Source organism: Ceratotherium simum, chromosome 22, assembly GCF_057802395.1.
Source record: "Ceratotherium simum simum isolate JZ-2026a chromosome 22, ASM5780239v1, whole genome shotgun sequence".
NCBI classification, from domain to species: domain Eukaryota; kingdom Metazoa; phylum Chordata; class Mammalia; order Perissodactyla; family Rhinocerotidae; genus Ceratotherium; species Ceratotherium simum.
Genome location: NC_141921.1, coordinates 4523229 through 4584176, shown reverse-complemented (window position 1 = coordinate 4584176; position 60948 = coordinate 4523229). Strand labels below are relative to the sequence as shown.

Here is a 60948-nt window from a genome sequence, read left to right as displayed (position 1 = left end):
CCCTTTCCAGGCAAGATGTCACTAGAGCAGAACATGAACCTGAGGCTCGTGCCATGCCAAGACCTTCGCTTCCAAGCCCCAGGTCCCGGGTAAGGTGTGTGAAGGGCCAGATTTTGGTCTGTAGAACTAAGGATGACAGAGGCTGCCAGCATCTGGCCACACTCCCAGGGGCTGAGGGATGGAGGCCCCACTGGCAAAATGACAGAGCCTTCTCTGTCGGGTTGCTCTGCTCGGTTAACCATTTCTCTACACAAGTAGGATCATCAGTTTAGCAGTGAGTGGGAAGCACACGGGCCCCCTGTGAGAGCCAACGCCAGAATTCACAGGCTTTGCATGCAAGCTAGAGGAGGTTTCTCTTTTTTTTTTTCTTATGCCCCCTCCAGAAGCCAAATGGGTAAGGGTAGTTCCTTTACCTTCTGAGTGCCATGAGTGCACCCAGCACTCACAGGACCATGCTAAGACACTGCACTGTGCCAAGCCTGGGGTGGGGGGGGGGGGGCGCGGGGGAAGGGTGAGCTTCCATCAGTCAAACTGTGACTGAGGATTCTGGCAACCTGCAGTGACAAGGCTGACGCTTCCCTGCCTTTCTGAAAATGAGATGAGAGCCGGCCTTGGGGTGAAGGAAGGACCTTAAATGACAGACAACTCCCAAGCATCCACTTGGATCATTTATTTTTCCTCTGACACAAATGAGGCTTTTCACAGGATTTTGCAACCACTGTGTCTAAGACAGCCATGCACGTCTACAGCAGAAGGGCCTTGGGGAGGTCTTGTCTGTATGCATGTGATGGATGAGGAAATGCAGCTCGGAGGGACAAATGACTTGCCCACATTTGCACAGCTCGTTGACAACAGAGCAAGGACTGAAACCCAGGTCTCCAGACTCCTGGTGCAATGCTCTCTCTCTCAGAATGTCACTGCCTGACACCACCCACTTAATTCCGGCTTCTCTTACATGACACGATTCTTTCTCAGATTCTGGGTTTTCAGCTGAGGCTGGGCAGTTCTTAAGATGGAGTTGCATAAACAACCAAGCTTTAATAAGTGGGGAAGGATCTGGGGAGGTTCCCTTCCCTCTGAAATGGAAACGGCGCTTACTTTTCTCTGAGCTTAGGATTTGTAAGGCACTAAAATTAACTATAGCTGGGGGCAGGGGAAGAAAGAAAAAAAGAGGGATGAGTGGTTCGAGAAATCAAGTTGATGCTCTTTTCTTTCAGCCCCGCAGTGAGAATCCTCATGAGACCTGACAATGACGGGCTCCATTTTCCTGCTTGGTGTGACCCATACCTTCCCCATCCTGACTAAGCAGGTTCTGGGGACAAGAGGCCTGAAGGGTTGGAGAGCTAAGAATGAGCCCAGGTCCTTTGGATCCAATTCATGGCAGAAACCACTCATGCCCCCTGGGGAGGGACAGGATTCAACCCTGAAATGTCTTCTCTAAGGACACGGTCCTGAGGAGACTTGGGCAATGGCTAGTTGGGCCAGAAGGCTGAGTGTGAAGGAGGAAGGGGCAGGACGTCGCCAAAGATGGCAGAGAGAACTTTGGAATCGGACCTGGCTTTGGCACAGCACGTCTGGGGCCTTCCCGCCCCATGTGCCCGCCCTCCTGAGACCCAGGGATGGAGAGGAACCTTCCTTCCTCCTGTCTGAGAGCCCTTCTTGCCGGCTGACGCAGAGGCAGTGCAACTCCGGGGCATCCCCTTCATCGTTCCAGCCAAACCTGTGCCCAGGTGACCTAACGTGGAGGCTTTCGGCCTCACCTGCTGAATCCAGAGCACCTCAGTCAGGGGTAATGCTGAACGAGAAGCAGTAATAGCAGCTACCACTTATCCAGCATCTCCAGTGCGACAGGCACTGGGCTTGGATGACAACAGCCTGCAGGAAGATATTGTTACCCCCTTTCAACAGATGAAGAGCTGGGCTCAGAGGGGTTGAGTGACTCGCCCAGAGTCACACAGCTAATGAGTGGCTGAACTGAGAAGTGGACTCAGGTTTGTCTGACTCCAAATCCCATGTCCTTTCCACTTCACTAGGCTGCCCCTGCAAGCAGGGAGCAAGCCGGAGGGGTTGTCTGGGTGGGATTTCTGGTGGGGTTTCAAAAGAGTGGATCTGGGAGACAGCCAAGCTTGTGAAGGGAAGATGCCTCCTCGCCCTGGGGCCAGGGTCTGCTGTGCCCGTCTCTCTGGGGCGGGCTCTGGCTCAGTGCCTGGCGGCCTTGCAGATCTTGTCGTATACCTCGGGGAAGGCGTCCTGGCAACCGAGCTGCTTCCGCAGCTTATGGTACAGGGAGCCGTCAAACATCTCCCAGAACTCCTCCCGGTTCATGTAGCAGTCGGCATACAGCATCTGGAACCTGCAGAGCAGAGACGGGCCTGAGGAGGCAGGGAGGGGAAAGGGACACGGGGGAGCCCCAACCGTCCCTAATGCGTAGCACACTTTGCAGCGCAGGAAACACTTTTGGAGGATTTCTGATTTCATCCCCCTAATGACCTGGTGGGGGTGGTTGGTGCAGGAATTCTGACCCCCACTTTGCAGATGGAAAATTGAGGCTCAGGGCGTTAAGCGGCTTAGCAGCAGAGGCAGAGGCAGGAGTAGAACTCGGACTACCGGTGCCCCCCACTGTGCTCGGTGCCCTGCATGGCTGCCTCCCCGACGGGGCTGCCAGCTGCTTTATTCAATAAACTGCACATACTTGATAAGCCTGACATATGTATACAACCTTGAAACCATCCCCTCAGTCCCGATAATGACCATATCCAGCACCCCCAAAACCTTCTCATGCCCCTGTGTTGTCCATTGCCCTCCACCATCCTAGGCGGATCAGCTTTCTGTCACCATGGATTCTGGGATTTTACATAAATGAAATCGTACAGTACTCCTTTTTCCTGGCTTCTTTCCGTCAGCATAATTATTTTGAGACTTGTCCATGGCAGGTACATCAATAGCGAGTCCAGGGCCTTTTCTGAGCAATGCCCTGACCTGGGCCTCGGTGTGGCTGTCACGCTTGTGAATGCCTCCCTCCTCAGTCTTCCAACCTAAAGCAGCAGCCCCTGACCATATCTAAAACCACCCCATCGTCTGTCCTGGGTGGAGCAGCTGGCAGGATGTTGGGGTGTTCACTGGGGGAGGGGACCCAGGAAGAAGGGAGGCAAGAGGTCCTGCAATTCCGCCTCCTCCCCGTCTTTCACCAGCTACTTCCCGAATCAGCGCTGCTGCAGCTACACAGGCCCTGAGCAACCAGCTGGTCTGGCCCTGGAGCGGGCTGCCTTGGCCCTTCCCGCATCTCCCGGGAGCAGTACCCTGGGGCTGGTGGCCTGAGGGACCACGCCACACTCTGGGCCACTCACCCATGCACGCTGCGCACGAACTTCTCCAACTGCCTCATGCAGGACCTGGCTTCAAAGTGCTTCACGCGGGGCATCCCATACGCTCCAATGTCGATGTAGAGCTCTGTCTCGTCTCCCTTGGGGTGCACCAGGCCCGGCTGGCTGGGCAGGATGAAGGGGCACAGCCAGATGGGGTAGACCTGGGTGGACGGGGAGGGGGGTCGGTGCTTTTTCTCCAACGGGTGACAGGCTCATGGGTGGCTCAATCCACTCCTACCCAAAGGGAGGCTGTGCAGCACTCTCCAGGAACCCCTCTCTTGGCTGCTCACAGCTTCACCCCCAACCCCCAAGCCATGGCTGAGAGCACCCCAACTCCACCACACTAGGACATGGTCTGGGCCCGGCCGGCTCACATGGACGTCGTTGTGGAAGGTGTGCAGGGCCTGCTGCAGGCACTTCATGGGCACCAGCATGTCCTGCACCACGTGGTGCTGTTCGTACAGCTTGCGCAGGGTCTCGCCCTGGGTCAGCTTCAGGAGGGAGATCTTGGGAGGCACCATCCAACCGAAGAGGTAGCGGAAGATGGGGTTGTTGCCGAAGGGAATGATGTCCTGAAAGACAAAGGGGAGGGATAGAGAGAAGGAAGCAACAAGGGCTGGTGTCTCCATGCGCCAGGGGCCAGGTCCTCGTCCAGTGCTGGACGTAAGGACGACAGGGAACACTCCTCCTATCTGGGGCGGGTGGTACCCAGGACTTTACCCAGTCGGATCTGGGTTTGATTCTCAGCTCTGGCGATTTTACCAGCTGTGATGACCTTGGGCTAGTTACTTGACTTCTCTGAGCTCAGCTTTCTTATCTGTAAAATGGGACGTGTGAGAATAATGAGATACCAAATGGAAGGCACTCAGTCCAGTGCCGGAAGCAAAATAATAAAATCACTACAACTGCTGTTCTAGTTGTTGAGGTCAGTGCTGGCACAGAGCAGGCATTCCACAAACGTGAGAGAAGTAAATGCTATTGAATGAGAAGAGGGATACTCAGAGAGCTTAAGCAATTTCCATAAGGTCACACAGCCAGGGACGGCTCTCACTGGTTTACATCTCCTGAGGGGCCTCCCCTGTCCCCCCTATTGAAAATGTCACTGCTCCCCATCCCTCCAGGCACAACAGCAAAGTCTTGCTCACCTTCCTAGGCCAAGCTTGGCAGCTCCCTCCACCCCTAGGCAGGACTAGGACCCCTCTCTTCTTCCTTTTCCCGTGGCCCTCACAGTGCCACCCCGCCTGCCTCGCCCAGCTCGGCCTGCCTGGAGACCCTCCTGAGCGGAGGCTGTTCTTCCTCTTCCCTGCCTCACACTGCCAGCGGGGAGGAGCCGCCTCACCCAGCACTGCTGCGCTCCGCCGACACCCTGCGCCCCCAACCCGCTCCTCTGTGGCTCCCACCAGCTGGCAGTCCTGCCCACCCCCAAAGTGAAGACTTTGCCTCCCTGCTCTGGATCTTCCTCCCTGCTCCCAATCTGCCGTCTTCCAGTTACCAGTGTCCACCTGATACTCCATCCTCACAGCTCCCGGGCCCTTGAAGCCAAGGACAGTCCTTCATGCATGAGACAATTACGAGGCGCCTAAGAGGTCAGGCCCCAGGTCCTATGCTGGGTGCGGGGGATACCAGGATAACTTGACACATGGTCCCTGTCCTCAGATGTGGAAGGGACAGGCCACAGGACTCCAGTGCGGGAAGAGCTGCGAAAAACAGATGCAGAGGCAGCTCATAAAAGGGTCCCCATCAGACTAGGGGTCGGGGCAGCTTCCCAAAGCAGCCACCAAGCTAAGCTTTGGAGGCCGAGGGACTCTTCCCCAACTCCCCCGGGATCACCTCTCTGATTGCCAGCGCACTCCCAGGAGGGAGGAAGCTGTCTGCTCTCTGCTGTTAGATCCTGGCGCCTACACAAACACCTGGCACACAACAGGACTGCAGTACACGGTGTGGCTTTTATTGATCCCTTGGCTGTTTTTGGAAAAGCCACACATGCCCACAGCAGAAATCCCAACGGTCCAAAGGGTAAGCCTCCTTTCACGTCCCCAACCCCGCTTCCCTCCTAGCCCTGACCCCACTTCATTCCTCCCCCAATCCGACCTCTTTCCCCTCTCCAAAGGCAACTACTGTTAGGAATTACCTGTGTCCCTTCCAGAGGCATTTGATGCACAGACAAGCAGATGGGCTTAAAAAAAACAACTCAGGGCCGGCCCCGTGGCTTAGCGGTTAAGTGCGCGCGCTCCGCTACTGGCGGCCCGGGTTCGGACCCCGGGCGCGCACCGATGCACTGCTTGTCCAGCCATGCTGAGGCCGCGTCCCACATGCAGCAACTAGAGGGATGTGCAACAATGACATACAACTATCTACTGGGGCTTTGGGGAAAAAAAAGAGGATTGGCAATAGTTGTTAGCTCAGGGCCGGTCTTCCTCAGCAAAAAGAGGAGGATGAGCACGGATGTTAGCTCAGGGCTGATCTTCCTTACAAAAAAAAAAAACAAAACACAAATAGTGGCATCACTGTATCCTGTGCGTCAGCACACAGAGCACGACCACATTCTTTGTCGTGGATGCCTGACCCTGTACCGCAGGGACCCACAAACTATGGCTCCCGGACAAATGTGGCCCACCCCCTGGTTTTGTAAATAAAGTTTTATTGGAACACATCCATGCCCACTCATTTACATATTGTCTGTGGCTGATTTCAGGCTATAAGGGCACAGTCGCGCCGAGAGAGACCTCATGGTCCACAACACCTAAACTACTATCTGGCCCTTTACAGAGAATGTTTGCTGACCTCCACTCTACTGTATGGCTGTGCCCTAATTTATTTAATGGGTTCTGTACTGATCGGCATTTAGATTATTTCCAGACTATTCTAACGAATGTGCTTTGCACATGTGTCTTTGCCCATTTATACGTACATTTATCTGTAAGATAGATTCCTAGAAGTGGAAAATTTTGTTTCAGTGTGTGCAATTTTAATGGATCCTATTTCAGGAGATTGTGCCATTTATACTCTGCCAAACCAGACAGGAGAAAGCTGTTGCCCACACCCTCGCCAGCCCAGTGTTATCAGACGGCATCTCTGTCACGCTGACAGGCGAGAGGAGCCTCCTGAGACTCCTGTCGCTTTGTTTTGCCCGTCCTTCTTGAGTTCTGAGTCTGCATCACCTTTCTGATGTCTAAAAGCCATTTGCCTGTTTTCCCCTAAAAATAGCCCATTGTTAACCAAAAGTATCAGCTGGAACCACACTTTTTCTAAAGTCTCAACCTCAGAAAGTTTAAGTTTTAAACACGGTGCCCCACCTTCTCCTTTCCCACCTCTGTCTACCCCACCCTTCAGGCTTCTGCCTCTGAGTGACTGCAGGTCCAGGTCCCCGGCTTCCCTCCTGGTCCTCTCTCGCCAGCACACTAGGGTCAGCCCCCCGCTCTCCAGCTGCCCTTGGCCGTGACCTGTGTCCAGCCTGCTCCTGGCCTCCTCTGCTCCGCTGGGCTGCAGGGCCCACTACAGGTCCAAGGGGCAGGCCTGAGCCAGGACCCCAAGCCCCAGAGGGAGGCCGTGTGGCAACGGCGTTCTAAGAACATGAACAACCACGGACCTCTGTATCCTTTCTTACTGGTGTTACTCCCGTGTTAGCCACTTACGCTGGCTGGAAGCGAGGACACGAAAGAGAAAGGAGAGACAGGGCTGCCCAGGCCCTTTCCATTCCCGTCCTTCCTTCCTCAGCAGCAAGCCAAGGCAGAGGGCTGGTAGAATGTGAATGTTATTAAGGGAAATAAATTGTGCAGCATTTCCACTCTTCCATTAAGAATGAAATGCAGGGGCCAGCCCCGTGGCTTAGCGGTTGAGTGCGCGTGCTCCACTACTGGCGGCCCGGGTTCGGATCCCGGGTGCGCACCGATGCATCGCTTCTCCGGCCATGCTGAGGCCGCGTCCCACATGCAGCAACTAGAAGGCTGTGCAACTATGACATACAACTATCTACTGGGGCTTTGGGGGGAAAAAAAAGGAGGAGGATTGGCAATAGATGTTAGCTCAGAGCTGGTCTTCCTCACAAAAATAAAAAATAAAAAAACTAAATAAATAAAATAAAGAACGAAATGCATATACATGAAGAGTTAAACACATATTGTATTTAAAAGATGAACAGTAAAATTCATGCTAATAATTTAAATTTTTAATTTTTCTTTACTTAGAACAACATTAAATAGCAAATATTTATGATGAGAGAAACCACAGAAGGAAAAAGTTTATAATTTAGTATCTTTGATGGCACTTTTTCCCTGCTTTTTGCACCGGGCCCTGCAATTGTGTAGCTGGCCCTGACCCCAAGTATCGCTGACTGACCAAGCTGGGTAAGAGGAAGGGAATGGACTAGCCTGGACTGGCCCAGGGGGGACAGGAATGGACTGATCACCCAGAATGTGGCTTCTTAAGGGGTTCAGCACCCAGGCCAGGCCAGGCCATATTTGGTTCATTAAGGGGCCCAGGGAGGAACCTGGTGGGGGGGTGCTGCCAGTGGAAGGAGAAGGAGGGAGAAACCCCAGGAGAGGGAGAAAAAGGCAAGTACTTGAAATTGTTTATTACTCCTTCTTTCTAGAAAGGTCTTGGCTTCCGCAATTCTACTGTAGTGGATGATATGGTGGCCGCCCAGAGGCCTCCTCCAGGGAGGCACCCATCCCCCCAGCTGTGGCAGTGCTGGCTGCTGAGCTCAAGGCTAAGCCCCTCTCCAGGGAACCGTCCTTGGCTGAAGGGAGCTGCCTCCTCCAAGGTTATGCCACTTCTCCAAGGGTGCTTCTCCATGGGTTAAGTCCATGCTGGTGGATGGGGTGGGGGTGTGGAATAACATCCTAGTCCCCAGGCCTCAAGGTGGGACAACTCTGAGGGCCATCCAGCCCCAGAGCTCCCCGTGGGTGGGCTGAGGCCTTTGCAGTGATTCCTCAAAGCTCAACTTCTCCCTCCGCCCGGCCCTGCTTCCCTTTTCCCTCAGAGCTGAAGATCCCAAGAGTTCTCCCTAATAAACTTCTTGTGTGCAAGTCTCAGTGGTAGAACACCCATCCTTCCCGATTCTTCCTTTAGCTTCAGGAAGTACAGGCCAGTGCTCAACAGCACAAAAATATAAGACAAACCTCACTTTGAATCCTAGCTCTGTGGTTTTAAAACCTGTCCAGAAACTCTTCACTACTTCTTTCTCCAAGAGGTGGAGCTTAATTCCCCTCCCTTGAGGGGAATGTTCTAATAGAGTCTGGCGGGAGTGGCAGGGTGTGACGAGACCGGGTCACGAAAGGCACTGAGGACTCTCCTTGGTCTCTCTCGTGGACGGCTCGCTCTGGGGGAAGCCAGCTGCCCTGTGGTGAGGACACTCGAGCAGCCCAGGTCACGAGGAACGGAGGCCTCTTGTCAACAGCCCTGCGAGGGAGCCCTGGGGGAAGCAGATCCTCCAGCCCCAGTCAAGCCTCCGGATGACCAGCCCCAGCCAACACCGTGACTGCAACCCTGAGCCAGAACGCCCAGATCAGTCACTCCCCAGTCCTGATTCTCAGAAACCATGAGGAGATAGATGTCAGTGTTCCAATCCCCTAGGTTTTGGGTTAAGTCATTGTGCTGCAGTAGAGAACTCATACACTCTCTTGCTGAGTTGTGTCACTCTGGATAACCTAACCCTCAGGCTCCTCATCTGTACAACGGAAGTAACACTAGGACCCACCCTCACAGCGTTGTCAGGAAGATGGAGATAATGCGTGTCAGGTGCTTGGCATAAGAGCCAACACACGAGGAGAGAGCACTTAACTACTACCGTTACCTTTCTGATGCTCTCTCGGCGCCCTGTCCTGGCTCCTCCTTCTTTTCTTGTCTCTTAAATATTCCTGCTCTTGACAAAACCACACCTCCCACAGCCTTTAACACTGCTCTTGGCAGGGACAGAGAAGGACCCATGGTGTCTTCTGCCTTTGGCAAAACTTTCCACCAACTGCTCTGGCCTTGACACTGCCCAGTGTAGGACTAATGGGGCTGGGGGACCCCCGAGCCCCCAGGCCTGGGTAAACCCTCCACTCCCCACCGCCCACCACATCCTGGTGAGAGACCTAGCCCACGATTAGAACTGACCCATCACCTCCTCCTCAGAGACCTCCAGGTGTAATTCCTTCCCACCTGACATCCCGGGCGATCTCAGTCACCATGGACTTCCAGGTGCCTCATTACTGGCACCCTTAACCTGTCACAGCAATGCCACCTCTCTTAATCTGACCCCATCTGCCACTGTCCCCTGATCTCCCAAACCCCTGCCCTATGCGCTCATGGTCTGACATCAGCAAACCCCCCCATCCTCTGTCTCTTCTCTCAACGCTCTTTTCCTCTCCATGTTCTTCACTGGAACCTGGCTGGTCCTGCAGCCCTCTGAAGGGGTATCATTCTCTCTCCCACGACCCTCTAGGGTAGACGGAGGTGAGGTGGGCTCCCCTGCCCCTCATTACTGCTTCCAGATCCCTGTTCCTCCCCTTCTCTAAAACTCTCAGCAACTTTGAAGCACTCACCCAGGAGCTCCACCCCATCATTCCCCTCAAGCTCGGATGGCTGTCACCTTCTTCAACACAGATCTTTGGTGATTTTAACATCCACAGCGATGTTCTGTCTCACGCCCTGGCCTCCTCCCCTTGTACCTTCCACCTCAGCCACTGACTCTAGAGCAGGGGACAGCAAACTACAGTCTGTGGGGATCCAGTCTACCGGCCAAATCTGGCCCCCGCCTGTTTCTGTAGACAGTTTTACTGGAGCACAGCCACGCCTACTGTTTTACGTACTGCCCATGGCTGCTGTTGCGCTAGAACAGCAGAGTTGAGTAGCTGTGACAGGACGCATGACCTGCAGGGCCTAAAATATTTGCTAGTTGGCCCTTGAAGAAAGTTTGCTGACCCCTAGACTCTGTCATGTTGTCTATATTCATCGTCGCCATCATCTCCATTCCAAGCATTCGCCCTCTGACCATCACCAACTCTCTTTCCAGCTCGCGCCCGCTAGTGCCCTGACTTCAATTCTTCCCCAACCGGGGCCCCCGAGCCACCCTAACACCCTCATCAGCCCTGTGAGCCCTCACATCCTCACTCTCCTCCTTGGCTGGCTCAGATTTCATCACGATCACACACCGGCATCTCCAACCCTGCCCACTCTGCTCACTTGTCATCCTCACCTGCAAAACCTCGACCGTGGTTAAATGGACATCTCGCCATGTGCCGAACGCGTGAAAACCCATAAGCACCAGGGCCTGTCTCACTGTAAGTTCATGATCACGAATCTTCGGTGGGCCCAGTGCTGCCTACGTAGTGGCAGTCCTACGACACTTCCCCAGTGAATTCATTTCCCACCCTCCAAGCGACAATTTCATATCTCCTCTCTCCTCGAAACTTCAACAACCCCTTGCCTCCTCATCTTGGCTGAAATCCTTGCTTCCTATTTCATTGAGAAAACTGAAGCGATTGGAAGAGAACTCTCACACCCTCCCACCACCAAATGGTCCTCCTATTTGTACCAACTGTACCCATTCACACTTCCTCCCCATCCAGTGGGTGAACTTTCCACGCTCCCACCAAAGGGCAAGCTCTCCACCTGAGCACAGGATCATCCCCACTCCTCAAGACTGACCTAGACATACGCCCTCTCTCCTGCACTGTCATTTCCCCTCTCCACTGGTCCATTCCCAGTAGCACATCAACTGCTGTGATCTGTCCCCTCTTAAAACGATCACACAAAGTATCTTCTCGACCCTACCTCTCTCTCCAGCTACCACCCTATTTCTCTGCTGCCCTCCAGATGAAGCCCTCTCAGATTTCCTTTTCCACTGTCTCCACTTCCTTGTCTCCATTCTCTCTTCAACTCACTGGTCAGGCTTTCACCTCACTGCTCAAGGTCATCAGTGACCGTTCCCGGCTAAGACCAGAGGTTGATTCTTTGTCTTCATCTCACTCAGGGGCATTTGACACAATTGTTCACCCTCCTTCTTGACACACATCTTCCCTTGGCTTCTGGGAAGCCAGTTCTCCTGGGTTCTCTCCTCCCCTCTGACCAAGGGCAGCTTCGCCTTCCTTGGCTGGTTCCTCCTCCCCTAACCTGCAGGGGGCCCCAGGGCTTGGCTCTGGGACTTCTCCATCCTTCCTCACTCATCTGTTCCCCGGCTGTAAACAACAGTTCTCTGCCGATGGTACCACACCGATATGTGTAATCTCCACCTCTGTCCTGAAGTCCTGGCACATGCAGCCAGCTGCCCACTCGACGTCCCACCTGCATGTCTGAAGGCACCGCAAACTGACGTGTCCCAGACCGAACCTCTGATTTCCCTTCCCAAACTGACGTGTCCCAGACCGAACCTCTGATTTCCCTTCCCAAACTGACGTGTCCCAGACCGAACCTCTGATTTCCCTTCCCAGACCCCTTCCCCATGTTGCCCACGGCAGTCAATGGCACCTCTGGTGACCTAGCTGCTTGGGCCCCTAACCTTGGAATCACACCCACGGCCAATATGTCCAGAAATCCTGGGGGTTGGTTCAAACTTCACAGTATTGCCCAGATCTGATGCTTTCCTCCTCCATTGCTACCACTCTGCACAACAGAAACCTTCTTTCTTCTACTGTTGCCCACCTCCAACCCCATCTGCTCGCCATCTAGCTGTCAAAGTTAATCTTTTAAAACAAAAATCAGGTCGTGTCACTTTTCTGCGCAAAGCCCTTCGCCGGTTTCCAATCACACTTAGAGTAAAATATAAAGTCCTCCCTTGACCTACAAGGACCCACAGGGTCCAGGCTCTCTGGCTGCTGTGTGACCTCATTCCCCACCATGGGTCGAGCTCAGGAGCCTTCATGCTGTTTTTCAAAAACATGGAACTCCGCTGTGACAACTGGATAACTATATGCAAGAGAATGGAGTTGGACCCCACCTCACACCAGAAACAAAACAATGCAAAATGGATCAATAACCTAAATATAAGAGCTAAAACCATAAAGTTCTTAAAAGAAAACATAGGGCTAAATCTTCATGACCTTGGATTTGGCAATGGATTCTTAGATACGACACTAAAACCATGAGCAAAAGAAAAAACAGATAAACTGGACTTCATCAAAACTAAAACCTTTTGTGCACCAAAAGACATTATCAAAAAGGTGAAAAGACAACCTACAGAATGGGAGAAAATATTTGTAAATCATGTATCCGATAAGGGTCTAATACCCAGAATATATAAACTCTTACAACTCAACGTTGAGGATGCAGAGAAACTAGGTCCCTCATACACTGCTGTTGGGAGAATAAACTAGCTCGGCCACTGTGGAAGACAGTTTGGCAGTTTCTCAATAAGTTAGACGTAGAGTTATCATACGACCCAGCAATTCCACTCCTAGGCATATACCCCAAAGAACTGAAGACTGAACTCAAATAAATACTTTATAAGGCCACCTATTGTATGATTCCATTTATATGAAATATCTAGAGCAGGTAAATCTAGAGACAGAACACACATTGAGGGTTGCCAGAGGCTGGGGAAGGGGGGATGGGGAGCAACTGCTTAATGGGTACAGGGTCTCCTTTTGTGGTGATGAAAATGTTTTGGAATAGAGGTGGTAGTTGCACAATATCATGAATGTACTAAATGCTACTGAATTGTATACATTAAAATGGTTAATTTTATGTTATACGATTTCACTGCAACCCCCCCCCAAAAAAAAGAAAAAAAAAACAACCCACGCAGCCCATTTGAGGACTTGTGCTCTGGCCTTCGTCTGCCTGGAGCACTCTCCCATAGAGTTCTTATGGCTTGTCCTCCCTACGTTCAGGCCCCTACTCATAAGTCACCTCCTGAGAGGCCTTCCCTGACGCCCCTGTTGAAAATGTCATTGCTCCCCATCCCTCCACACACAACAGCACATTCCTGCTCACTCGTGAAGGCCAAGCTTGACGGCTACCTCCACCCCTTGGCAGGACTGGCCACCTCTCATCTTGTTCTCATGGCCCTCCCAGTGCTGGAGCCAGTCTGTTGGGCTAGGCTACAGTTCCCTGAGGACGGAACAGGTCTGTATTCCCCGAAGCCACTGGCACAGCACCCCCTCCCAGGCACGGAGCAGGAGCTCGGTGAGAGCCTGCTGCTGTAAGTGAAGGTGGGCTGTTTCCTCAGGAGGAAATGACTGTATGGCTGTGCAAGAGGGTGTTCCAGTTCCCTAGGACGCAGCCACTCTTGTCCCCTCAGGGAGGGACTGTGGCTACAATGTTCACCATCCTGGTTCCCTGCCCGGCTGGCCTGCAGGAGCCAGGACTCCGGGGAAATCTGAGCCTCACCTGGAGTTCCCAGAAGATGCTGCGCGTGTGGCGGTGGTAGTACTGCCTCAGGGGAATGTATTCCAGGCCCTCTCGGTTTGTCTTCAGGTAGTTCTCCACGTGCTTGAAGAACCACGGCTTGTAGTAACTGCCAATGTTATTCAGCTGAAATGACAGAGGGCATTGTGTCAGCCCACAGACAAGCCCAAGTGCCACCAGGGTGTAACAGTGATACTGGCTTACAGCACTCCTGGCCTTTCCAAAGCTCTCTCATGTCTATTGTCACCTCTGGGACTCCTGAGGGCCTGATAAGGTTAAGCCCAGTGGGGATTCTCTAGCAGAGAGAGCAGGAGCTCAAAGAGGTTAAGTGGTGTGCCAGGGCCAACAGCTAGTTCCTGCCCGTCTAGAGAGCCTGGCGACCGCCCCCAGCCTGCTGCTCCTTGTCAACGAGAGGACTGACGTGCAAATGCTGAACGGCGTCTCCACGATGCAGTGCTCCACGCGGGTGAACTCCTCCCCACTGCCTCCCACTCGGCTGGTGTGGGCACAAACACTGAGTGGGGGTCCCCCCCTGCTCACTGGGTCCTGTGGCTGACAGCACTAACTGATCACAGCACTTCGTCTGCTGCCCTGCACCAGGCTCCACAATCCTCTGGGCCAGCGCTCCCCCCGGCAGCCATCATCAATGCAAGCAGCTCACAGAGTAAACCAATGGGCTTCCCCGGCACTGGGCCCTGTGGCCTCCAAGGCCTCAGTCTTATGTTTACTGGTGTCTTCTTCAGTCCTAAAGGGTTCGGGACGTCACCTGCTGTGTGCCCCAGGCTGACTTAGCTTCTCTGGGCCTCAGCTTCCTCATCCATGAAATGAATTCTGGGCAGATGCTTTTGGAGAAAGGCAGGGTGGCAGCCCAGAAAGATCACATGCTCCAGGGTTTGGTGGCTAGGGCCAGACCCCAGCCCACTCACCCCCTAGATGTGTGACCTTGGGCAGGTCACTCTGAGCTTGTTTCTTCACAAGTAAAATGGCAATAAAAAGTAATACTTCGTGGGAGTTTTCTGTGCCTATCAGAAATTACATACTCACACACAGCAGACGCTCAGGCCCCATCAGACCAGCTTCCCTGGGGGTGGGAGAGGCGCCTGAGTTTTACGGGGCAGGTGAGATCACACCTGGGGGCTCGGCAAAGGGAGAGGAGGAGACAGAGAATGGGGCCATGCAGGAGAGGTAGAATGTTCCCCGGGGGGCCACAGGGGAGGCACAATCAGGAGCAGAGGCAGGAAGTGAGCCAGCCCAGGGTAGCTGGTGGAGGAGACTAATCACCTGATGGGCTCCTTCCTTGTCCCCCAACGACCTTGCACAGCACGGCTGGGCTTGTGCCACTGCTGAGGAGACTCAGAATCAGCAAGGTCGAACAGACTGCCCAAGGCCACAAGGCTGACAAGAGGCAAGGCAAGGACTCAAGCCCGTCCCATGTTGCACAACAAGGCCAGGCCATCAGAGAGCCCTGAATGGCGGGCTTTGGAATGTGAGCATTATCAAAAAAAATCTATTAACTTTTTTCCCAATTGCAAAGCAACGTACACTCATTGTGAAAACTTTAAACACTGCAGAAATATGTAACTCGGCAAGAGGGAAAGTCCTGTGGCCTCACCCTCCAGGGTAATTACTAAAACCGATGTGTGTTCATTAGGCTTTATTTTTGGTGTACACAGACACACACACACACACACACACACACACGCAGATTTATAAAAATGGGACCATCCTGCACATACTGTTTGCCAATTTGCTTTTTCCACTTTTAACACACTAGGCTGATCCTGGGCACCTTACTTAGCCTCCCTGAGCCTCATTTTCTGTACAGGCAAAATGGAGACATTACGACCCCTTGGAGAGGTTGGGAAGACTAAAAGAGATGCAGAAAGTGCCAAGCATGGTGCATGCCCAGAGTGGGGCAGAGCAATCTGTTCCAGGCCCTCTCACTGGTCTTCCATCCGCCCCACCCCCCATCGCCAACCCCCTCCACCCTGGAGCCAGGCAGCCCTGTGCCCTCCACCTCTGGCAGCCAACGCTCGCAGCCTATCTGGACATCACCTCTTGTGCAGGCGCACTCTCCTCGTAGGCCACTGTGCAGGGAGGAAACCTGGGGCCACCATGTGCCAGGAAACTGGGCTAAAGAGCCTGTTTGTCCAAGTCAGTTTTAGTGTGGGGCAGGACGAAAACACCATACGCTGGCTCTGCCTGCTAATGCAAACGAGAACAAAACCCACCAGGGACAGAGCAACTGACCTAACCCCGGGTGGGGCCTGGCCACACACCTGGCAGTGGCCCCAACTGCAAAACAAAATCGAGCCTCGGGGGCACCTGGAACCATTAGCGCCAGAGAAGCCCAGAACGACAAAGAAACAGATGGGTGTGCCTCTCCCAGGGCACACTGCTGGGGCAGCCAGGAGGCCGCATGGTTCCCGTTCCAGCCTGAGCACTTAGATAGCAGGCCACTTTCTGTATCTCGGCCTCCCCTGCCAAATGGGGGAGGGCTGCCTCTTCCCCTGGTCACAGTGAGCCTTCCACCGGACAGTGCCTGCAGAGGGCCCATCACAGTGCCTGGAACACAGGGACAAATTCCTGAGCAGCCTGCCAAACAGGAATGTTTGGAAGAAATGCTCCTCAAATGAAATGCCCACAAATCTAATGGCATCTACCACTCTCCTCCCCCAACGCTGTTCCTGTTGGGCATCAAGGTCTTCCTCATCGGGACACTCTGCAAAAGTCTGTGGTCTGGCGGCCTGGCCCCTCTGCCACTGACACCAGGTGAGCCTCTGGCTAAGACCTCGGTCCTCTCCTTGGGAAATAAAGATCAGGTTGTTCAAACATTTTAAAAACTATACAGGGCCAGCCCTGTGGCTTAGCGGTTAAGTGCGTGCGCTCCGCTGCTGGCAGCCTGGGTTCAGATCCCGGGCGCGCACTGACACACCGCTTCTCCGGCCATGCTGAGGCCGCGTCCCACATACAGCAACTAGAAGGATGTGCAGCTATGACATACAACTATCTACTGGGGCTTCGGGGAAAAAGAAATAAATAAATAAAATTATTAAAAAAAAAAACTATACAAACCCCTCTGCACAATTGTAACCTTTGGTGGCATCCAACACATCAAAGAGATGAGAGAAGAGCCACTTTCGGTGCAGTGGGGGTGGTGATTCCCCTTGGTCCCTTCCCTCAGCTCATCACCACTGGCAGCCTCTAAGGGAACAACCTCGACAAGTTGGAAAACCTCTGCACTGGACGCCCTTGCAGGGTGACGAGGTGCTAGGTGCCACACACTGACGGGGCTTCAGCCCGGGGCAGGCAGAGCCAGGGCCTGGGGGCGCTAGAGCACGCTGGCTCCACGTCCGCTGTTCCCACTCCTGCTCCAGGGTCCCCTCCTCTGGCACTCACCAGTGTCACACAAGGAATGGTGCTCAATGAATGTTTGCAGATGATGCTAAACTCTAGAAGCTGACATGGAGGGAAATGAACACTGAACCAGGAGTCAAAGAGCCGAATTTAAATCTGCCCCACGCTAGCTGTGTGTCCTTAGAGGAATCTCTTTCCCCCTCTGGGCCTCATTTCCTTATTTGAAGAGGGGATTGTCCCAGATGATTTTCGAGTCCTTCCCAAATTTTAAAACGTTTTCAGTATACAGATGAAGAGCCTTAAGAGGTCCTATCCTTGGATGTACTAATTCTACTTTAAGATATTCAAATTACAAACAAAAGATGTTCGTTGCTACATTAATTAAAATAGTGAAAAACTGGAAGCAACTTAAATTTCCAACTACAGGGCAGTGGTTCAGTAAATGATAGGGCGTTTGCTCAGTGTGGTGTCCTGCAGACAGTAAACATGACAGTTTCGAAGGCAATGTAACAACACAGGGGTGTGCTAATCGCACTAAACTAGAAACACGAATTTTCATGGCCATCACAGCTAAAGACAAACTGAAGAGCTGTGCAAAGAGACATTCAACCTCAAAAACGCCCCAGGAACTGCAAAATAAAACGGGATCCTATTTTTAATCCTATCAGATGGGCAAAGATGAAAGGGTGATATGGTCTGGTGTTGGCAAGCACGTGGGGAGAGGCCGCTCACCTGCGGCTGCTGGAGGTGGACAGAAGCAAAACTTTCCTGGAGGGCCGCGTGGTCGTGGCTCTCAATATTTAATGTGCTCAAACCTTTGGGTCGGAAATTCCATTTTTTGGACACAATCCTATAGAAATGCTTGTATAAGAGGCCAAGGATGGATGTAAGAGAATCTTCAATGCAATCTTATTTGTAAAGGCAAAACATTTTAAGCAATAAAAATGCTCATCAGTAAGCAATGTGTTAGGTCAACTATCTACATGCAACAATGGGATTTGATGGAACACAACGAGGGTGTGTATACACACACACACACACATGCCCCCACACATGCACATGTGGGCCTGGAAGAACGTACAATGTTACAAAGCGGTTACCCCGGGAGTATGCCTGGGTGAAGAGATGGCACATTAACTTTTTCTTTATATATTTTGACTTTGTTATACTACTTCTGTAAATCAAAACCTAAAAAAAAAAAATCTATGCACCAAAAAGAGAGGAAATAAATATACCAAACACATCAGCAAGAGCTGGCTTTGTGTCATGTTTATAGGTAAAGTCTTTTCTTTCCTCGTGTTTACACTTTCTAAGTCTCTCATAATAAGCACAAATCCTTTCTCAGTGGAGAAAAAACTGCTATTAAAAACTACGTAGTGTAAGTTGAAGGAGTGTCAATCTGGATTCCGAGGCATCAGATCAGTCACTAAAACCCTGTCATCTGTGGAAGCTCACATGACCTCCTGAAACCTCGGTCCCTTCATCTGTAAACTGGGGTTGGTGTGAGGACCAAAGGCTACGCCACCCAGAGATGCGCACGAGCCTGGCAGGGTGGCAGGGAGAGAGTAAAGGGGGGCTTCTGTCGCTGCCTGAGACAGTTCTGACCACAGACCCTGCTATCCGAACCCCAGGTGGGCTGACCCAGGCTGCAGCCTCGACGAGGGTGGCTGCCAAGGTCAGGGTGGGGAACGGGCTCACTCCCAGCCCTGCCTTCCTCCTCCCCAGGCCTCGGTCCACGGCAGCCGACGCCCTGGCCTACCTTGCTGGGCTCTGCCTCGTCCGTCATGACCCCCGTCATGATGACGGCCTCTTCCAGGGAGTAGAGCAGACCTTCCACGAAGTGGTTCTCCGGCTGCTGGGACTCCTGGGCGAACTTGTCGCAGATAGCCTCCAGGCCCCGCACTGGCTCAAACCGCAGCTTGACGTACTTCTTGGCGGGCACGATGCGGATCTCGGCAGTCACCAGGAAGCCCAGGGTCCCACAGGACCAGGGCACGGCGTAGAACAGGTCGGAGTTTTCTGACTGTAAGGCAGAGTCGACACGTGCTGAGAGCTTGAACCCCGGACCCTGCATTGCAGGACGTAGTCAACAGGGGCACAAAGAACCCGGGGCCTGAGCTCAAGTCTGTCTGATAGTTCTGTCACTATCTTGTGTAAACCTGAACAGGAACTTCACAAGCTGCACTTTCTGGGCCTCAGTTTCCCTCTGCAGCTTCAGCATCACATGGGACCTTATAGTGCCTCTGTATCAGTGGTACTCTCAGAGAATGCATCCCTTTCCTCCACCTGGGCACAGCCCCCAGACCACAGGCTGCCCAGGAAGAGGCCACGACCAGCACTGCCCAAAGACCCCAAATGGGGGACGAAGGGCTAGGGGGCTCAGGTTAGGCTGAAAAAGGAGCTGAACCCTCACTGAGGCTCAGGGTCGCCAGGGTACATTAAAATGGCTATTACTAAAATTTACAAGGCCTTTCCCAGTCCATTAGCTGTGCATAGCCCAGGGAGAGCATTAACATTCCTGCAGGAACAGGTAAGGGCAGGGAGGCTCCAGGAGGTGACACGGCTCACCCAAGGCTTCCCAAGAGTCAGTGCTCAGGCAAGGTCTCCTAATTCCCAATCTACTGTTCCTCCTGCCACACCCCATCTCGTTCCCCAAGCCGCTTCTAACTTCACCATTTTCTTGTTTTGGCATTTGTCCCAGAGACAGACAACTGACTTTTCATCTGGCCATTCTAACTCCGATTCTTTGATTCTAATAAAGCTCCTTTTGAAAAAGTCCAGACTTGTCTGAGCTTTACCAAGAGGACAGGCCTGTGTGGTCTCTGCTCATGCTGAAGGCCCTTGGCGTGGGGTGGTGGGGTGCAGGGGAGGGGGAGCTGGAGCAGGGACGCTCTGCAGCAGGCCGGCAGAAGACTCTGAAATAGCAGAAGTGGGCCGACCGATCCCCATCTGGGCCACCACCTAATCCCACGGGCACTCGCAGCAGTGACAACCAGGCACGTGCCACATGCCCAGCTCTATGCTAGGAGCTCTGCATACGGCATCTACGTTCTCCTCCTGACGACGCATTTGCCAGATGAGGACACTGGGCCTCAGAGAAGAGAGGCAGTTCACACATGTCTGTCTTTTGTCTCTGCTGGTGATAAACAGGGTAGAAGGCAGGGCCCAGGCAAGTGTTTAGGCAAACGGGCTGAACTGACGTGAATCCTGAAAGGGTCTCTCTTGTCTAAGACCAGAGCTCCCAAGCCTCGAGGCCTGCCCTGGACTCCACCCTGAGGCCAGCAACTCCGGTGGCTCTCTGGAACATCCACCGCTAAAGGACTAGACTGTACCTCCCACCCCAGGGGCCCCTTAGATATGCTAGGGGAGACCTGCGTTTATTTGAAGTTTCAATCCCGTCCCATCCTTAGGGTAAAATGCCTTAAGTGTTTGTGTCCCACTTTGGGCAGTAGGATCGTCTATTTCTCCAAAACAGCCCTTCCTATCGCTCTTAGTTACCCTCACAACACCTGACGTAGAGCTGCGATGCTGAGGCCTGACTTCTCCCAGAGGGGCGTAATGAATGGCTAAGGGCATTGAGCTGGGAGCCCGATAACCTGGGTTTGAATCCCACCTGTGTGGGATTTACTAGCTGTGACCTTGGGCAAGTTTATTAACCTCTCTGTGCTTTAGTTTCCTATCCATAAAATGTGGCTAACAATAGTACCCACTCATCAAGTTGTTGAAGATTAAATGCCTTAATGTATATAAAGCATTTACAACAGTATCTGAGCACATATAAAGGGCTATATAAATCTTTGTTATTATTATGGACACAGGCCAGACTGAACAGTGTCTTTGAAATGCAGCACCCCCAGGGGAGCCACCCCTCGACCCCAGGGTCCTTGATGCCCAGGGCAGGCTGGGAGGGATGTCCCTCGTCTCTGAACTCACTGGTGTGCATCGCACAAAGCTGCCATCAGCCAGGACCAGCTCGTAGGCGGTGCAGATGTGCTGAAACAGGCCGTACTTGTGGGAGGAGGACTCGATGCCCGTGCCCATGATCAAGCCCCCTGCGGAGACATGCGTGTTAGTCAGGCAGAGCTGTGGGGGGCGGGGTGCGGGGGGAGATTCCGTGGGAACAGCTACAGGAACTGAAGGTGTTTCCCCTGGAGGAAGAAAAGCTTTGGGGACCATGAATCCCATGGAAGGAAAGACTAGACGTATTCTGTGTGTTGCACAGGGTGGAAACAGAGCGATGGATACGAGTCACAGGGAGCCAGAGATTAAAGCACGGGCTGACAACCGGGGCTGCTCAGACGTGGAAGGACAGGAGTGAGCGCCCTGTCTTTGGAGCTGGGCGAGCAGATGGGGCAACTTCTGTCACAGATGGAACAGTGGTGACTTATGAGCGAGATGGAAGGGGGCCAAGGTGCCTCAGCTCTGATCCTAGGACTGTCTGAGTCCTTACCCACTGTGAGGTCATCGAGCTCGGGCAGCACAGGCAGAGTCCAGCCAATGGAGGTCAGCAGGGCGGTCACCTGACCCATGGTCACCAAGGGCTCCACACGGACAATCTGTTGATGCAGGCAGAGAGACCCCAAGTCACAAGGAGGCTGCCAGGCCTAACGGGCGCTTCTGCATGCAGAAGGTGTCGTCCCAAACCTTCCCAATATCAATGCAGGGATCCCTACACGGCCGTTACAGCCTGTTTCTAGAACATTACACTGCCTTTAATTACGGTGAATAGGGTTTCTGGCACTGGGTCTGCTAGTATTTAATCTTGTCCTTTCAAATACCTTTACACTTAATACTTAGTTTACTTTTCTTCTACATTATAAAAGAAATACTCATTTATTTTGAAGGAATAGCATATATGAAGAAGAAAATCACCCATCCTAGTTCTTCAGAGTTATCAGTGTTAACGCTTGAGTCTATTTACTTTCAGTCTTTTTCCATGCATATCTATATCGCTATTTTTTATATCTTAATACAACACAACACACACACAAATACAAACACACATAACATACTTTTCTGTCTTGCTTTGTAAAATTTAACACTATAATATGACCACCATCCCTCATCAGTAAATGTTCCTGGAAAACATGACTTTTAATGAACACATTAACATAACATCATGTGGACTTCTGCTTCCAGCCAAGATGGAGCAACAGGGATCAGATTTACCCTGCTGTCCGGAAAAAAAAAAAAGACAAAATATATGAAACAAGAGTTTTCAACCTAGTGGACATCAGGCAATGAGGTTAATGATCGCTGAGAGACAGGAAACAACAAGGCGAGCTCTGCGAACGCCCCGGCTAAGTGCCGGGAGTCGGGCAGCGCAGGGAGGGGGCCCCGAGAGCCCGAGGGGAATAGAGTCAGCAGGACAGAGCAGCGGAGAGGGGAGAACTGCAGGAGAGAAAACTCTGCAGACCGCACAGGCGCCCGCTGCGTAGCCACCTGAGTACAGGGGCAGACACCTGAGGAATTTGCCTGCAGCTGAGCCCAGGAAAGAACCGGAAGGAAGAACAACAGGTAACAGAGCCGGGGCTCACACTGGGCGGGAAGGAGTACCCGTCCCCATAAGCCAGACTGGAAGCCCCCTGACCCACAGGGAACCGGGCAGAGTCCTCAGGGTGGTCTTGCATCCGTCGTGGGGAGTAACTCCCCCTCGATTAAATGCTGTTCGGCACCCCCAAACAATCAAGACCCAACAAGTTTCCCAGGAACTATTTCCAGAACAAAGCTCAAGAAGATTCATAGGAATCCAAAAATATCTGGCACTCAATAAGGTAAAATTCACAAAGTCTAGAATCAATCAAAGGTTACCAGACAGGCAAAGAAGCAGGAAGATTTGACCCATAATGAGAAAAATCAACAATCTGTTCTGATAAAACAAACCCCGACCTGACACAGATATTAAAATTAGTAAGCAAGGACATTAAAAAAGTTATTATTATTATATTACCTATGTTCAAAAGTTAAGTAGACACATTAAAAAGATAGTAAAAAGACCCAAATCAAACTTCTAGAAACGAAGACCACAATGTCTGAGATGAAAGATACACTAATTGGGATTGATGGCAAGTTAGACATTGCAGAGGAAAAGAGTAGTGGAATAAATACACAGCAATAGAAACTATCCAAAATGAAACACACAGAGGGAAAAACAGTTTTTCAAATGAACAGGATGTCAGCGAGCTGAGCTGTGGAACAACTTCAAGTGGCCTAGTACATGTATAAGAGTAGTCCTCAAAGGAGAGAGAGGAGTGGACAGAAAAAATATCTGAAGGAATAATGACCCCCAAATTTCCAAATTTGATGAAAACTTATAATGAATCTCAAGCACAAGAATTATGAAGAAAACAATACCAAGGCACATCATAATAAAATTACCCAAAACTAGTGATAAAGAGAAAATCTTAAAAGCAGCCAGAGAAAAAAGCTGTGTTAGATACAGAGGAACAAAGATAGAGATAAGAGATTTCTGGTTGGAAACCATGTGAGCAAGAATACAGTGAAGCATCGCTCAAGTCCTGGAAGAAAAGACTGTCCACCTGGAATTCCACGCCCTGTGAAAATATCTTTCAAAAATGAAGGCCACCTCACACGCATTAGGATGGCTATTATCAAAAAAACAAGAAAATAGCAAGTGCTGGTGAGGATGTGGAGAAATCGAAACCCTTGTGCACTGTTAGTACAGCTGCTGTGGAAAACAGTATGGTGGATTCTCAAAAAATTAAAAATAGAATTACCATATGATCCAGCAATTCCACTTCTGGGTATATACCCAAAAGAACTGAAAGCAGGGACTCGAAAAGATATTTTCATAGCAGCATTATTCACAATAGCTAAAAGGTAGAAGCAATCCAAGTGTCCATATACAGATGAATGGATAAGCAAAATGTGGTATACACATCCAATGGAATATTATTCAGCCTTAAAAAGGAAGGAAATTCTGCAATATGCTACAAAATGGATGAACCTCGAGGACATTATGCTAAACGAAATAAGCCAGTCACAAAAAGACAAATACTGTATGATTCCACTTATATGAGGTACTTAGAGTAGTCAAAATCAGACACAGAATGTAGAATGGGGGTTGCCAGGGCCTAGGGGGAGGGAAGAATGGGGAGGTCTTGTTTAATGGGGACAGAATTTCAGTTTTACAACATGAAAAGAGTTTTGGAGCTAGATGGTGGTGATGGTTGCACAACATTATGAATGTACCATTGTATTGTACACTTAAAAATGATTAAGATGGCAAATTTTAAGTTACATGTATTTTCCCACAATAAAAGTTGGAAAAGAAATGAAGGCAAAATAAATATGTTTTCAGACATAGAACAGCTGAAAGATTTATCACCAGCAAAATCACTGTACAAGAAATGTTCAAGAAGGTCCTTCAAGGGCCGGCCCTGTGGCTTGGTGGTTAAGTGCGCGCACTGCGATGCTGGTGGCCCGGGTTCGGATCCCGGGTGCGCATCGAGGCACCACTTCTCCGTTCATCCTGAGGCCGAGTCCCACATACAGCAACTAGAAAGATGTGCAGCTACGACACACAACTATCCACTGGGGCTTTGGGGGGAAAAATAAAATAAATAAAATCTTAAAAAAAAAGAAGGTCCTTCAGGCAGAAGGAAAATGAAAGCAGATGGAAATACAAATCTACACGAAGGATGAAGAAATGGTAACTATATGGGTAAGTACGTAAGATTTTTTTTTATTATTTAAATTTCTTTAAAAGACAACTTACTATTAAAAAAATAATAATGTAGTGTGGGGTTTATAACATATATAAAAGTAAATGTATGACAACAATAGCACAGAGGTTGGGAGGAGAGAAATGGAAGTATATTACTGTAAGGTTCTTATACTACAGTCAAGTGTCACTTAATGATGGGGACACATTCAGAGAAATGTGTCATTAGGTGATTCCGTCATCATGAGAATATCATAAGAGTATCCTGAAGGGAAACAAAATTCGCCAGCCCAAAATATATCTCTTTAACATGAGGATTATTTTAGGCTGATTATTTTTAAGAAAGAAAAATCTCAGAAAGTTCTTCTAGTTACGTCCCCCTTAACTGCCTGAAGGAATTCAGATTAAAAAACCTTAGCATAACACTTTTGCTCTTTTCCACCTACCTGTGAATTGCCTGCCTTCCCTTTGAAGTCCCTGACTCTCCCCACCCCTAGCATCTTCTTTTGTCTTTAGCTGAGGATGGCATTTAAGGTGAAAGCTTCCGCCATTTTGGCAACTTACTCAGTTTTCCTAGGTTTCTCCCATGTATACATGTTATTAAACTTTTGTTTGTTTTTTTCCTGTTAATCTGTCTCACGTCAATTTAATTCTTAGACCAGCCAGAAAAACCTAGAGGGTAGAGGAAAATTTCTTCTTCCCTACAGCACTTTACACAAACCTAGATGGGATAGCTTACAACACACCTAGGTTACATGGTACTAATTTTACAGGACCGCCACACGACTGTATATATGAAATGGGATGATATCACTTGAAGGCAGACTGTGATAAGTCAAGTATATACTACAAATCCTAAAACAACTGCAAAAATAACAAAACAAAGAGTTATAGCTAATAAGCCAACAAAAGAGCTAAAATGGAATAAAAAAATTATTCAATAATCCAAAGAAGACAGAAAACAAGAAAAAGGGAACAAAGATCAAATGAGAAAAATAGAAAAGAAATCCACAATCATGGGCAGAGATTTCAATATCTCTTTCAATAATTGATGGCATAAGTAGAGGAGAAAAAATTCTTAAGGCTATCGAAGACTTGAACAACACTAGCCATGAACTTGACCTAACTGACATTCATAGTACATGCCACCACAAAACAGCAGGATACGCATTTTAAAAAAATGCACACAGAATATTTACCAAGTAGACCTATTCTGGGCCATAAAGCAAGTCTCAATAAGTTGAAAAGCACCCTTATCATACGAAGTATGCTTTCTGTCAACAATGGAATTAAACTAGAAATTTAACAGAAAGATCTCTGGAAAATTCCCAAATATTTGGAAACTAAATACCACGTTTCTAAATAACCCATGGGTCAATGCAAATATCAAAAGGGAAACCAGAAAGTATTTTGAACTGAATGAAAATGAAAAGATTAGATATCAAAATTTCGGGATGGCTCTAAAACAGGGCTTCGGGAGAAATGTATAGCACTGAACATCTATATTAGGAAAAAAGAAAGGTCTAAGTCAATGACCTCAACTTCCACCTTTAAAAACTAGACAAAGAAGAGTAAAATTCAACCCAAAGATCAAACCAGAAGTCAATGAAATAGAAAAGACAAACAAAAAAATAGACAAAAGTCAACGAAACCAAAAGCTAGTTCTTTGAGAAGATAGTAAAACTGATTAACCTCTAGCCGGATGGGTCAGGAAGAAAAGAGAATAGACACAAATGACCAATTCAGGAATGAAAGATATGACATCACTACAAATTCTACAGACGTTCAACACAGGAATATTAAGAATAATTTTATGTCCATCAATGATACAACTCAGTGAAATGGACAAATACCTTTAGAGACACAAACTGCCAAAGCTCACCAAGAAGAAACAACCTGAAGAGCCCTATATCTATTTAAAAAATTTAACTTGTAATTAAAAACTTGCTCACAAAGAAAACTCCAGGCCCAGATGGCTTCCCTGGTTAATTCTAATTACTGAATAAAGACATAAGACCAATTCTATACAAACTCCTCCAGAAAAATGAACAGGAAGGAATATCTCTCAACTCATTTTTATGGACTTTTTTACTATAAAGCTATAGTAATCGAGATTGTGTGGTATTGGCATACAGATGGGCAAACAGATCAATACAACAGAAGAGTCCAGAAACAGACCCATGTATATGGACAAATGATTTTCAACAAAGGTACAAAGGCAATACAGTGGAGAAAGGACTGTCTTTTCAACAAAAGGGGCTGAACAATTGGAAATCCATATGTAAAACAAATTTTTTTGGACCCATATCTCATATCAGGTGCAAAAATTAACTCAAAATGAATCATAGTCCTAAATGTAAAACTTAAAATTATAATACTAAAAGAAAACAAGAGAAAACCTTTGTGACATTGGGGTAGGGTAAGATTTCTTAAATAAGACATCAAAAGCAGTCTATAAAAGAAGAAATTAATAAACTGGACTTCATCAAAATTAAAAACTTCTGGTTTTCAAAAGGCAAGCCAAAGACTGGGAGAAAATATTTGCAAATCACAAATTTTTGCAAATTCTATTTGCAAATAGAATATATAATAAGAAAACAAAAAACCCAATAAAAAAATTTTGGCAAAAGACTTGGATAGGCACTGCACCAAAGAAGATATACAAATGGCAAATAAGCACATGAAAAGATGCCCATCATCATTAGTCATTAGGAAAATGCAAGTTAAAACCACAGTGAGGGGGCCGGCCCCGTGGCTTAGCGGTTAAGTGCGTGCGCTCCGCTACTGGCGGCCGGGGTTCGCATCCCGGGCGCCCGGGCGCGCACCAACGCACTGCTTCTCTGGCCTGGCTGCGTCCCACATACATGCAACTAGAAGGATGTGCAGCTATGACATACAACTATCTACGGGGGCTTTGGGGGAAAAATAAATAAATAAAAATTAAAAAAAAAAAAAAAAGTGAAGCTTTTCATTGAAGTTTAAAAAAAAAAAACCACAATGAGGTACCACTCCACATCTATTCGAATGGCCAAAATTAAGACTAACCATACAAAGTTCATGACGATGTGGAGCAACTACATGCTCATGGGAAAGTAAAATGCTACAACCACTTTGGAAGACAATTTGGCAGTTTCTTTAGAAAGTTAACCACATACTTACCATACGATCTGGCCAATCCACTCCCAGGTATTTACCCAAGAGAAAGGAAAGCATACATTCATACAAAGACTGCACACAAATGTTCCCGCCCCTTTATCTGTGACAGCCCCAAACTGGAAACAACCCAAATGTCCAGCACCAAGTGAATGAATCAACAACTGTAACGTATGCATACAACAGAACACTATTCAGCAATAAAACAGAATGTACTTCTGCTACATGCCTCATCACGGAGGAAGCTCAAAATAAGTATGCTGAGTGTGAGAAGCCAGACCAAAAAAAAACAAAAGTACATAAGGCATGATTCCATTTATATAAAACTCTAAATATAAACTAATTTATAGTGACGGAAAGCAGGTCATTATTTGCCTAGGGATGTGGGGGAAAGAGGCAGGGAGGGGGCTGAGGAAGGGATTGCCAAGGGGCCCAAGGGAACTTTCAGGGTGATGGGTATGTTCATTGTCTTGACTGTGGTAATGGTTTCACAGGTGCATACATATGTCAAAATTTATTACCAATTGTACACCTTATGTGCAGTTTATTATATGTCAAGTACATGTCAATAAAGCTGTTTAGGGGAAAAAAAAGGCACAGGGAGATTAAGTAACTTGGCCAAGGCCTCATGTGGATATGCTATACTTAACAACCCCCTACTATCGGATATTGTGTTGTCTTCTAATGGAAATAAAGCTGTGGTACAATCTCTCTCTCTGTTGTCTTTGATTTAAGTTCATTTCCTTTTTCTTTAAGCCAGCTTTCAAGAAGTAGAATTACTAGATAGGCCAAAGAGTATGCACTTGTCTAAGGCTGTTAACAAGTGGGTCCTCAGGAAGCTCGGAGCAAGGCTCACCCGGCCACCTCCATAGCCCATTTTTTACCAGCGCACTTCCTTACTGGGAAGGTTAATAGCTTCCCTTTTGTCTCTCGTTTTTGCCCGTGATTTCCCCGTCCCTGTCTTCCTGTGGAACTGTAGACAAGCAAAGAATCCCCCAGAGCTCTCAGTTTGCCCACCTGTGAGATGGGGCTATGACCAGCCTCTTCCAGAGCTGTGAGGCTTTGGAGGATGGCAATGGTGGGCAGAACCTTCTGTGATGACCAGGGGCCTTGGTCCTGTCCATGCTGGGATGCCCTTGGCTAACGTCACCTCCATGTGAGTTACCTGCCCCAGGGCCAGTGTCCCACCTGCTCCCAGAGCCAGGGAACCGTGCCTCTCTCACCTGTTTCTTGGTGTCCACCTCCAGAATGTCCATCAGGTTGATCATGATGTTTTTGTGAGTCTTCTTGTACTTGCCAACCCGCAGGGAGACGGTAAGCCAGCCGGGGCGCCCCGTGCACATGAAGGTCTTGCTGCCCTGTTCCCTCCATTCCCGCACCTGCGACCATGAGACAGAGGCTGAGCTAGCCCACCGGGGATGCCCGCAGCTGCTCACAGCCCTGTGTTCAGGAGAGCGAGCTGGGAATGATGGCTTCACGTGTCAGCAAACATTTACTGAGGCCCTGTGTCCTTTCAGGCACTAGGAGGAGCAAGACAATGAAGGCTCACTGGCCTTACCTTCTGGAATCTCCCTGGCTAGTGAGGCCGACAGAAGAGTGGAGGTGTTGCCATACCACAAAGCAGAATGAAGAAAGAGCTCGAGTATGGGATGAAAGTGCTTTGAAAACATTAACTCTAACTGGGAAGTTCGGGAAAGGTTTTGTAATGGTAATAATAGCAATCACACCATTTACTGGCTGCCTCCACTGTGTCAGGCATTATTATACCTTGTCCCATTTGATTCTCACAATGGCCTAGGCAGTTGGGATGACCAGCCTCTTTTTGCAGATGAGGAAACCAAGAGGCAAAAGAACTTGCCCAAGGTCACACAATGGTGAAGGGCAGAACCGAGATTCACAGCCAGGACTACCCAACTTCAGGGCTGGAAAGATAAATGGGCTTGTATTAACAGTCAACAGAATAACAGCTAACATTTACTGAGATGTACTATGTGCCAAGCCCTGTTCTAAGCATTTGTACGTGTTAACTCACGTATCACTTCGAGGGGGAGAGAGGAGCAGGGCAGGGCCACCAAGCCAATGGAAGGAAAAGCTTTTGCAAAACTTCTACTCTAAGTGACCAGAGCACCAACCACAGAGAACAAATGGCCCAGGAGATGAGAAGCCCATCCATCAGGAACACTGGAGGAAGTGTTTCCTTCCTGCTGAGATGGACAAGGGCAGGGAGGTGATATCTGTGGCTGTGACCTGCGACCATCCATTTCCTCTTCATCTGCTTCTAACACTCCCATCTTCCTGTGGTCCAGAAGATGAGGTTTCTCCCCCTGCCCCAGGACATGACCGAGGTCTGATTCTGGCCGTAGAGACCAGTTCGGGGATGGGCCTATGATCCAAGTCAAGCCAGTAAGACAATTTCAGGAGAAGCACTCTTGTTTTACTGGGGTTGCTAAACTGGTTGGATGTAAGCCAAGAACTGCTGGCCTCCACAGGGAGATGGCCTCCCTGAGAATGAAGTCATCCCAGAGGAAAGCAGAGCCAAGACACGGCAGATGGATGGAAAGAAGCAGATGGGAGAGAGGTGATCCTGCATCCAGTCATGCCTGAGCCACTGGTACTCCCAGACTTTTTAGGACCCAGGTCAATAAAGTCCCTTTTTGCTCAAACCAGTTTGAGTTGAGTTTTTATCACTTACAACCGAGAGCCTAGAGGAGGCTGCACTGAAGTTGGTCAGGCAAACAGCTCAACATGAGGAAGAACTTTCCTATGACCAGAGGCCAAGGTGCCATGTGAAGTAGAGGCATTGGAGCAGAGGGGAGTTTTTGAGGAAGGGAGTCCTGTGAGTAAGCAGTGAGGGACGAGAGGTGGGATGCCATGACGGAGCAGACCTTGCCTCTGCCCGACTCTGCAGTCTCAGGACTTAATACAAGCTCAGAGGTGTGGGGAATGAATTGAGGTGCTGCATGCAGTCTGGAGAGTGGGCCACATGAAGTGAATTGAAGCCATCAAGCCTGAAACATTGACTGGATTGGATCCTGACAGGAGCCAACCAAGATTTGGGGCAGAGAGGCAATGCTGTGGAGAGTCACCCTCATGACTCTGTGCAGGCCCAAGAGAGATCCCAGGGCCCAGAAAAAGGGCAACTAGTTAGGTGGCTATTACAACAAGCCAGGTATGAGGCAGCAGAATCAGACCTACAGGGTGGAATTGAATGTGAAGGGAAAAAAGAAATGTCAGAGTTCAGGTTCTGATATCAAGCTGACATGGTTCCAGCCCCATTTACTAGCTATATCATCTTGAGCACATGACTTACAGTTTGAGCCTCAATTTTTCCCATCTGTAAAATAGGCACAAGATGTACCAGGGCTGCTGTGAGGACTAGAAATAATGGACAGCAGTGGCAGGGGGTGTGGCATATGGCAGGTCCAGGACAGTGGGCTGGTGCTGCAGGCCCCATTGCCTTCCTGTCCACAGCGAACCCTTTGGTTTAGTTTAGGTTAATAGTGCTCACCAGGCTTCTCTGGGCCAGGCCCCATGGGACAGAGGGGAGTTGGACAATGGTCCCTGCCTTCAGGAACTCACACTCTGTGGGGGACACAAGCAGGCAAATGGAGAATCTGAAGGCATGGAAAGAGCTAAGAAAGAGGGTGCCACTGGAGAGGGAGGGTAGGCAGGGCTCTGGAGCCAGGATCATGACCAGCAAAACCCAGGGCAGCCTGAACAAAGCACTTCCAGACGCTGCATTCTCCCCCCGGGGCCTAAGGCCTTTTCCCTCACAGGGATGGCTCTCTGCCTCCATCTTCACGCCCTTGCCTACAGCTCCTAGCCTGGAAAGAACAGAACATGGAGGCTGCTACAACTGTGTTGAGAGTGGCAACAGGAAACAGAAGCTCTTTGCAACCTGAGGCCAGTAAGAGAGGAGCATAAGGAGCCAAGAAACTGCCCAGGCCGGACGCCAGCCCTGGGGGCGGAGAAGGAGGCTTGGCTGTGAGCCGCTGCAGGGGCACAGGCTCTGTGGGGGCCCAACCAGGGGAGGACGCTCAGAGTTACTGGGAGGTGGAGGAGGGCCTCGTCAAGGAGGGAGCACGCGGCCCACAGGCTTCCAGGCTCCTCGCCCTGGCAAGGTGCCACCTTCTCACTGTAGTCCTCTATCCTAAACATGTGGAAAGCTCCTTGCTGCTAGACAGTCAACTCCAATCTCAAGGCCTGTCCCCAACCTAGCTTCAAACTGACTTTCCAACCTTCTTCCCTCTCTGCCTTCGCTCACACGGGGCCCTCCATCCGACACACCTTTCCCCATGGTTTCCCCTCCTTCCCAGTCTCGAGTGCCAGCTCCACCTCGCGGGAGCCCTCCCTCCTCTGAAATCGCTTGGGCGTGGTGATAGCTACCTGCCGCATGGCTCACCGTCCCCTCTCTGAAGACGCTTTAAATTCCTCCAGGTAGCCACACACGCTCTGCACAGAGTAGGCACTCCATAAACATCGGAGCAACGTTTTGTTCCCTCAATGCCTTTGCTTACTCCGTTCCCTCCGGGAAGCCCTCGCCATGCCATTTTTGTTGAGTTCAGATCCCCCTCAAACGCCACCTCCCGCGGGAGGTCTTGGCTCCCCGCGCGCACCGCTAGGAACGCGCACCGCCACGTCCCGCGGCCCGGGCTCCGCGCCCCGCCGGCGCCGCTCACCTGCTTCTGGATGTCCCGCACGCGCTGCTCGTGCAGCCGCGGCGCGCTGCTGAGCCTGAACACCAGCCAGGCACGCACGGAGTAGTAGATGTCGAAGATGAGCGACAGAGGCAGCAGGAAGAGGCACACGAACACCCAGCGCTGGTGGATGATCACGAACTCCAGCCCCTTCACGCGGATCCAGAGCAGGAAGAGCAGCGCGCACACGGCCAGAGACACGGCGGGCTCCATGGTGGAGCACCGGCACGCCGCCTGTCACCGCCACCAGCTCCGCGTCCCCTGCCCCTGCCGCCGGCACCCAAGGGAGCCGCGGTGGGGGGGAGGGGGTCGCCTCGCCGCCTCGCGATTGGCTTGGGTCGCAGAGGTTCGGTGGGCCGAGACCCGGGTGGCGACCAATGGCGAGCCGCGCTGGGGATCAGACCAGGAACCCGCTGCTTTTATTGGCTGCGGGAGTCAGGTCGCTCCACCCTCTTCTCCTCGCCCACTCGCTGGGAGGGGTCTGAGGGGCTCCGGCGGCCGCACTCCCGCGTCCCCGGCCTGGGGGGTGGGGGCGGGGGGGACACGTCTGGGGCCGCCCCTCGGCCGAGGGGCGCGGCTGCTCCCACCTCTTTTTCTCCTTAGGTGGCGCCGCCTGTAGAGCCGCGATAAGCGGTCACCCGTTGGGTTACCTCCCGGAGGGTTGCGGTGGGGCGGGCGCCCGGTGGCCCTGGGCCTAGGATGCCCGCCCAGGCCAGGGAGGGTGGAAAGCTGGTCTTGACCTCTGCAAGTCTTGTCACTCCGCGCCCTCGAGGCCCTGAGATGCCGCTTCTCATTTTCAAGGCGCTCTCTGTAAATTCTTCTGAGTTACACAGCAGTTGTGGGCGCGGGTAGTTGTGAACTCCATGTTGTAGGTGAGGAAACATCCCAGGAAGGTGAAGACCTGTCCCTGAATTCCAAAGCACTTTCGAAGCAGAGTCTGTGGCTGGCCCCGTCCCCCTTTCCCACTCCGCTGAGGATGGAGAAGACTGGAGGGGACAGAATGAAGGAGGGAGCTGCAGCTGTTGTAAACCAGCGGGCCCACTCTGCCGGGCAGTGTCGGCCCCTGGGGTAGGGTGGTGAGCAAAGCAGATGGCCCTGCTCTCACGAGCAGCCAGTCCAGAGGAGCGGCACCTCTTAGCAGCAAAAGCTCAAATCCAGTATCATTTGCATTTAAGCTCTATTCTGTAGAGAGACGATTACCTCTTCTGAAATTTTAGCAAGTGTGGGAGATTTTTATTTTAGAAGCCAAACGTGACTTACCAGGCCCTTCACTGGCCGTGCTTACCTGTCCACCTTTGTCTCTCATCTTCGCCCTAACAGGCCCTTCCAGGAGGCTCCCCTGACCCCACTGTCCCCCATTTCAGTGCCTTTGCTCAAGCTGGCACCTCTGCAATGCCCTTTCCCGTCCGCTTCATAGAGCTAACGTTACACGTCCTCGAAGCCAACTCAGAGCCACCTCTAAACTACATTTATGGACTTCCTTCCCCTTTCAGGGGCTCATACAACAGAGTGCCTCTATGTTATGATTCTTTCACCTTGTTTTGTAATTGTCTCCATAATATGTCTCTCACCCCACAGACTGAGCTTTAGGGCAAACAATGTCTCGTTCACTTTTGTTTTTCCAGGTTCTAGCATAGTGGTTGGTGCATAGTAGACACTCCAGTGTTTGTGACCAACGAATGAGAGAAGAATGTGGACAGAGGCTCCAATATTTAGTAACGATCAAAGTCCAAATAGAGAGAGGCTGTTTGCATTGGACTTCAAAAATAGATAGTCTAGACCTGTACTGTCTTACACAAGAGCTGCTAGCTACTGGTATGTAGCTAATCCAAACTGAGATGTACTTTAAGTGTAAAACACACATTGGATTTCAAAGACTTAGTACAAAAAGGAGAATGTGTGGACAGGTTTTTGGGACCCCTCTCCTGGTCTAACAGGCAAACCTAGGAAGCAAACTGTGTAGGCTTTAAGTCAGTACAATAAAATCGGTGCTGTCCTGTGAAGCAGCCGTCTAGGCCATCCTCAGCCTGTGTCAAAATGACCTCGCAACCCCACGTCTCATGACTAAAGATGCCAGCTGGACGGATCCACAACAAGAAAAGATAAAGAGGTACTGTGCTATCACATTTCCCAGCTGCATTTCTTAGAGACTGAGGGAATAATTAATGACACTGGTCCTTGCCCCCCTCCTCATATAGATAACATCTGCATCTCTACCCTTGTTTGATGTATAACCAAGAAATTCTTGTTTATGTCACCTTCAATGTATCATCCAGAGAAAAGCCCAGATGTACCCTATCCCTTTTTTTTGACATATATGAAATCTAGTTGTAAGTTTTTTTCTTTTCCTCTTCCCTGCACAGACACTGTTTGTGAAAGAGACATAAGCTGCACTTAAACTCACACCCCTGAGAGCAGTTCCATCAGAGCACCCTGTTGAACCATCTTCCCAGGGTTTGAACTCCTCACTCTGATTTTTGAATAAACTCCTTCACTGATATCACCCAGACTCTTTATTTCAGTCGACAAATTGGTGATCATGAAGGGACCCAGAGAAACTGTCTGAGACCGCCTGGAGCATCGAGAGGACCCAGCCCTGTGGTACCAGCCTTTTGTGCCCAACCGGCTCCCCAGAGCTCCAGCCACGGCACGTTAAATCTTTCCTGGGTCTCAGATCTCCCAATTAATGGTTGAAGGTCCTTGAATTTAATCAATAATTGTTTATAATTGTTTGGGCGGGACAGGTTATCCTCTGTGTTCTCAGAGAAGGGAATTCCAATCTTGGTGCTCAGGTTTTCTGGCGTTTTGAGCCAAGGAAAATAAAAGAGAGGATAGTTGTTGGCTAATGTCAGAGTTTTCCCCCACTGGCTCTCTTGACAATCAGAAACTGGTTCAGCTTGCCAAAATCAACACTATTCATGAATGAGGGCCAGCTTCAGCTGACCTCGAAGAAAAGGGACACTTGCTCCCTCTGGCTGGCATTGCCAGTGTCTCTGGGTGACCAGGGGCCAAGCAGAGGTGTCTGAGATAAACTCTCAAGACGTGTAGAAGTCCCATAGGGAACTCCAAACCACGTAATTAAATAATTTGGCTCATCCAGGGATGCACTGTAAGATTGATCACCAGTGCTCTGAGTCCCTAAGATTGTGTTAGACAATCGGCAGGAGAAACCGAGGCACGTAAGAGAGTGGAACCAACTCATTGGTGACACTTTGAAGAGCTATGCCCATCAGCAGCATACTTCTGACCCACCACACTAAATCACTAGTTTGACTTGCTGAACCAGAATGGGAAAAAAATATCAAAACCTTGTAACTGTGGGATATGTGACAGCCGGCCACCAGCTAATACTCCAGCCAATTTTACGTTCAATACTTCTGGAGCACAAACTTGCAAATGACTCCCTAAATGGGAGGATGTTACTAAAGGAGATCTCACTTTATAATGGCCATTCTGGGGACCTTAGTTTCAGATAAGTCCACCTTAAGGGTGACCCTTAAAAGAGAGGATCCAAAACCTCTCAGAAACAATGGAATGCATTCTTTGATTGTTATGCAGAAGCTTCTAAAAGACGAAATGACTTCAAAAACAGCTCTAAAAAGAATCCTTACAAAAAAGAAGAATCTTTAGTAAAAATTTTTAGCCTCAGATCTGAGCAAATAAACTTAACTTAGTTCATCTGCCAGAAAAACAATTTGGATGCAACTTTTCTTTTGAGTTTTGTACCTGAGACATGGCTAAAATTTTAAAGATCTCTTGTTTGTGTATGTCTGTGTGTTTATGTATATAAGTCTCGGTCTCTATATTTGTCTGCCTCCGGATGGTATAATTTCTAAAGGAGCTCTATTTAATTGGCTTGAAGTAAGTGCTTATATAAATTATTTCTAAATGTAATAGAAATTAACCCAAATGTCTTTCAAGTTAATGTGATATAAAATGATCTTTGGTAAATAAAAACTTGTTTAAGTTGTTGGTTTGATTGAAATAGACGTGTTTTCAGAGTTACCAACATTGGATATGATAGAAATATGTTATCTCTATTACAAAACTTGTCAGTAAAAAATAATAACTTAGAATAATAGCTGATTTTGTCTAATGTCTCATGAGGTTTTTGTAGGCAATCTAAATATAATTATTGGGAACAAGTAAACTAAATGGATGTGAAAAAGATAAAGGTTTTGGGGGTAAACTTTTTTAACAATAATTATGTGTTATGGTGTGTGTACTTAAAATACCTCCAAAACTTTTTGGTGACTTGAAACCTTCGAGTTTTGCTAAATCAAGTTAAATGATAAAAATTTATTGAGTATCTAGGTCATTTCCACATAAGATAAAATGTTAAAATTAATTACTAGGCATAGATTTGTCTGCCTTTGGCTTCTTATTTCAGAGGAACTGGAAGATGCTTGGGTTTATTGATGAACAGGTTTTGTACCACACTGGGAAATTTCCTATGAGAAAGTACATGTTTCTAGAAAGTCTGTATATAAGAAAAGAAAGGTATATGTTTTCAGGAAAGAAGATATAAAGAATGGAGATATTTTTGTTTCTTTTGTTAAGAAAGATAAATTTGTCCTAAAATACTAGGGAAGAAAAAAAAGAAAGAAGACATGGGACAAATTCTGAAGCAAGTGACAGAAGGTTTGTGGAAGCAGAACTCTGAGGAAAGAGTTTTGTGCATGGTCAAGTTGACTAAGATTAAAATGAATTTAATTATGTAAATAAGTTTCAATATCAAAAGTAAACTGTTGCAAAATTAGAATTTGGCTTTCCTTCTCTTAAAAGGGTAATCTTCTTGAACTTTTGGTCTGCTATTGATAAAGAGGCTATAAAAAGTTTTCTTTACCTTTGAGTAAGTCTACCTAAAAGACAGAAAATCAATGTTTTGTTAAAATAATTTCCTATGTTCAAAAAGACTGAGGTCTCTTGATTAAGGTTTTTTGGCCTTTGACATCGTCTGTTGTCACATTGATTGAATGGATAACTAAGCATTCTTTTGTATTTGACCAAGTGTTTTAAAACCTGTTGCTATTTTTGACAAACTTCCCCCCAAATTAAAGTCTTTCTTTTGACTTAAAAAATTTCCAATTTGCCCTGAGACTTCTCAGAAAATTTGTTCTCTCTTTCTATAAAGAGAGGAATATTAAACTAATTAGACTCATTTGGTATGTTAAATTGCATGGGAAACATTGTCAAATAAAATGTGATAAACCCTCTTAGGTCATATTGCATAAGTAAATATTATTAATATAAGTGTTTTAAAAATTGTGTAACATTCCTAAAATTCTGATTTGTCCTGATTATCAGTCATAATTCTGGTTATTATCTTAAAATGTTATATGTCACAGAACTAACCAAGTTTCTTTGTTAATTGCCATTTTTGAGTCTTTTGTCACTTACAGACATTTATTATTTTTCTCTGATGCTTTTGCAAGTATGTTTCATTTTCAGAGAGATTCATGGAAAGGACTCTGACCCTTACTCTAAAATACAGGTTTCTGATAAACTTTCAGATCATAAAACTAAACTAAATTTTAAAAATTACAGAACCATAACAGAAAAACTGATGGCTTTATAAACTGCTAACAAAAAACAATTGAGGGGATTTTTTAAAAAACTGACTCGCTACTGCAGAAACTAGGTGCCTAACTTTTCACATATTGCTCACCCTTTTATATATATGTTACTTAAGTCTGACCCGTCTGATTTGATTGAATGGACACCAGAAGGAGAAAAAGCCATAAACACCTTAAAGTCCATCTTGGCTCAGGAGCCAACGATAGGTCACCCTAATCTCAACTTGCCATTTTCTCTCCTTGTACACAAAAGTAAAGGAAATGCCTTAGGTGTATTAACTCGAGAACATGGTGATCACCATTGACCTATATGATATTATAGTCAGCAATTCATCTCGGTAGCAAAAGGACTTCCACTGTGTGTGAGCACTATTTCAGCAGCAGCTCTCCTGCGCAAGGCTACTGAGGAAATGGTGATGGAGTTTCCTTTAACTATTCATGCTCCTCATTCAGTTGAAGCCCTGTTAACTTCTCATGACACTTGACATTATTCTGTGAGTCGATTAACTTCTTATGAAATTGTTTTGGTTTTTCCTAATATAACTCTGCTTAGGTGTAACCAGTTAAATTCTACCCCCTTGCTCCCAGATGATGCCGAATCAATGAAATTTGATCATGACTACATAAAATTAACTGACTAGCTTTTGACTCCTAGGAATGATTTACATGAAAGCCCTGTAACTAATGCTGACCTTATATTATTCAAGGATGGCTGGCACTTGCGAGGACCTACCAGGAAATATTAAGCCAGACATGCTGTGGGTCCTCCAGTGTCCATTCTTGAGAGGGCTCCCTCGCCTGATGCTCATTCAGCACAACAAGCTCAACTTGTTGCACTGACTAGAGCCTGTCATTTGGCTAAAGGAAACTGCAAATATTGGGATAGCCCATGATTTGGGGGTGCTCTAAAGACAAAGGTTTTGGGGCGGCCCGGTGGTGCAGCAGTTAAGTGCACACGCTCCGCTGCGGCGGCCCAGGGTTGGCAGGTTCAGATCACAGGCGCGCACCAACGCAGCACTTGTCAAGCCATGCTGTGGCGGCGTCCCATATAAAGTAGAGGAAGATGGGCACGGATGTTAGCCCAGGGCCAGTCTTCCTCAGCCAAAAGAGGAGGTTGGCATCGGATGTTAGCTCAGGGCTGATCTTCCTTGCAAAAATAAATAAATAAGACAAAAGTTTTTTTAACCTCTACTTAACAACATATTAAAAATGGGAAAAAAGTGGCTACTTTGTTAAGAACAATTTTACTCCCTAAGAAATTGGCAATAATACAAGTACAAGGTCACTCCAAGGTGGACACCTTAGCATCAAAAAAAACCCAACCAAACAACAAAACAAGTTAACAGGTCTGGCAGCTAAGGAAGCTGCCAGACAAATGGTGACTCCACAAACTTTGATATGCTCCTTGTCGTCTCTAACTTACCTGAGGCTTGGTTTGATTTTCAAAAAACCACCACAGAAAAAATAAAAACAATTATAGATCCATACAGGGGGGGCTTTTGGTTCTCACAGGAGTGTATGGATTGGACCTAATCAACACCCAGTACTTCCTTTAGAAGCTCAACTTCCACTGCTACAGTATATTCATGATTTGACTCATTGGGCCCCAGGGAAAATGATCTCTTGGGGAAAACAATACTTTTGGAAACCCTCTTTCACTATAGCACAGAAAATGTATTCTAAATGTTTAATCTGCTGTGAACATAACACAGGGAGGCCCCTGCGTAGTTCAAAGGGAGTTTTCCCTTTGCCAGCAGGACCATTTGAAATTTGGCAGATGGATTTTATCCAAATGCCTCCCTCTCAAGGTTATCAGTGTGTACTTGTTATGATTTGCACGTTCTCTCACTGGGGAGGTTGAAGCATTTCCATGCCAAAGGGTTATGGCTCAGTCAGTTAGTAAACTACTACAGGAACGTATCATTCCAGTATGGGGAGTCCAGCGGAACTACACAGTGGCCTGGGACTCACTTCACCAGACAAATTATGATGGAAATTTGTAAAATCTGGCCTATTTTGCAGCATCTTCACTGCAGTTACCATCCCTAATCATCAGGACTAGTGAGATGAACAAATGGCAGAATTAGGACCCAATTGGCTAAGCTCGCAGGTGCATTTTCTTTACCATGGCCTAAAGCCCTTCCACTGGTATGGCTCAACCTAAGGTCAACACCCTATAGCAAACTTCAATTGTCTCCGTTTGAAATTATTACTAGGAGACCTATGCGTCTAGATGAAGGATTATGTGATCCTTCATTACTAAAAGGTGACACGCTTCACTATTGTAAAATCTTAACCAAACTATTAAAAGAATACTCAAAATTGGTTGCTGATGCATATGAGGCAAAATTACCCATGGAGGAAGATAAACAAACTCATGATTTACAGCCTGATGACTATGTTTATTGAAAATGTCACCATTTAAAAAACTCTTTGCAGCCTAAGTGGAAAAGACCTTCTCAAGTCCTTCTGACTAAATTACAGGGAATTGGCTCATGGATCCATATTTCTCACTTAACAAGTGCGTCTACTCCAGAGTAGTCCTCAGAGTGTGTTTCAGATTTATGACTGAAACTACACTAACGAGACCAGGACGAGAAGCAGCCGACAGCTGACGTGGACAGCTCTCCCACGAGTCCGGGCCAGGCCAGTAATTAAGGGACAATATACATTATTTTTGTTTCCTACTGGACTCACCTACTCTTGTCACAACATTTGTCTTTCCAAGCCACCCCAATTCTTAGATACTAACTATTGGTCTTAGAAAAAGCTTACCACTTTGAGTCCAACAAATGGTGAGCCTATAAATCAAATACTCATGTATAACGCTGAAACCCTGAGTCTAAGATCTGTCATACACAAACTTGTTCTAAATCTTCCTATGAATTCTGACTTCACAGGATACGTCTGTTATATAGGGCACATCCTGGGGAAAACCTCCAAGGAAATTCTGCCAGGGGACATTTTTGGGAGAAAAACTATAAAAATTGTATTCACAATTGTAATTTTGATTGTGTTAATTGTCATATTATTCCAATGTTATGCTAGGTGTCGAAGGAGGCAACAACAGGACAAGGCCCGGATCATGTTAGCTAGGAAGGTAGAAGCGATCCCAAATGGGTTTTTAATAAATAACATGTAAGATAGGTAAGAAAATGAGAAAAATTGTCTCACCATGGGGGGGCAGAAACCAAAGGAACACCTCATTGGTCATGAATGCAACCGTGGGTCGATAATGACGAAAGGGGGGGATTGTGGACAGATTTTTGGGACTCCTTTCCCTGGTCTAACAGGCAAATCTAGCAAGCAAACTGTGTAGGCTTTAAGTCAGTACAATAAAATCAACGCTGTCCTGTGAAGCAGCCATGCAGGCCCTCTTCAGCCTGTGTCAAAATGACCTTGCAACCCCACACCACGTGACCAAAGACGCCAGCTGGACAGATCCACTACAGGAGGAGATAAAAGGGAACCTTGATCTCACATTCCCCAGCTGTATTTCTTAGAGATGGAGGGAATAATTAACGACACTGGTCCTTGCCCCTCTCCACACACAGATAATGTCAGCCTCTCTCAACTTGTTGGATATATAACCAGAAATTCTTGTTTGTGTCACCTTCAGTGTATAACCTAGAGAAAAGCTCAGATGTACGCTATCTTTTTTTTTTTGACATATATGAAATCTAGTTGTAGGTTTTTTCTTTTCCTCTTCCCTGCATGTACACTGTTTGTGAAAGAGACATAAGCTGCCCTTGAACTCATACCCCCGGAGCAATTCCCTCAGAGTGCTCTGCTGAAGCATTTTCCCGGGGTTCGAACTCCTCACACTGATGATTGAATAAACTCCTTCACTGATATCACCCAGACTCTTTATTCCAATCGACAAATGCAAAATATCTCATTAATAATTTTTATATTGATTACATGTTGAAATGATAACATTTTGATATATTGAGTTAGATAAAATATAGTATTAAAATTGATTTCACTTTCTATTTACTTTCCTAAGGTGGCTACTAAAAAATTAAGAATTACAGATTTGTCTTGCATTGTATCTCTAGAAGCTCCAATCGGAGGGGCGATTGAAGTGTCAAGAGGAGAGGCCCATGGGAAATCCTGGTTCTGTCTGAATTCAAATGCTGGACCTGTTAGAGAGGGCTTTGCTTTAAAAGTGTAACCGTTCTGAGTATTGTTGGGATATGAGGTAATCTGGAAGGTAAAGTTCAACCTAAAAATTAACACTGGACTGAGTGTTTGTTGCCTTGTAGGAGAAACAATGGAAATTACTGGTAATCAGAATAGTTTTACACTTGGGAAGAGGAGGTGGAAGCCCCAAGGAGTAAATGAGACTGATCCTTAGAGGACAACTCTCAAAACAGAAAGGAGTGAAGAGTACTCAGAACAATTGTTTCCCCACATGCCTGCTCTCATTCTCCCTCCTGCCTCCTCTCCTGTCTCTGATTCCTCTTTTCTCTCTCCACAAACTCCAACCCTTTGGGGTGCTATTAACTTGGCAAGGAACACAGTTACCTTGAGTTGGGGCAATGAATTAATTTTGTTTTTTAAATTAACATATAGTAAAAGTGCTTATCCTTGTGTACAGATTAAGCATATGTGAAGGTTCTTGTAACCACTAACACAATGAAGGTAAAGAATAGTTCCATCACCCCAAAACCTCCCCTGGGACCCATTTATATTCTCACCCTCCCCTGCCTGTAGCCCCTGGCAATCACTGCTCTATTCTCAGTAATCTAGTTTTGTCTCTTCTAGAAGTTCATATGAATGAATCATACAGTGTGTCATCCTGGGCCCACTAATTTTTTTAATAGATTTTTTTATTGTGGTACACATAACAATTACCATCTTGACCACTTTTAAGTGTACAGTTCAGTGGTATTAAATACATTCACATTGTTGAGCAGCCATCACCACCATCCATCTCCAGAACTCTTTTTATCTTGTAAAACTGACACTCTGTACCCACTAAGCAAGAATTCCCCATTCTTCCTCCTCCCAGCCCCTGTCAACCACCATTCTACTTTCTGCCTCTATGATTTTGACTACTCTAAGTACCTACATAAGTGGAATCATATGGTGTTTGTTTTTTTGTGATTGGCTTATTTCACTCAGCATAATGTCCTTAAGGTTCACCCATTTTATAGAATATTGCAGAATTTCCTTCCTTTTTAAGGCTGAATAATATTCCATTGTATGTATATACCACATTTTGCTTATCCATTCATCCGTTTATGGACACTTGGGTTGCTTCCACCTTTTAGCTATTGTGAATAATGCTGCTATGAACATGACGTACAAATATCTTTTTGAGACCCTGCTTTCAATTCTTTTGGGTATAACCCAGAAGTGGAATTGCTGGGTCATGTGATAATTCTATTTTTAATTTTTGAGGATCCATCATAAAGTTTTTCACAGTGGCTGTACCATTTTACATTCCTAGCAATGGTGTACAAGGGTTCCCATTTCTCCATATTCTTCTTGTTTTCTGTTTTTGTTTTTATTTTCATAGTAGCCCTCCTAATGAGTGTGAGGTGGTATCTCATTGTAGTTTTGATTTGCGTTTCCGTAATGATTAGTGATGTTGGGCATCTTTTCATGTGCTTTTGGCCATTCGTGTATCTTATTTGGAGAAATATCTATTGAAATCCTTTGCCCATTTTTTTTTTTTTTTGTAAGGAAGATCAGCCCTGAGCTAACATCCGTGCTAATCCTCCTCTTTTTGCTGAGGAAGACCAGCTCTGAGCTAAGGTCTATTGCCAATCCTCCTCCTTTTTTTCCCCAAAAGCCCCAGTAGATAGTTGTATGTCATAGTTGCACATCCTTCTAGTTGCTGTATGTGGGACTCGGCCTCAGCATGGCCAGAGAAGCGGTGCGTCGGTGCGCGTCTGGGATCCGAACCCGGGCCGCCAATAGCGGAGCGCGCGCACTTAACCGCTAAGCCACGGGGCCAGCCCCCTTTGCCCATTTTTGAATCGGGTTGTTTGGTTTTTTGTTGTTGAGTTTTAGGAGTTCTCTATATATTCTGGATATTAACCCCTTATCAAATATATGATTTGCAAATATTTTCTCCCATTCCATGGGTTGTTGGGCCCATTAATTTTTGCTCAAGTCAAGGAAACTCCCTTGGGTGGGGAGTCTACTCACAAATGCACAGTATTGTTAATAAATGTATGTTATTTACACGAAATTCAGTCAGTCAGAATGGTTAGGAATAAGATGTTCTGGTTAACAATTTTTCAGGTTAACTGGAAATTAAGCAAAATTTCTTTTATAGTTTGACTATGTAGCAATCTTTCTAAAGTGCGAGTCCCCATTTCTTTCTTAATGAATAGAGCCTAATGAACACAAGTTTTTTTTATTAAGGAGCTCAGTAATCACCAGAGTCCTAACAAAGAGCATTTTTTTGTATTTGTACAGAACATCTACTGAGATCATTTGGTCTTTACAACCAGTCTGAGGGGTGGCAATGGAGAGAACTATTAATCTGTGTTGTTTTTAATAAATGGGACATTCAGACTTAGCGAGCTTAAGGAATTTGCCTGATCAGTGTCTTATTCTGGTGAATAGAGAAGTCAAGATATGGCTCCCATCTTCTGGATCTTTCCATCATTTGAATCTGCTCCCTCGATTATTGTGTGAAACACCATTTCTTGTGGTTCAGTTTCACAGATATAAAGTGGAAGTTTTAGAATAGGGTTTCTTGAAGTGTGGTCTACAGACCATGCACATCAGAACGCTAGATAAAATGCAGATTCCTGAGCTCCACCACATCCTACTGAATCTAAATCTTCAGAGGTGAGGCCCAGGAATCTGCTTTTTAAAAAGATCTCCAAGTTATGCTTATGCATGTTAACATTTAGGAGATTGGACTGAACGTACTGACCCTGAAAGTTCTTTGACCCTGAAATTATCTTTGTTTCTAAATAAAGCACTCTTAAGAAATTCTTTTCTCTTGCAAAGGGCAGCTTTCACCTAAAATCTAAGTTTATCCAGAAAACTATAAGGTAACTTCCAGATAATCAAGATTTTATTGTCTTATTACCTTAAGTTTCTTAAGAACAGTAAGCAGTTTTTGAAGTCTCCATGACAAGACTTTAACTCGATTCTAGGGAGTTGGCTGTCTTATGCTAGTTGATGGAGTCATTCATTCATTCATTCACTCATTCATCTAGTCTGTCACTTGCGATGTTTTTCGCTGCATGTAACTCAAATGGCTGCAACAACAAACGTGCTTATTTTCTCATGAAGCAAGAAGTCTGAATGTAGGTTGACCCAGAGTTGAAAAGACTAATTTCTTCCTATCTTCTGCCTACTCTGTCTTTCCTGGGTTAGCTTACGCAGTGATGGCTGGAGTGGCCATGGTTCCAGGTGCTCCATCTGATAACAGCAACATCCAGCAGAAAATGGAATTTTCAGACATGGAAATTAACCATGCCTGCAGCACGTTCATTCAGTGATTCAGTGATTACCGATGTGTAGGAATTGTGCAAAGTACTGGGAATACAGTAGAGAACTAGACGCAATCCTTGCCCTGACAGATCATTGTGGGGGATCTAGTCTACCAATAGGCATTTATAAATCAATGTGTTAAGTGCTATAATAAGGAATTATAGGGTACAATGGAAGCACATGAAGAATCATATATATACACACACACATATATGTATATACAGTCCAGGAGGGCTTCTGAGAGAAATTGATGACTAAGCAGAGACACCATGGGATGAAGAGGAGTTAGCCAGGGGAAGTATTTGGGTTTAAAGGAATAAGAGCATTCCAGGAAAGGAATGCCCGGAAGTGGGTGAGGGGATGTGGTGTTTGGGCACCTGAAAGGAGTTTATCCTGTACAGTGTAGACAATGGGGAACCACTGGCAAATTTTAGAAGAGAGAGTGCCATGATCATCCCTACATTTGGAACAATTGCTCTAGTGGCAGAAAGGGAAACAAATCAGTGAGTAGGACTGAGGCTGGGTAGAAGGCCATGACAAAAATCCAGGTGAGAAGTGATGAGATTACAAAAGTAAGGTCATGACAGCAGAAATCGAAGGGAGAGGAAAGGTTTGAGAGATATTGAGGGAGAAGGTGAGGAAAAGCAGACGAGGAGTCCAGGATGATTTCCGGGTATTGTGCTTGGATGGCAAGGTGGATGGGGGTGTTTACCAGCAGGGCAGAGAATATAGGTTGGGAGGAGAGTAGGGGAAAAGATGCGTGCTATGGACTGAATGTTTGTGTCCCCCCAAACTGGTATGTTGAAACCTTAATCCCCAATGTGATGGTGTTAGGAGGTGGGGCCTTTGGGAGGTGATTGAGGTTAGAGGAGGTCATGAGGGCAGAGCCCCTATGGTGGGATTGGTGCCCTCATAAGGAGCTAAAGGGACCAGAGCTCTTTCTCTCCACCAGGTCAGGATACAGTGAGAAGGCAGCCATTTGTGTACCAAGAGGAGGGCCCTTACCAAGAACTCGACCACGCTGGCACCCTGATCTCAGACTTCCAGCCTCCAGAACTGCAAGAAATAAATGTCTGTTGTTTAAGCCACTCAGTCTATGGTATTCTGTTACAGAAGCCCAAACTGAGACAATGTCAGAGGTCAACGGGTCTGGGTGTCTTCAAGGGTGAAGACAAGCCATGAGAGTCCATTTCCGGCATCCTTTCCCTTTGGGGTGCTGTTGTCTTCTTTCCAAGATGCTAATGAATCCATCTGACAAACTAGCCGTTACTAAAGCATGGCTGTCTTACAAGGAGCAATATTTTTTAAAAGGAGATTAATAACAGCTATAACATATTTCATGTAAAAATAGCTTTATTGCTTTTGGAAATGTGGGATATGCTCTTCTAAACAATCCAAACTATACAGGAAATCACAGAAAGAAAGTACAAAAGTTACCTCAAGTTTCATCATCCAGAGATAACTGCAGTTCACATATTCATGACCATCCTTCTAGACATATCTCTAGGCCCACATACATATATGGATATAATTTTATAAAACAAGATCAACTCAACATGAGCTCTACAATTTGCTTTTTAAAAACTTAACCATAAGCTATAGCTATTTTTAAAGGTTTCTTTGTATTCCAATGTGTAAGTCTGTGCGTATGTATATAGGCGTGTATGTGTGTGCATGCATGTGTAGCTTAGTTTATTCCATGACTTTCTATTGAAGGACATTTAAGTTGTTTCCAAAGTTTGGTTATGTTGAACAAAGTTCCGGTGAATTTTCATTATCAACATGTTTTCAAACTTATGAAATTTCCTTAAATTTCTTTTTATATTTTAAAACTTATTGTCAAATTGCTCTCCAAAAGGGCTAAGGATATAAGAACAGCAGTTTCCCCACGCCCTTACTAACATTATAGTATCTCATGGTTGCCTAGATAACAGGAATTTCAAACACTGTAAGTTGGCTGAGCTATCTGGCCTGTCAGTATCTCTCACAGCACACATGGAAGTGTGCTTAAGACCAGCCCACCACAAGGGAAATTCAACACCCATCTTTTTTTCCAGGCTGCCGTAATGTCAAGTTCTCAGTGCTTTCTAGTAGGAAAGATTGAAGCAAATGGTGCGGACTCACCAGTCTTGGTGATCGAGAGGCAGTCTACAGAAATCAGGGGCATTGTTATTTCTATCCTTGGCACTCCCAAGGGCAATTCTGGCCGCTCCTTTGTGTCTACAGCCTTCCTTGTGCTGTGGTCAACCACAAACTTTCTGACCAATGTTCCTGTTTGCGACATTCATTTAAGGAATTAATTGATAAACTATTGAATATCTGTTGAATGTCTACAGAGTGATCATAAAGTCTTCATGCATAAGCGTGTCCCCTCTTATTTATTTGTTTTAATTTTTTTCTCTGTAGACCTTTATGATGTTAGGGACTCTTTTCATACCTTCCAGCTGTCATCATGGAAAGAAATGTATACAGAGCATGGAAACATTTAGAACTGGGATGGAGAATGGAGGAGAGTATGCTTAGGGATTTTGTACAGTAGGCCCCCCTTATCCACGGGGCATATGTTCTAAGACCCCCAGTGGTTGCCTGAAGCCTCTGATAGTAGCGAACCCTATGTATACTATGTTTTTCCCTATACATACATACCTAGGATAAAGTTTAACTTATAAATTAGGCACAGTAAGAGGTTAACAACAATAATTAATACTGACATAGAACAATTAGGACAATATACTGTAATAAAAGTTACCGTAGATCTTAGCAACCTCAGCATTGATTTTTTTTCTTTCCTTATTAAGTTGAGAACTTTCACTTTTTCACTTAAAGGAAGTACTTGACGGCTTCTCTTTGGCGTATCTGAATTGCCATCATCACTATTCTTGCGCTTTGGGGCCATTGTTAAGTAAAACAAGGGTGACTTGAACACAAGCACTGTGATACCACAACAGTCGATCTGATAACTGAGACGGCTACTAAGTGACGAAGGGTGGCTAGTATAGACAGCGTGGATCCACTGGACAAAGGGATGATTCACAACCAGGTCAGGTTGGAGCAGGATGGCACAAGATTTCATCATGCTACTCAGAATGGTGAACAATTTAAAACTTAGGAATTGTTTATTTCTGGAATTTCCCATTTAATATTTTCGGCCCTTGATTGACTGCGGGTAATTGAAACTGCAGAACGCGAATCCGCCGATAAAGGGGGACTATTGTAGCTGTTCTGTACTATGTCAGGCACTCTGCTAGGTTCTGGGGATAAGACAGAAAGCAAGATGGTCTATTGCCTACTAGAAACCTCCATGGAGCAGGTTTCTGAATCTTGGCATTATTGACAATTCTGGCCAGATAATTCTCTCTGTGGGATGTTTTGTGTGTTGTAGGGTGTTTAGCATAACTATCAACAGCATCCCCCACCCAGTTGTGACAACCAGGTGTTGAAATGTCTCCAGGAATTTCGAAGTGTCCCCTGAGGTGTAAACTCTTATTGTTGAGTTTATGGTTGAAAATCAGATGTAAGAGGAAGACAGACACTGCAGGAGCAATCATAAGTGTAACTCTTCTCAAGCTGCATGATAGAGAGACATAGGGTAGTAAAGCAAGGGACTGCATGAGGTCTAGGCCCTCCTACTCAAAACGTGGTCCTATCAGTTTAAATGCAGAATCTTAGGCCCCATTCCAGACCTACAGAATCAGAATTTTCATTTTAACACGATCTTGTCTAGGGGAGGAGGGACAGCTTGCCTGAGAAAACAGTATTTAATCTGAAACCTGAAAAGTGAATAGACATCAGCCAGGCAAGATCGGGGTGAGAATTGGTCAAGATGGAGGGAACAGTCTGCTTGAAGGAAGGCCTTGGGCCTGGGAGGAACCATGGAAAGAAGTCCCACGTGGCTGGAGCTTATGGAACAGGGCAAAGAGTGGACGAGAGATGAGCAGGAGCCAGCCGTGGGAATGATTCTGGACTTCATTTTGGGGCAACGAAAACCATTAAAATTTGCAGAGTAATGTAATCAGATATTTATTTTAAAAAGCAGCCTGTATCAACAAGGATATTTCCAGGTTTTGTGGAGCCCAAGGTTTACACAGTTTGGGATGCCCTCTTTAGAGAAAAGAAGACAAAATTATAAAGTATAAATGTGATTACTTATTTAGAATGAGAAAAAAAATCACAACAAATTATACATTTTAAGAAGCTGACAGATACCACAAATATCACAAAATCTACAAAAATAATATTTTTTATTAAACTGCTGGATACACCTCTCTAATAGTTTTTTCCTATATTTTTTGGCCACATTCTCTTTCATCATTTCTTCACGTGACAGCAATTTTATAGTATCATTTTATACAGAGAGACTAAAATGATAATTCAGTCCTTTCAACATGGCTGATCAAAATTTGTTTTTTATTATTGACGGTTTGGAAATGTTTTAGGTATATAATTAGTTATTATTAATGTTACATAAATTTTGTAGGATTGTTATCAAATTTGTGAAAACCTCTATTATGTTTCTTTCAATCATGAGCTGTCAGGTTTCAAAGCATTTCAAATTGTCTTCTGCAGTGAATCTCTCTCTTTCTCTGAATTGAGGACACTTATTAACCAGGGCTTTGAACTGAGAGGCACTCCTTTAAGCGAGGGGCCCTGCAGCTCAAGCTTCATTAATTTCATATAAATACTTTCTGTGGATCCAGCTTCAACTCCAGACAACAAACTGAACTGGGTCTTAGGTGATAGGGACACAGTCCTGCCCATAGGAAGGTCATGGGCCAATGTGGGAGACGTGGAAAAAACTAACTACAAAGCAGGGCAGGCTGTGAGTACCATAAAACTAAGAGACAAACACATCTGTTACTAATAATGCTGGGGATAGCATAGACATATTCATAATTATATCCGGCAATAATCCATTCCAAAAATATTTCTCGAATGCCTACTCTGTGCCTAACACTGCTGGGCACGGGCTGGGAGAGGAAAAGTGGATATGTCCAACAGGACCTCTGTCCCATGGGTCAGAGTTTAGTAGGTAAGATATGTCTGCAGAAAAAGCCACGCCAATCATAATAATTACAGCTAACATTTATCCAGCATGTATTATTTGTTAGGCACAATTCTAAATACTTTACATTTAAATACAATACAATAATACTATTCAATACAATATAACAGTACAGGGTGGATGTGGGAAATACCTCCTGAATGGTCCAATTCTGCAGAATACTTAAAAGGGATGGAAACGTTTCTGGCTTAATAATAATAAGTATTGAGCACCTGTTGTACTAGGCATGACACATCCATTATCTTAATATAACCGTCAAAACAACTCTGTATACTGGGCATGGACATGCCCACCATATGTCAGTGTTTGGAGAGGTTGGAGAGCTGGGCAAGGAGAATAAGGTGCTGGACACTTGACCTCTTAAGAAAGATATCACGAAGCAGCACACACAGCCAGTGTGGGTCCGGGCTTTGTCTAGCTTTGACGAAGTATACAAGCATGTAGTTCAACAGGCCAAAGAAGAGTAACAGGTTTTTAACAAAAATAGCGGTCTCCTGCTCCTCCTTCCCACACTCCAGTCCTGCTTGCTTCTCTTGCGGATGGTTCCATTGGGCTCTGAGCCCCTCAGGGGCAAAAGGGCTGTCTGCTAACCTCTGTGTGCCCAGTGCCCAGCACAGGGCTGGTGTCTCAAAGTCAACTGGTCCCCAGCTTGATTCTTGAATCAGAATAATTTCAGTTTCTTCTAACAAAGTCAGAATATCCCTAAAAAAAAAAAAACTTTTTTAGCAAATAAACATTACGTACAAACAATAACATCTATATATCTTCATTTATTTAGTGGTCAGACTTCCAGCAGATGGCTATTGGAAACACCAGTGAGGCCAGGTTAAGGTTAGCAGTGTCAATTTCATTCCGATAGTCCTGTTTTGAATTCTGACTCTTCTACATATTAACCTTGGGCAAGTTGCTTAACCGCTCTAGATAAGTTCTGGCACGTAGTAAGTTCCCAGCGGATATTATCTGTCATGACCATCTCCCAACAGAGCAGGGCAAATCTCTTTGATCATTTACTGAGCCTATGCCCTTATTCCTGGGCAGAGATAAACGGTCCCAAAGTCACAGACTATTGACTTAAATTGATGTGTAAAATGAAACCACTGGTTCAACAAGCTTGGTGGCCTGATATTCTGTGGGCGATGAGTAGATGGACAAGCTGACACACAGAGAAGGGACAGCCGATGTGGTGAGAGTAAACTGCAGAGGCGGCAGGATTGCTATACGTAAACAGAAAAGCAGCCTGGGGGGTTTAATGAGGGACAAACAGTTCTTTCTAAGTGGCCTCCCCGAAGGCATGCTTGTGAGTTGGACAGCTCTTTTTAGTGATAGACGTGCATAATGATCACTTAAAGCCTCAATCAAAGGTGAAATATGTTCCAAGCAAGTTGCTCAGCCAGGCAAAGAGGTGTTTAATGCCTTTTTAAAAGACACCTGAGCTTAACTTTGGAAGGGATCTCTTAGAGAAACCACTTAGTCTAAACCCTTGTACGCCCAGGGGCAGTATGTCCTCGATTTTAGAAGTATATGTACCGAAAAGATTTTTTAAAAATTGAAGACAATTATGGGGATGCCAACTTGTTATTTTGCCATATAAAGAAACCAAGACACAAACTAACAAAAGGACCACCATCTATTACCATTATCTTTCCACGAAAGAAAGGAAATTTGAATGTCAGAAAAGTCCTAAGGTCACAGTCTCAGAATAAAGGACAGTCCTTCAATTTGAACACATTTAGCACTGTGAAACGCTTGATGTATTTCATAATTTTTCTGACTCTGCTGCAACTTTTGGAAGCATTGTTATGAACCAATCCAAGGCCTGGAATTTAGACGCTACTGCTCTCTAAAGCAGTGGTTTTCAAAGGGTGGGCCCAGACCACTGGCATCAGCATCATCTGGGAACTGGTTACAGATACAAATTCTCAGGCCCCATCCCAGGCGTAATGAAGCAAACATTGTGGAAGTAGGCACAGCAATCTGTGTTTCAACAAGCCCTTCACATGACTCTGACACACCTGAGTCTGAGAACCACTGTTGTAAAGCATCCTTTCTAGATGGATTGCACAGGTTTTTCCTGGAAACTCTCCAATAACGGATCCCATCATCTCACAAAGAAGCCTGTTCCAATGGGAGTCATCTCAAGTGGTTAGAAACTCATAGACTGGCCTCCTTGGTCCCAGTTCTGCCCTCCTGAGCCACTCAGAATGAGTCTTCCCTGTCTCCTCCCACTTGCCAACACTGTATACATTTGAGGGTGACGATTACAGCTCCCTTCTCCAGGTGAGCACAGCCACTGCTCTGAACTGGTCTTCACATGGCTCAGACCCCTAGTCCTCTTGTCAGCCTGGTCACCCTCATCTGAAGGCCCTTTTATTATTATCACCAACACTTACCATTGGTTGAACCCTTGTCACCACATGCCATGCACTGCCTAGGGTTACTACAAATGTTTCCATTTTCAATGGAACTTCAATTTCGATTGAAATTTGTAATTTCCATTACAAATGTTTTCTTCTTAACAGCCCTGGGAAGTTGGTCTGCTCTCTCCATTCTACAGAAAGAAAACAAGCTCCGGGAGGTCAAGTCACGTGCCCAATATCACTCAGCTTGTAGGTAGCCAAGCCCGGATTCCACACTCAGGCCTGGCACTCCAGATCTCACGCTATTTCCACTATACCAGGAGGCCCTTAAATTTCCATCAAAATCTTGTAAATTTAGGGGAGGCTGAGCCAGGAAGAGATGGCCATGAGGGCTGAGTATGTAACATGTGGGTAACAGTTCCATCTTCTGCACTTACTAATTATATGACTTTGGGTGTGTTTCCTGTTCTTTCCAAGCCTCAATTTCCTCATCTGTACAATGGGGATAATGATAGTGTCTGCCTCATAAGGCTGCTATGAGTAGGAAAGGAATTAGTGCCTATAAAGCACTTAGTAGAGTACCAGGTGCATAGTAAGTACTTAGTAAATATCTCTGTTATTATTACTGAATAGATGTACTCAGCAATTATTTAATTACAATGAAGATGGGTTGTATCCAGACACATGTACACTATAGCAATATAAATCCTTGTCTCCTCTCCAACTCCCCGGAGCACCCACTTATTTCTGGCCCTGGACTATTTCAGCAACTTCCTGATTCACCCCTCTAATTTCTCACTGTTGTAAGCCAACCTACATGTGCCGACAGGTTATTAGTCTTCCTCAAGTCCAGCTCTGATCATGTGTGCCGTCTCCCTAGTGAAACACCATCTGCAAATTAAGTCCAAGTTTCTCGTCCAGGCTTTCAAGGGTCTGTATATGATATGGCCCTAAATTCCCACTTCCCGCTTGTCCCCATTATCGCCCTACATGGCCTACGGTTCCAGCTGAACTGAGTTACGGGCCTTTCTTCGTGCACAAATCTCCTCCTGCATTTTCTCTGTTCAAAATGACCGCCCATATCCACCTTACCCTCCCCCTGCCCCACGGCTTTCTGTCAAAATTTTTTGATGATCCAGTAGTACTTCTCTCATGAAACTTCTCAAAACTTCCAAAAAGATGTGGGCAGCTTCTTCCTTTGAATTTATTTGGCCTTTATTTCCTGAATTATAATCATGTAAGGAAAAGAGCTTAGATTTTGCCACCAGATAGACTGGGTTCAAATTCTGAATCTTCCTCTAATCAGTGTATCATGTCCCAGTGATTGAATTTCCTTATCTGTAAATTGTGGATAATAAAATCCCCCTCATATGGTGTCTGTGAAGACTAAAGGAAACTAGGAAATGTAAGCTTCCTGCTCAGAGCCTGATTCAACTAAGTTTCCCAGTGTCTGTTCCATTCTCCCCTATGTGCACAATATGATTTATAACCCCTATTTGTTGAGAGTGTGAAATTAATAAGAGGAATCTCAACTAAGTTAGAGTCGAGAAGGCCTGTAGGGGGAGCTCTCATGCCCTATCATACATTATCAATTACTCCAACAGGAAGAGACTAAGTTTGCGTCTCCTACCTGAGGTGTTTTCTACTTTGCTACTCAGTGGGAGAAAGGATGATTTCTTTCTCCACCCAGCAACAGTCCAGCCAATGAGAGACTGTAGCACCCCATCCAATGGGAAGCCTCTTATAGACTTCCGGTTTCCTCCAATAGACTTTTTGTTTATTTATAGCCCCTCCCAACTCCTCCTTTTCCTCTATAAAAGCAAGCCCCTTCCTTTGTTTCTCTGGATTTGTCTATGGTTCTCCATAGCCTGCATATCCTGAATTGCTATTCTTTTGTATGTTCCTGAATAAACTCATTTTGCGAGTATAACAACTGGCCAATTTACTCTCTAAGCTGACAAGAGCAGGACTCCATCTTCCTCATGTTGGTATCACTCATAGTACTTAGAATAATTCTTTGTATCAGATGCTCAATGAGTCCATGTTGAACTGAACTAACTGCCTCTTACTAGCTAAGTGGCTCAGTTCGCTTAACCTCTCTGAGCATCAGTATATGCTTGTCCTTAGAGTTAGTGATATTAAAAGTAAATCTTTATGTTCCGTCCAGCTATGTCATTCTTTCATTCATTCAACAAATATCTATTGAGCACCTATCATGTGTTAGCTGGCCTGCTAGGTGGTGGGGATGCCACAGTGAATAAGTCGGATGTTCTATACTTAGAACTCTGTTCCACAGAAATGAAAACCCAGCCTAGCACTGGCCCCGGAGCGTGGCCTCACAGTGCTGGGCTGCAGGTGTCCACATTTGAGAGGAATGTGTGTGGGCAGCTTGGGACAGGGGACCCTCCAGGACCGAAGTACTCTTTTATCACAAGTGGGAAAACAATTGTTTCCCTTGGCTTGGTGCTTCATGGGAGGCTACGTGTTAGTAGAGTATAGGTTGTTTTTTTCCTAGCAGCTTTACTGAAATAGAACTTACATACAATAAAATTTGCCTCTTAAAGTATACAATTCAATGTTTTTTTTAGTATATTTACCGAGTTTTATTAACACCCATTCTAGTTTTAGAATATTTTGATCCCCAAAAGAAACCAGCATGTTTATCTTTCTAAAACAAGCCATTGCCAAGTCAAGTCCTACTTTTCTTCACCAGCACGGTAACGTGGCTCAGCTCACTGTGGAGGTGCTAGGGTTGAGAGATCAGAGTGTGGAAATACATCTTAATTAGATCATTGATATTCAGTTGAGAAATTGGCTTAAAACATATCATCAACCCAAGAGATCCCCACTCGATTGCACACAGACACCCCAGCTAAGTCACGTTATTCAAGCACAGCTCCATGCCACTAGCCCTTGCTCAACCGGCTCCGGGGCTGCCTGCTGTCTGAGTAAGCACAGATTCCTCAAGCTAGCAATCATGAGATAACCTAAGATGGGGCCAACCTACCCTTGCTGTTCATCTCCCTCTCCTCCCACTATTCCCCCGCGTTTGCCCTCAATTCCTCTCTCTCCTCCCTCATTCAAGACAATTATCCCTTCTCTGTCTCCAAAGGTGTCCCTGTAACAACAAAATTTTCTCTCGATCGTCCCTCCCTCCCCACCCCAACTCTCGCTTCTCTTTACAGACATGCCCCTTGGGTAGGTTGCCTCTACTTCCACTCCCCTTTCCTCACTCTTATTCCCGATGCGGCCTCACTGGCTCCTGTGACCCTCTCCTAACCACTCACATCCGGACCATGGATGACTTTAGAATTCCCAGATGCAGAGGGCCCTTTTCAGTCTTCCTTCCTGCTCTCTTGGTCCTCTCTCTCCTCTTTGAAACCCTGTCATCCCTGGCCTGTGACCTGGCGCCCTCCTTCCACCAGTGTGACTCCTCAGCCCCATGCCTGGCTCTGCCCCTGGCCTCCCCCTCCCCCAGCTTTGGTGTGGCTCAGGGCCCCTCCCTGGCCCATTGCTCTCTTAATGCTCGACCCCACCCCCCCGACCCCCAGCTCGCTCATCACATGCAGAGGCTCCCAAACCTTTCTAAGCAGCAGAAGCCTGGCAAGGCAGAAACGCAGGTTTCAAGCAAGATACCTTGGTGCTGACCTTCTCGGTTTTGGGCAGGGTCTTTGGACTCGGCCACACTGTTCTGGGAAAAGAGGGTCTTAGGCAAAGCTGCCTCTCCTCTTGACAAGCAGAGGATCTGAGGGCAGCGTGGGCCAATTTACATAGGAACCCAGCACCCCTAGGGAGAGAATGGTCTGAGACACCACCCCCTCCTCAACCCCTTCTCCCCGAGATCAGAGGGTAGAGACACCAAACAGGTGGACCCCATGATCTTTTCCCTGGTCCTGGAACTGGTGGAAAGGGCAGCATGCCACAGGGGTCTGGTGGATGAGCATCCACCCACGATGGAGGTGGAGGGCTGGTTCCCTGGCAGTGCTTGGCTGTGCTATTATTTGGGGAAATGAAGGAGAGAGTTGGCCTTAATGGGCTGCTGCAGGAGAGGTGTTAACAATGACACCTGCTGGCAGTGTTGAGTCACTGCAATAGTGAAGTGAGAACTTCAATCCTCGGAGCCCTCGGCGTTCTTTGCTAGCTGGGAAGAAGCCAGAGAGCCAGAGAGATATTGGACTTACTGTTATGAGGGGCAGGTGGCGGCTTGAGCAGTTAATTTGAAAATAAAGATGTGACCATATCTGTACACTGATCAGGTGAAGTGGGACATACCCAGCACACATACACAAACATCCTCCCTTTCTCGTCCTATATATGCGTCGCTACCGGACGACTCCACTGGGAGTCCTACGTGTCCTCTAACTCAGCATGCCCCAAGTTCCTGCCACAGACCAGTGCATCCTCCTGAAGGTCCTGTCCTGGATTATGGCACAATCAGTACTGTCCCCCAAGCCAGAAGCATTGGAGTCATTCTTTAAAAAACAAACCACTGCACAAATATCTTTTCATTATGTAAGTCCTGTTCACCAGGGAAAACTATATGAGTAATACTCGCCATGGGAAAATTATGAAATTATCTCGTTTTACAGATGTGGGAAAGGAGGCCAGGAGAAGAGTCAGCATGATTTCAAGGTCACATGACCAACACGAAACAGTCCAGGGTTCCCGCCCTTCTTACTGCACTGTCTCTTCTAGAGAAGAGAGCAGATGTTTGACATTTCCCTTCAGATAATTTTTAATAGGTCCCTTTAATACGATTCCCATCTCTGTGGAGTGCAGCTTGTGTGTTCACCTCCTGTGAACTCCTTGAGGCCCAGTGTCAATATTGCTCCCAGGAAGCCTGCCTGATGCCCTGACCCACACTGATGCTATAACAGATCCTACACAACAGTCTCGAGCCCCTGCTGGTGTGGAGAGCATCTGCACGCTTCACCTTGTTTCATCCTTACTGTGAGCCTGTGCGTTTCATGGAACACCCCACCGCTTTTTTTCAGATGAGGAAAGTGAGGTGGAGAGAAACTAAGCAACCTGCCCAGGCTCCCATGGCAGAATGAGGATTCAAACCGGATCTGTCTGACCACACACCTAATGCCTTTCCGTTGCATCGTTATGCTCACCTGCCGCGGGCCTGCCTGGGAGGGGCACTTAGAGCAGAGCTTCTCAAATGTGACTGTGCACCTGGGAATCTTGCTGAGATGAGATTCTGATTCAGGACGTCAGGGCTGGGATCTGGGATTCTGCATTTCTAACAAGCTCCCAAGTGACCCCAATGCTTCTGGTCTGAGAACCACAGTTCGAGAAGCAGGAGTTTAGAGCAGCCCTCTCATTCTGTGGCAGAAGAAACTGAGGCTTAGAGAAGTGGAGAGACTTACTTAAAGCCACATAGCAGCTTAGTGGAAGAGGCAGGATGGGACTCAGGGACCCTGACTCCAGTTAGCTGTGTTAGCTGTTAAGCTACTGCCTCTCAGCTCCAACCCCTCCTTTCTACACTTGGCTTTGGATGCTCGAGCTGGGACTCGGCAGACCACATTCTTCTGCTTTGCCTGCTGGCCCCATGTTAGGATCTGTGCATGTGCTCAAGAGACAGGAGGTGGGGGTGGGGGGACTCCTCAACCATCAACCGGAGGAGGCGGGAGAAGGGACTTGCCCTTTCCTGAGGACTGCTTTCCTCTTTCTGGGAGCATCGCCCCAGCCGTACATCTTTGCAGTAGCAGCTCCTCCCGTAGCAGCGCTGGATCCGGTTTGCAGTTCTCCCAATACTTGCAGAACATCCTCATCATGCCTCAGCCTCACGGGCACCAGCACCGGTGACCACACCCCTTCCCCAGGGGTTGGTCCCAGGCCCACGGAGCCCTCCTCCAAGTGTTTACTCCGAGTAATTCCAACCTCTTCTCTTTGTCCCCCCAGCCCTGGGAGGGAGGCAGCTTCTCGCCCTTGCTTCCTCCGTGATAGCTGTTTTCTTCTTGACTTTTCAGTTACTGAGTCAATAACTGTAACCCACCTTAGATTTGTTTTTTTTTTTGGTGAGGAAGATCAGCCCTGAGCTAACATCTGTTAGCTCTTTTTGCTGAGGAAGATTGACCCTGGGCTAACATCCGTGCCCATCTTCCTCTACTTTATATGGGATGCCAGCACAGCATGGCTTGACAAGCGGTGTGTAGGTCTGCACCGGGGATCCAAACCTGCAAACCCAGGGCCACTGAAACAGAGCGCGTGAACTTAACTACTACGCCACAGGGCCAGCCCCCAGCTTACACTTCTGTATACTAAATTCTCTCTGTTAAAATAATTGGAACTTAACTAATATACTCTATGATATGTTAATTTAAAAATACATAAAACGTCCCCACTTGACTCTGAATTCCCAGAAGGCAGCCAGTGGGTTATTGTGATGAGTCCAGCATTGACTGCAGTGAGTGCCTGGTGCATAGCAGCAAATGCGCGCGCGCACACACACACACACACACACACACACACACACACAGACACACAGAATGGATGAAGCTGTTATATGCTTTTCTCTTAATTCTAGATCCATAGAAGGGGCTTATTATAAAATATATGCTGGTTGAATTGAATACAAATTTTTGGCTTTCTAGAGGTGGCAAGGAATGAAAAAAATCCAGGTTTTAGAATCAACAGGACTTGGGCTTCTAATTGCAGCTTTCACATTTATTCGGCAAATTGCTTACACCTGCTCTCCATTTCCTCCTCTGGAAGGTGGAGATAATGCCGACGTTTGGGTTGTTGTTAGAAGTAATGCAGGCAGAGGGCTGGCGGTGTGGTTGGAGCCCACTGTGGGAGCTGCCGGGGCTCGGTATGTTAACGGGGGTTGAGTCGATGTTCTCCCCAGGCTCTGGCAGGGAAGAACAAGAAGCACATGGTGAACTAGGAAGATTAAATTGTCCATGAAGATGAGATAAATGGGAGGTAATTTTCTGACGACGTACGGATGGGGAGGGACTCGAGGCCTTAAGGCTTCTTGGAGGTTTGGGGTTTATGAGGAGCCTGGTGCCCACAGAGGGGCCATTCAGCTCACAAAGACGAGGACCCTCCACGTGCCACACCCAGGGCCGGGCACTAGGGGTGCAGAGACGAACAGGACAGCGTTGTCATCTTGGAAGCACACAGGACATTCAATCAAGTTATTCAACCTGCATCACCGAGGGACGCCTGGCTGCCGGGCCCTGGGCCAGGGGCTGGGGCTACACAGGAGAATGAAAGTAGGCTCTGACCTCAGGAATTCAGAATTGAATAAGGGGCAAGTGAGGCTCCACCAGGTTCCTCATAACTCCAAAGAATAACAGGCATATAAAGCTTGGAGGACACCCTGCCACTTAAAGGGCCCTGCTGCCTCCCATTCTCCCTCTCCAACCCATCCCCTAACTCGCTGCCGCTGCCTTCCTACCCCTGACGCTCAGCCCTGACCCGGAAAGGAGCTTAGTGGCTCAGAGCTCTGGCTCAGGAGACGGGCATGTCTGGGTTCGAATTCCATCTCCTCTGCTTGTTCCCTGTGTGGCCCTGAGCAAGGCCAAGCCAGATTTCATCTGCAAAATGGAACAATACATGACCTCACAGGGATGCGGTGACGGGTGAAGGAGACAACGTGTGGAAACGCCCAGCACAGCACCTGGCACATGCTCCGTGCTCAGTAAATGCTCGTTATTCTCAGCAGCCTTTATCAAAGGCATAGTCTGTGATGATAGGCCTCATCATCTCAATTAACACGCAGATAATCCTGCAACGTGAGAATTACGTGTCCTTTTGAGCAGAGTGTTAATTCCCCATTTCTTCTGTTTCTGTGGAGGAATGGGACCTCCACCTCACGCCCAGGGAGGGACTTATCAGCTGGGGAGGTTTTAGAGGAAGACGTGAGCATGGGGTTCTCTCTTTTTTGGAAAGGC

At 47.0% G+C, this 60948-nt stretch overlaps 1 protein-coding gene across 1 annotated transcript; it reads right to left on the bottom strand.

Annotated features, from left to right (window-relative positions):
- Nucleotides 1–655: 655 nt before the first annotated feature.
- On the bottom strand, nt 656–32868 carry DHCR24 (24-dehydrocholesterol reductase). The gene is made up of 9 exons (XM_004438604.3): nt 32568–32868; nt 29112–29267; nt 21502–21607; nt 20985–21103; nt 18811–19074; nt 13677–13820; nt 3740–3937; nt 3348–3526; nt 656–2353 (listed from the first exon to the last, which is right to left on the bottom strand). The coding sequence occupies exons 1-9, from the start codon at nt 32796–32798 to the stop codon at nt 2200–2202; spliced, it is 1551 nt and encodes a 516-aa protein (XP_004438661.1). The 5' UTR covers nt 32799–32868; the 3' UTR covers nt 656–2199.
- Between the last annotated feature and the right edge of the window lie 28080 nt (nt 32869–60948).

What these genes read in the sequence shown, in the direction of transcription:
- DHCR24 (XM_004438604.3), bottom strand. Translation starts at nt 32,798, where the DNA reads ATGGAGCCCGCCGTGTCTCTGGCCGTGTGCGCGCTGCTCTTCCTGCTC. An exon ending in GCTCGATGACCTCACAGTGG is followed by an intron (nt 21,104 to 21,501) that starts GTAAGGACTCAG and finishes ATGTCTCCGCAG; the next exon opens with GGGGCTTGATCATGGGCACG. An exon ending in ACGAGGCAGAGCCCAGCAAG is followed by an intron (nt 13,821 to 18,810) that starts GTAGGCCAGGGC and finishes CTGTCATTTCAG; the next exon opens with CTGAATAACATTGGCAGTTA.